The sequence below is a fragment of the Taudactylus pleione genome, unplaced genomic scaffold (genome assembly GCF_031769625.1).
Source record: "Taudactylus pleione unplaced genomic scaffold, aTauple2 ptg001032l, whole genome shotgun sequence".
NCBI lineage: Eukaryota > Metazoa > Chordata > Amphibia > Anura > Myobatrachidae > Taudactylus > Taudactylus pleione.
In genome coordinates this window covers 11,065,712-11,137,800 of record NW_028285433.1, presented here as the reverse complement: position 1 = coordinate 11,137,800, position 72,089 = coordinate 11,065,712, and the positions used below count along the sequence as shown (strand labels likewise).

At 41.4% G+C, this 72,089-nt stretch overlaps 1 protein-coding gene across 5 annotated transcripts; it reads left to right on the top strand.

The window, feature by feature from the left end:
• The first annotated feature begins 26,050 nt into the window (after nucleotides 1–26,050).
• SLC25A51 (solute carrier family 25 member 51) lies at nucleotides 26,051–37,320 on the top strand. Of its 5 annotated transcripts, none has more exons than XM_088461294.1 (2): nucleotides 26,051–26,099; nucleotides 35,839–37,320. In XM_088461294.1, the coding sequence occupies exon 2, from the start codon at nucleotides 35,858–35,860 to the stop codon at nucleotides 36,782–36,784; it is 927 nt and encodes a 308-aa protein (XP_088317420.1). In that variant the 5' UTR covers nucleotides 26,051–26,099; nucleotides 35,839–35,857; the 3' UTR covers nucleotides 36,785–37,320. The 5 variants fall into 5 exon arrangements, with proteins under 5 accessions (XP_088317420.1, XP_088317421.1, XP_088317419.1 ...); XM_088461295.1 differs by lacking the exon at nucleotides 26,051–26,099 and adding an exon at nucleotides 26,109–26,158; XM_088461293.1 differs by lacking the exon at nucleotides 26,051–26,099 and adding an exon at nucleotides 26,119–26,233.
• Nucleotides 37,321–72,089: the final 34,769 nt, after the last annotated feature.

Here is a 72,089-nt window from a genome sequence, read left to right as displayed (position 1 = left end):
ACACACAGTCTCCTCTGCCTGTCAGTCACGCAGTCACATTTTCCCCTCTGCCTGTCAGTGACAGTACCCTCTGCCTGTCAGTGACCTCTCCACACACACATTCTCCTCTGCCTGTCAGTGACACTACCCTCTGCCTGTCAGTGACCTCTCCACACACACATTCTCCTCTGCCTGTCAGTGACACTACCCTCTGCCTGTCAGTGACCTCTCCACACACACATTCTCCTCTGCCTGTCAGTGACACTTCCCTCTGCCTGTCAGTGACCTCTCCACACACATTCCCCTCTGCCTGTCAGTGACACCCCGCCACACACCCAAACACTCTGCCTGTCAGTGACCCCCCCACACACACACATTCCTCTCTGCCTGTCAGTTAACCCCCCACACACACATACACTCACCTATTCCTCTTTTTCTTTCACCCGATAAGCCCCACCCCCTTTGCCCTTTTCAGCACCTTGGGTTCCAAGGAAAGGAAACATGGCTCCCTATCGGCAGCCAACTTTCCACAATTCTTTTCAGCCTCTCAGGACCAGGAATACTGGACTGCCTTCTGTTATCACTACCTGGACTTTTTCCCATTGCCTCACTACAGTTCCCAAGTGCACTTTAGTGCTATACCCGGAATTTCTGTTTTACCACATTCATGTCTGTTAAGCCACTCATTAAAAACTCACATTTATTTTTAAATCTGCTTCAGTGTCTGCTCCTATTACCACCCCGGGCCCACAACAAAACCAGAACATCACATGAATCATCAATGCCGCACCCTGCCCCTCAGCCCAGCCTGCCCCTGATCGCCGGTAAGTCCGTCCCTGGACGGGCCCCTCTCTCTGCCCAGGCCGGGTCTCCATACCTGGCAGTCTCCCCCTGATGGCGGTTCTGCTGTTTGGTTTTGGAAAGCAACGGGCCATCATATACTGAATTGACCGATTTACATAAGTGTTCGGCGGCAGCAGTATGAGGTGACAGGAAAAAGCTTTTCCTGTGAACTCTGTCAGTCTTCTGTTGGCATATTTTCAATAGCGGCCTGCCCCTGAATGGCGATAAGTACTTCCCTGGATGGGCCCCTCTCTTTGCACGGGCCCGGGTGTCCAGACCTGGCAGTCTCCCCCTGATGGCAGCTCTGCTGTTTGGTTTTGGAAGGCAACGGGCCATCATATACTGATTTGACCGGTTGTGCGGCGGCAGCAGTATGAGGTGACAGGAAAAAGGTTTTCCTGTCAACGCTGTCAGTCTCTTGTGGGCATATTTTCAATGAGGGCCTGCAGCTGCAGCTCCACCCGCCCTGCATAAATATAAGATACGATGAATATTGTTCGTATTGAAATATACCTTTTATTAATTCCTTCTTAAAATTATTAATAGGGTATTCAGACTCCAAAACGATAATGAGTCTGCCCGTGATGCACAATTGTATATCACTGTAATAAGCTAAAATTCTGTTATACAATGCAAACAAAGATAAGTAATCCTTCTCTCTCCCTTCAAGGTAGCAGCAGTGCAGGCGGCCGCGGCTCCCCTATGGGTGCGCGTGCTGACCTGCAAGAAGATTTAAAGGGACAGGCGAGAATTTAACTCCTCCCTATAAAGGGAGTCTCTGGGCACTAGGCAGGTACCAGAGTATAAGCTTCCAACCTTACTCCAGCGTTCCTAGTGATTGCTGACCTTGGCTTTGCTCATGACCGGATTCCGTCTCCCCCGATACTGCGCTTGGTATTCCGGTTTGACTTTGGCTATTCTCTGTGTCCTGTTTATGTCTGCTCCCTGGTACCGTCTTGTCCGTTTGGTTCTAACCCATACTTACCTACTCTCCCGAAATGGCTGGGAGCCTCCAGAAAATCGGGTGTCGCTCCCGATCACCCAGAAGACTAAGCAAGTGTCCCGGAACCGGCTGCTGCCGGCCCGCGCCCCCCTTCCCCCCCGTGACAGCCTACTTACTGAGCAAAAGTGGGCAGTCCGGAGAGGACGATGACGCGATTCGCTCTGAATTGCTGCATCGTAGTCCCATCCTCGCTTTACAGTGCCTGTATTATTGACCCCTACCTGGCTACCCCCTCCCGGAGGGAGCAGCCTAAAAGTCGGTAAGTATGTTCTAACCCAGCTTGTCGACTTAAGTTTTGCTCTGCTCCTTTCAAGAGTACATCAGCGCCTGTACAAAGGATCCAAGAATGAGGACCGCGACCTGTGTGTCGGATGCAGCTAAATCCAAACCTCCTTGCGGTGGTCCCTGATAAATACAACCGTCACGTTAGACTCAGCGCCTCAGTACTGGGTCTCACTAATCCCAAAGTATGGGCTAACAGCCACTATCCAGCCCTGAGTTTGTGACACTGTGTGGTCTAAAATCCATTTCACTACTCCGCTGTGCATATAATAAACCTCCTAGGTTCTATATCAATATGACATATCAACTAGTAGTAGTTGTTAATAAATTAATAGGAATGGCCTCTAGGAAAATAAAGACTAGACTAGCAGAACACTTTTAATATTAGGAAAACTTTTGATAAACTCTGATTTATATATTTTTTATAAAGAGTATAAAGTAGAAATTTTTATGTTCTGTGGGATAGAGAAACCTAATCCTGGAGAAAAGGGAACAGGAACAAAAGGCTATTAGAAATACAATATGGGTACTCTGACCCCTAGTGGCTTGAATACAGATTTAAATGTAAAGTGTCATGTGGAAAAATATTTCCTGTTTTTCTAGGTTTATTTTTTTTATCATATAGGTTTCTACAATACTTTTTCTTTGTATACAATTTGATTTGAACAAATCTATGCAAATAGGTATAATTTGCATATATTTAATTTCATACAAGATATGAATTTATTATTTTTGATAGTCTATTATGACATGGTTAGCATTACTGCCTCTCAGCACTGAGGTTCGATTCCCACCATGGGGCATATTCAATTCCAGGCAAAAAGTACCGTACTTTTCGCATGCTGGAGTTTTCACCTACATCGCTGGTTTTCAATGCGAAAAAGTATCGTGCGTGCCCACTTTTCCCAGTATTCAATTAGAAATCAGCGAAAACGGGACCCGGCGAAACTCTAACATGCGAAAAGTACTGTCAGATTTGGAGAAATCAGCCTGACACCACCCCAAATGATGCACTTACATTGGGGATCACTCTAGTTACCCCCGAATAGACCTGCTGAATTGGGGATTTGGGGTACTTAAATGCTCTCAATAGCTGCTATTTCGCATCTTTGCATAAGTGGTGAAGAATAGCATTTAGCAGTTTTTTGGCTCAAAATAAGTTGTCCCCGCAAATTTGGGGTACCTGAATATGGGTGCTAGCATATTTTTCCGTTGCTAAAGTGTAGTTTTAAAAATCTTAAAAAATCCACCTGCAGCAAGCACCTGCAAACTTAAAAACACCTGGGGCATACTTGGGGACCCCCCTGGAGTCTATTTCGCTAGTTTTTAATGTTGTCCCCCAACTTTGGACTTTTTCACTCCCAAAATGAAAGTACTTTTTTGGGGTGTTCTAAATAATTTTTTTTTACTTTCTTTTATCGCAGTTTACCTTTGGGGGACTGTCCCAAGGTGCAGGGGGGTTCCCCCAGCTTTGCACCCCAAATCCCCAATTCTGCACTTTTTTTCGACACCTATTCATAGGTGAAACTTTTTCACTGGTCCCATTGCATTGAGTTTCCGCACTGGCGAAAAGTCTTTGGAATTGAATACGGAGGAAACTTTTTGCAAGACGAAATTATGTCTCTCGTGATACTTTTCCACAGAAACTGACTTTTTGCACCTACAGTAATTGAATACGGCCCTATGTATGGAAATTGTATATTCTCCCTGTGCTTACGTGGGTTTTCTCAGAGTACTCCAGTTTCCTCCCACACTCCAAAAATATACTGGTAGGTTAATTGCCTGAGAAAAAATAGCCCTAGTGTGTATGTGTGTGCATATGTGGTAGGGGATATAGGGCTCGATTCAGACCCGCTTGCTAGATGCGTTCGCACGCAGCGAAAGTATGCAAATCCGCGATAGCGCGGCAAGGCATTAGCACGCCCACTATGTCTTGGCGTGCGATCACGGTGTGTATGCAGACGCCCACCAGCCTGTCTTAAGACGCCCACTTATGCACATCATCTCCAGGATGTGTATACAATCATCGGTAACATCGAGTACAATTGGAAGCGAACGCAGCACTTGTGGTTGACCATACCCTACTGTAAGCACTGCGAGTGTTTCAGTGTGTAAAACAACCAAGTGACATGTACTATGACGCTGCGCCTTAATTATGCACATCTCTGAAACGGCGTTAAGACGCTCAGGCACGCCTGCGATCGCACCACCACTCACCCATTTCCATCAACCTTCCCCTGTCACCAACCACAAACGGCTTCTCCTGTCACTCATTCTAGCGAGCTATCTATGTGCAGCAAGCGAACGCTTCCCAATCGCATGGACTAGTTCGCGCACATGGTCTGCGATGCGTACACCTGCATAGATTGCAAACTTCGGCAGGCTGCGAGCGGGTCTGAATCGAGCCCATAGCCTGTAAGCTCCACTGGGGTAGGGACTGATGTGAATGGACAAATATTCTCTGTAAAGCGCTGCGGAATATGTGTGCGCTATATAAATAATATAAAGTAAATTTGGTATGCTGAATGTAAAAAGATATATAAACATATTTAGGAATTGTTTTATGTACATAGTTTGCATTTCATTTATATTTTTATACTTTGAAATACATTTGAATCCTTAAGGATCATCTGTGTATAAATTAGGGAAGAAGGGAAGTTTTAATTATCTAGTCAGTTGAATGGTTGGAAAGCAGCTAATTAACAGTAGATCCTTCCTATAGCTGGTTTACAGTGAGGGAAGTAGTTACAAAGTCGACAGTAATGTTGCTGACAGTCAAACTGTAAACAGTGTAATGTCAATGATGCTTTACTATCATGTTTATTAAGTTATAAAGCTGACATGGTCAAAATGCTTTAAATCACACTACAACAGCATTACCATTGTCCTGTAAACATAATGCTGTTGACTTTTTTGATTTTCTACATATTTAACTCCTCAGTGAGACCTGGGTGTCCTACAGTAGTTGTGTAGTGTAAACCCTGAAAGGTGTTACAGATCTGTGAGCACACAAACTCTTTCTGTCCAGTACTGGCTGCTCCCATATAAGCTTTTCCCCCTGAAATAATCTGTGCTAAAATTATTGCTATCAAAATATGCCTTTTAAATATAAAAATTTAGCACATGTAGGCTCAGAAAGACAAATATCTCCTGGAGGAGATAACTAAAGTGTGACATTTAGGAGAGACAGGTGAATGTAAGTACAAGGAGACTATAGCGCCCAACATTTTAATATGGTGTTCAATGACAATAAGAAGTTTGCTTAAGGATGCTATGCACAGTGCTATCCTGGTAGACTTTGAGCACTACAAATCAACCATGCCAAATTTACTGAAATTGATTATACAATTTTTTTTACAATTTAGATACAATATTAGCATAAAAAGGGCCCGATTCAGTGAAATACAATATTGTCGTCGCTGCTGCGATTTTGTACGCAGACGATATGCGAAAATATGCAGATCCTTTCGACGATCGGCCTCCTGAGTAACCCTATCATCGGGCAGAATGGTCGCCTAAACTGAGACGCCGGAGCCATGTTTTGTGCGTACGGGTTCGCAGACACAGGCAATGAAACTGGTCGCGACACACCTGCATTTGTAGCGCCACACGCTGTTACCTCTCCCAAACGGCTTTTAACTGTCATTCTGCGAATAAAAAGTCGCTGCTTGCAACTACCCTAATGGACTTTGAAGCATGCGCAGATAGCCGGTAATCACTCAATTGCTGCAAAAAAAACATTGGCATAGCATACTTCTCTGAATAGGGCCCAAAGTCAAAAAACAAGAATGCATGGTAAGAATTGTATTTAATAAGCAGAGAAAGAAGAATGGTATTGTATAGTTTGTTGATAATGAAAAGAAAAGATAATTCCAGGGATCAGTCTAGAATAGGGTGGGCAATAAGTGGCCCTCTAGCTCCTGTGGAACTACATATCCCAGCAGAACATATGAGACTCTGGATAGAAACAGATGGCAACTATAGAAGGGACAGATGGAAATTTACAAGTGGTCTTTAGTCAAATTCTCTATTTTAGCTCAAAATATAATTGTGTCTGATGTAAAAGAAATCCCTTTCTCCTACAACACCTTTGTAATAACAAGTTGTAAAAAACTTTATAAATAAAAAATGGGGTTTGTAATTTTTTTTCCATTTATAAAAAATGTTTTTTATCTGACACACAGTTGTATCAGATTTCTCCTTGATATCCTTTAACAAACCAATACATATTACGCATGCAGCATTGCCATAAACAACGCCTGCGGATATATTTACTAAAGGTCGGTTTTGGGGTCTTGATCGTTTTTCCGTCAGTTTTGCAAACCGACCATTTACTAAAGTCAAAACTAACGGCAAAATTACCAAAAACCCGCCTTTAGAACACTTCAGAACATCAGACCAACAACTATATTTTCCACATAGAGAAGAATAAGATTTGCAGAATTACTAATGGCCGGTTTTACAACCAACCAAAAATCGACCCTAAAACAACGGGAAACCCATCCATCCAAACAATTATACTGTCTGAGGCAGGCAAGTTTGGGAAAAGCACTGTGTTAACAAAGTGTTAAAAATTAGGGGGAAAAGGCGTGGGGTTTTCCCTATTCTCTAATTACCAGCACTGGGCTGAACCAGCCAGGGCATAATGCCATAGCAAGGGGATACACAGTGTGGGGTCCCCCTGCCATGACATTAACCAGGCCCAAGCTGGTCATCCCAGGGCTGAAAAAGGGAAAAAAGGGGTCCTCTGAGGAACAAACAGCCCTGGGCTGACCATTTTAACTTTTTAACTTAAAGAAGCCTACACGAATCACAGTGATCAGTGCAGTGCTTCTGCCAAACTAGCCTGTCTCAGGCTGGTCTGTTTTTTGGTTGGGTTTCCCCTGGTTTTACGGTCAGAACCATCGGGCATTAGAGCTGCAAAAAATGCAGTGCTAACAAGTCATGTAGGCTCTATCAAATATGTTTTCATAATAGTCCTAGGGAAGATGTATCAAACCTTTGGGAGATAAGTATAGAAGATGCCCATAAAAGCCAATCAGCTTTTGTCATTTTATACACTGTGCTAGATAAATGATAGCTAGAAGCTGATTGGTTGCTATGGGCAACTTCTCCACCTTCACTTTTTTTTTTTACTGTTTGGTTGGTATTAGTCATGGGCAGAGTGACTCAGGTGCCCACGCACATAGCGATTTTTCATCCAATTAGGCCGATTTCGACGAATCGCGATGACGAATCGGTTAAAATAAGTCCAAATCGTGAGTTTATACTCACGAGCACGATGCCGATGCTCGTCCCCGCTCATCGTACCTCGCATCCTCTGATCTTCCGTGCTGTAGGGCAGATTAGCCAACCTGGAACACGATGGCAGCCGATCATGAGGGTTTTTGTGCGATTCATCGCACATCGCAGAATTTGACTGACAGGAGCCTGGACACGCCCCTCCGCCATCTTGTGCAGCATCGTGTATGAAAGAGAAGGAAGCACAGTCGGGAGCCTGCACACTAAGTTTATTTTGGTGAAGTTTGGTGAGTATTTGTACTGTATAAATGCAACCACACTGACCACCAATGTGTGCCCCCCACTACCCACCAATGTGTGCCCTCCCAGGTAATAAATGCATGACCCAGCCACCACCCACCGTAATGAGGCGGGCGGTGGCTGGGTCATGCATTAAGCTCCCACTACCTACCAAAGTGTGCCCCCCCAGGTAATAAATGCATGACCCAGCCACCGCCCGCCGTAATGAGGCGGGCGGTGGCTGGGTCATGCATTAAGCTACCACTACCCACAAATGTGTGCCCCCCACTAAACCAACTGGCCAACAATGTCATGGGCCCACCTAATAATTAATTACAAAACAATTCAACTTTTTGAAAAATTAATAAACAAATATATTTAAACAAGATAAACAAATACATTACAGGAAGATTCTTCATATTGAAATAACATCACATATTTGTCAAAACATGTGAAAAAATAAATACAATACAGATAAAATAAAAATACATTTAAAGTAATAAAACTTCAAAAACAAAACAAAAAAAACATCTTTACTGTAACCAAAAAAAACACCATACATTACATTTAAAAACATACATCATTCCTGTAAAACAGGGGTCTTCAACCTTCGGCCCTCCAGCTATTGTGGAACTACACATCCCAGCATGCGCTACCAAGGTTTGGAAATATCAGCATGCTAAAACTGTGGCAGGGCATTCTGGGATCTGTAGTTCCACAACAACTAGAGGGCCAAAGGTTGAAGACCCATGCTGTAAAAGAAAGAAAAACATTAAAATACCTAAAAATGAACACATTGACATTCCTGTAAAAGAAAACACGATTACAATACCACACCAAACCTTTAAAAAAAGAAAATATTAAAACATTCAAAAATTTTACCATAACATAAAATATAACAAAACTATGGGCCTGATTCAGAGCCGCTCGTAAGCGGCCGCTCGTTCGCTCTGAGCGATGTTTGCCCAACTGCGCATGCATACGGATCGTAATACGCATGCGCGAACCAGTCAGTGCGGCCGAAAATCGTTTGTTCGCTATATAGCGAATGCCTGCTATTTTGAGTGACAGAATGAGGCGTATGTGGGTGGTAAAAGGGGAAGGTGCTTGAAAACGGGGAGTGGAGATCAGAACGCAGGCGTGCTTAAAGGTCAAAACGGGCGTTTTATGGGTGTGCATAATTAATACAGCAGCGTCATTGACCACGTCACTGGGTTATTTTATACTCAGAACTGCTCGCAAGATTGTGGTAGGAAAAACCAACCACAACAATAGCGAGCAGTTCATACGCCGGTCTATGTACTCGATTAATCTAATAAATAGCAGACATGACGTAGGATGCGAGCGGCCAGGGGGCGTAGTTTTCCAAAAAACGACCGCATGTTTTGTACGCTCGTTCAGACCTAGAGGCGTGAACTGACCGCAAAGAGCGAACGGTTCATTTGAATAGCCACCCCTTTTTTCTGAACGAGCGTCCGGCTCTGAATCAGGCCCTATATACACTAATATTTATATGTCCTTTTTTTCCCTCTACATAGATATGTCCATGGATAGTGTCGAAGCTGAATAATCGGCTGAGACAAGTTCAGTTTAAAATTTAATCGCGACGACGCCATCTTGCGACTGGCCGCAAGACGCCATCTTGAAAATGAGATCGCAAGACGCCATTTTGGGAATGGCCGCCTAAGCGCCATTTTAGATAAACTCACATTTTAGTACATGTGGCGATGATACTATTAGCACCATGCGATTGCATTTTTCACCATTTCTCATACACACATTAATACGCACAATTGCGCTGTTAACTAGTCGCATATTAGCGAATGCATAGGACTTTGTATGAAACCGCTGTTTTATTAGTTTTATGCGCACGCATCTGCCCCAGGTTAACTAGCATCCTTATATCAAACCCTGAATACCCACACATTACATATTCACACATAAGGTTCAATAAGCTTTAAAGTGTATGATTTAAGTTGGTTCAGTTAGTTTAAATGCTGAGAAATAAAGGTATTTGATAACTATGGTATTTTACATGCTAAACAAGTCGTGTTTGGTCTTGTACTGATGCGTACTCTTTTTACAGTATTCTGGTGTTATCGGTGCAAACTCAAGTTATGGATCGCAGAGCCTACAAGCAACAAAATGTATATTTCATGAACAAATGTTAGAATGTTGCAGGGGGCGTGAAGAGGAAGATCCCCAGCTGTTAGAGGCAGGGAGAGTCTATTTGAACCAGCCTGTTAAATGTGCTGTAACAGATGCTTCTCCCCTGGGAACCAATCACATCAGCAACAAACTTCCCTATTGTCCTGTTTATTCTGGGGGGTTAAAATATGTGTGCACGAACGCTGGTTCTCAGTCTTCGTGCTGAACGCTGTATGACTAGGGGTCTCTTGCTGATGCCTATCTCCGGGTCCGGAAGCACCTGCGTATGTATACTGTACTTGGGTCTGTATAATTTTCCTTTTGCGCCTAAATTGTGTCTAGATCAATTGCGTGTAACTGTCTGAACTTTTACCTGAATAAAACTTGTGCTTTGGAACCACAGATTCCACGTCTAAGTCTTTATTTATGGTATGACTGCGTACGCAAATTAGCGTCATCCTTAGAAGGTATAGGCAGGACATTAGAAGGTATAGGAATGTGTGTATAGAGGTTCTGATCCAGTATCGTTAGTTGGGGGCTCGTAGTGAAGTCACTTATCTGCTCACACGGTACATACGTCTATCGATATTTCAGCAAAGGGTGGAGTGGCCACATGCAGGGTTTGCCTGCAACCGCTTTGTGCTGAAAGATCGCTATCCGTCTCTGTGAGAATCAAGGAAGCTGACTAGAATCCAGGGACAAGAGAGGAAAAAGTTTGTTTTCCTCTGTTGATAGAACCTTACGTTTAAAGGGGTGTCGCAGTACTGAGTACGTGGCTAAGTCGCAGGTTTGCGCATAGCAAAGACGTACTTTTGCGTACGCATTTAAAAAGCCATTATACGGTTGTGTGGTAGTCGCATTATTGTGTATGCGACTGGTCGCACAATAGCGTACACGTACTTCCGGTTGTGCTGCCACGTGTTTGAACAAAGCCAATGAGGTTTACATTTTATTCTATTACCAATATCTGGGTTAACGTGTATTTTTCTGCGCAGGAAAAAAGTGTGTAACAGTGAATATTTGTTGAACAAAGTTAAGGGTATCGTATGATCCTTAAGGGCTAGGTGCAAGGGTTAGTCTAGCCGCTCGGTAAGCAGCTTTACCGTTCTATACACAGTAGCAGGTGTACATGTTGTCTTTGTTGTAGAGATGTGCGTGAGAGTAACCGACATATAAACTCTCATAGGTGTGGAAGTTGCCTTACTAAATCTTATCTGGGTGTGGAAGTTGCCTTTTTCAAATCTTATCCAGGTGTGGAAGTTGCCTTACTAAATCTTATCCAGGTGTGTGGGCGCCGCCGACTTAAATCGTCCACAGGTAAGTGAAAGTGTCTTGATTGTCTTTCACCGGTTTAAATATTTATTGAAAAGCGTAGGAGTTGTCTCAGAATGGGAGCCACGCAAACAGTAGAGATGTTAGTCAATGATGTGCTGCTAATGGAGGCGCCGATCGGATCATGCATACCAAGTACGGTACTTATGCAATAAGGTATTGTGATTTATGGTTTAATATGACGAGGAAGAGTGTTAGACCGTTTCCCAGAATTGGTAGTTTTGATAAAAATGTGTTAGACAATGTCCGGGATCACATCAGTTTGATGCGCTCCCGAGAGAAAAAGGTTAAATATTTTGAATGTTTAAAACTGTGGCAGCATAAAGGGGATGCGTGGCTTAAAAATGTGCAAACGACACAAACTAGCGTCGTGAGCACAATGCCAGAAAATACATCCGCGACGCTGAATTGCAATACGGGCAAGCCGCAAAATGGCGCGCACGTGTGGCAAGGTAGTGTCATGGAGAGTATTGGCAGCAGTTCACGCTCATCTCCCACACCTTATGTGGATGGAGGTGCAAGTACAGTTACCAAAAATACCCATAAAAATGTAACAAGCAACTTGTACCCTCTCTTAAGCAACCATAAAGAAAATGTTCATGAAACGGATGATGAGCCTATTGTAATGTCTGCCATTTCCCATGCTGTGCAGATGATAGATGCTGCATCACCACAATCACGAGTGGTGCCTCCATCTCCATCGGTAACAGCAAGGGAAGTGTTAATGCCCTCTGCACCCGTAGAGGAAGTTGTTCATACCATATGTAGCAGCAGCAGACTAAACCCCCAGCCAGGTAATCAGGTCAAAGGTAGCAGCGCTACCAGTCTGCATCCCATTCGGACAATAACTGGTCCAAATGGAAATGCAGACGTGAACGGTATAGTGCCCACGAGGGAAGTAGTAATGCATTGTCCTTGGACAAGAGCAGAACTAAATTCCATCATAAATGATTTCCCCGATCCCAAAAAGGACTTAGCCAAATGTCAAAGATTTTTGAGAAATTTGGGTAGTTCACATGAACCCACTAATAAAGATTGGCGTGTGGTGTTAAGGGCCTGTCTGCCACGCAATACCGACGTGACAAAATTTATCACGGTTTGTGTATTGGATGGTGACATTCCCTTAACAGACCAAGTAAACCAGGGTAACATTTCCCGCATTGTAACTCAATTGGGTATATATTTTCCAGTAGTAGTTAACTGGAACAAAATTTTCACCATTAAGCAGAAAGAGAGTGAGACTACAGAAGATTATTGCGATCGGGCTCTGCAAGCTATCACCCAGTTCACTGGGATAGAGGATATTAAAGATAGCACTCACCACCGGGGGATGATAGTCACAGTACTTGTGGACGGTCTGAAAGAGAGTTTAAAAACTCGGGTTCAGACCTCACAGCCTGGCTGGCGGGGACTCACAATAGATACCCTCATAGAAACCGCCATTGAACATGATAAAAACATCTCCAAAAAGAGAGACGCCCAGAGCGAAAAACTAATGGCTGTCAGTATACAAGCTCTGGAGGGAATGACGGTAACATCACAGCCAACAGACACACTTGCACACACACTCACGTCTGAACAAGTATGTGCTCTCACTAACCCCACTCAACAACACAACTCTATCCCACTAACCCGATGCAACCACAGGTCCCAGGCTATTCACCAACTTCTTATCCCCCACAATATCCTTACCCTCCCTATCCTTACCCATATCCACCACTTTTACCCTCTGCGCAAACCTCACAACACCACGTCTTCACCCGAAACACGAACATGTTTTAACTGTAAACAAACAGGACACTTAAGTAGAAACTGTACAGTAAAAGGAGTAGGGATCCCACATCAGGGAAGATCTAGATATCCCCATAAGGGATATGCACAGAGGCCAGCAAATGTTCAGCAGGCACCAGCTCCAATTGTAGCCGTAAATGCTTTATTGGAGAATGGTAGCCAACGCTAGGGGTCAGGTCATACCTGTAGTCTACAGATGGTCAGGTTAACGGGAAGTACTAGGGAAGAACCGGTCATGATGGTTGATGTAGCTGGTACTGAATATCCTTTTCTTGTAGACACAGGGGCGACCAGGTCGGTGATAAAATCTCCCGTTAATTTGCAGGTGACCGAGACAGTACCAACAATGGGTGTAACAGGTAAAGTGGAACATTATGCTTTAACAAAGTCCACAGAGGTTACTATTGGGCCATTGCATACCAGGCATTCTTTTCTCCTGGCTGCTGCGGCTCCTACTAACCTACTGGGCAGAGACTTGTTATGTAAGATGGGATGTGTTATATATTGCACCCCCGATGGTGTATTTTTAGATATCCCAGAGAGAATGGTATACGAGGTGCGGGATTTGTTAGACACTCCTCAAAGGATAATGTATCACTCTACAGTTTTAAAAGAAACTCCATCACAGGTAGATGAAATGTTGCCCCTAATTCCAGATTCCCTTTGGACTAAAGATGGACAGGACACTGGATTAATGGCAAACGTAAGCCCAGTAATGGTAAATTTAAAAAACGGAAGGCAAGCTCCAAAAATTCCCCAGTACCCACTAAAACAGGAGGTAGAATTAGGGGTTTTTCCAATAATTGAGCAATTATTACAACAGGGAGTTTTAGTCCGTACAGCTAGTGTAGCCAACAGTCCCATCTTCCCGGTAAAGAAGAGTGGTGGGAGGGGTTATAGGCTGGTACAAGACCTTAGATGTGTTAATAAGGTAGTAGAGAGCCAATGCCCTGTAGTGGCAAATCCAGCTGTCATTTTGATGCAGATCCCACCAAATGCAACCCATTTCACTGTCATTGACCTCTGTTCAGCTTTATTCTCTGTGCCTCTCCATCCTGACTGTCAGTATCTATTCGCATTTACATACAGAGGTTTACAATACACATGGACACGATTAACCCAAGGTTTCATAGACAGCCCCAGTATCTTCTCCCAGGCATTGCACGACTGTTTACAATCTTTTCAACCTGCCAATGGATCTGTTCTAATACAATATGTGGACGATTTATTGCTATGTTCTGACTCGTTTATGTCATGTTTGAATGATACTAAACTTTTGTTACTTCATCTCTCACAAACAGGACACAAGGTGGCTAAGGACAAACTACAGCCATGCCAATCCAGAGTGAAATATTTGGGACACTGCCTAACCCAGGGGTTACAACACCTCACAACAGATAGAATCCAGACCATACAAAACATGACACTGCCGCAGATTCAACAGCAAATTCGTACCTTCTTAGGAATGTGTGGATATTGTAGAATGTGGATACCAGGTTTTTCTATTTTGGCCTTACCTTTACAGGAATTAGTCTCTTCCTCAAAGCCCGATCGTGTCATACACACAGAGGAATCAGAACAGGCTTTCCTTAATCTTAAGGATAGTCTGACAAGAGCTCCTGCATTGGGAATACCTGATTATGAAAAACCTTTTGATTTGTATTGTACGGAAGCCGATGGTTGTGCTGCAGGTGTCCTTACACAAAAACATGGTGATGCCAGTAGGCCCGTAGCATACTACAGTGCCCAATTGGACACGGTAGCAAGATCACTCCCCACCTGTTTGAGAAGTGTAGCAGCTACCGCTCTATTGGTGAGTAAAAGTGAGGACGTAGTATTGGGCCATGATATGATTGTCTACACTCCCCATGCTGTATCTGCTCTGTTGAACTCAGCTCAAACCAGACACGTCTCCTCGGCTAGGTTCACAAAATGGGAACTAGCTCTAATCGCTCCTGCAAATATTACCGTTAAACGTTGCAGTACGCTGAATCCAGCAACATACCTACCATATGTACGACATGATGTACAAAGGGTGGAAGGAGAGGAGTTGCTGGCGGGAGGTGAGTTCGGCAGACAATGCACGATTGTATGACATATCTGAATCAGACCTTTACTGCTAGACCTGACATACATGACACACCTTTAGAGAATGTGGATGTAACTTTTTATACGGATGGGAGGTGTCATAGACAAACAGACACAGGTGAATTATGTACAGGTTATGCTGTTGTAAATGACACAGACATCATAGAAGCTAAACCTCTCGGTCCTCCTCACTCAGCCCAGGTGGCAGAGTTAGTAGCACTGACTAGAGCATGTGAACTGGCAAGCAGGCAAATCTGCAAACATTTACACTGACTCGAGGTATGCGTTCGGGGTGGTGCACGATTTTGGGGCTCTATGGCGTCTGAGAAATTTTATGACAGCAGCAGGCACACCAGTTGCACATTCCCGACACATAAAACATCTTTTAGAAGCAATCCAACTGCCCAAAGCAGTGGCAGTAATTAAATGCAAAGCCCACACATGTGAGGATGACCCAGTGACACTGGGCAACAACAGAGCTGATGAAGCTGCAAAATGGCCAGCAGGGTTAAAAATGTTTTCTCCAACTGAAACCATTATGTAATTCCAAACTACTGATATGCTGAAATTAATTGAGATGCAAAATTTGTGTTCAATTCAGGAAAAATCCATTTGGAAGTCCAAGGGATGTGGGCATGAGTCCTCTGGGCTCTGGAGATACGGACATGGTAAGCCAGTAGCCCCCAAGGCATATTACCCCAGCCTGGCTGAGGTAGCACATGGTCTGATTCATCTGGGTAAAAAGGGTATGTGCAAGTTGGTGAGGGCATACTGGTGCGCACCAGGTTTTTCTTCACAAGCAGAGAAGATAGCAATGTCCTGTCTGACCTGCTTGAGAAAGAACATAGGGAAAGCGATCCCTACCTAACCGTCCCACATTCCACCGACTGATGGACCTTTCCAGGTGGTACAAATTGATTACATCCAATTACCACCCTGCAGGAACCTTAAGTATGTATTAATGTGCACAGACGTATTTTCTAACTGGGTTGAGGCCTACCCAGCGGCCACTAATACTGCTACGTTTACTGCCAAGAAAATAGTTCAGGAATTTGTATGCAGGTACGGTTTCCCTAAAATCATCGAGAGTGATAGGGGTACCCATTTCACAGGTGATGTTTTTCAAAATATGTGTAAGCTGATGGGTATTAATAGCCGACTTCACACCCCCTACCGACCGCAAGCCAGTGCAAAGGTAGAGAGGATGAACGGGACTATTAAAAATAAGCTAAGTAAAATCATGACTGAGACTAGACTAGGATGGCCAGAAGCGTCACCTTTGGTCCTACATAGCATAAGGACCACTCCTAGACCTCCTCTGAATCTGTCCCCATTTGAAATATTGTTCGGTAGACAACCTCATTTGATTATAAGTCCACAGGAAGATCTAAAGGGTAACAACGGGGTAACTGTAAAATATCTTATATCAATGAGTAAGTAGTTAAAGCAACAGCAGCAGAAACTGAAATTGTTGTCTAATGATATGCCTGAAACTAACTGTCATGATGTTGAACCAGGAGAATATGTAATGATCAGAAATTTCTTGCGTTCAGGTTGTTTGACTGATCGATGGGAAGGTCCGTACCAGGTGCTGCTGCCGAGTACTACATCTTTGAAGGTGGCCGAGAGAGATACCTGGGTCCATTCCACTCACTGCAAATAGGTCAATCAACCGGTGGAGAAACAAGTCGGAGACAAAGCTGATAGCGTGGACCTGTCGCTCGCGAGCTTGTTCCGGGAGGATTGAAAAGGTCGTAGTAAGATACCTGAACTGAGAGAAATTTGCAGGTCTTGTTGTGACAATGGATGGGCCTGCTGTGTTCATTTTCATATTCTCTTTTAGAGTGTTCACCATCCTGGTCAGTCCAGGGATATCCATTGTCTGTGATGGGGGACCGATTGAGGAAACGGGAGCTGATGGCAGTGCTGATGGAGTGGAATCAGGAGGAGTGCAATGCCAATCAGGGGAGTGTCTGACCAATCTTAGTGCTGTTATTGTTAAGAGAGCTGTCATTCCGGATACTCGGGGAAGGTGTGAAGGTTTATCGTCTGAAGATTCCTGTATTTGTGAGCTTTGTGGGTCCCTAGTTGATGAGAACTGTATCCAAAGGTGCCAACCTAAATATAATCCCTACTGGGGTGGGTATCCTCTAGAGAATTATCATAGCATGGTAGGCAAGGTGTTAAATCAAACCGATTGCTGGGTGTGTTCACATGTGCCACAGGAACAGCATAATGTAGGGTTGGTGCCATTTCCGCTGAATATCACGGAAATTTTAGAATTGCAAAAAGAGAAAACATTAGATGGAAAATTCCTCTCATCCAAACCACCTCATTTCAATCTCCATCAATTCCAAGTAGATAGATCACTTTTGTGTCTAAACATAACCAACCCCAATAAACCCGGGAGTTGGGAAGTGACGGGGAATAATCAGACGATGACCTTCTCACAAAGAGCTGAGAATGAGTCCATAGACCATGACCTGCTGCGCTCCATTAAGTCTGGTGGGAAACATTTTAGGTATCGGTATACATTGGGTTCCACCATAGAAACTATTGGTAAGGTGCCAAATGGTTATTGTGCTAAAATAATACAGCCAGAAACTTGCATGTACCAGATGGAAGAACCAGAAATAGGATTGTTTGCAAGGTAAACGTGCTTAACTGATAATGATACATACCATTCCTTATGTTCTCCCTGATAATGTATATTTCATCTGTGGAAGAAAAGCGTATAAATGGCTCTCCCCGAGTTTCGAAGGTTTGTGTTACCTGGGAAGAATAGTCCCAGAAGTTATGACCCTCACACATGTTGAAATGCTGGGTATACATAAAAACACACCGTCACCATATCTTCACACACAATATGAACACAGAGGCAAAAGAAATATGGTACCTGGTGATATACATAAAGCCACTCAGTTAATCAGTGAGACAACTGGCTTTCAAGTTCTGGTCGCATTGGACCCCACCAGGATCGCTCGGGGTACATTAAATTTTAGATATATCCAGGAACTTGCCAAATTGATAGATAATATCACCGAGATGTACGATGACACATTCAGGTATACAGGGAGAGAATTGCAAGCGTACAAGAAAGAACTGGTGCAACACAGGCTAGTGTTGAATTATTTAACTGCTGTTACTGGAGGGTACTGCGTAACAGTAGCCACCCAATTTGGAGTAAAATGTTGCACCTATGTCACCAATGATACAAGCGACCCTAAGGAGGTGATAGACCGGAAGATGGATGAAATTCTGCAGCTAAAATGGGAATTTCGTAAGAACCATAATACTTCAGTGGCTGAAGTAGGGGAAAAGATAGAAGGATGGGTGTCATGGCTGAACCCAGTGAAATGGTTCTCAGGTCTAGGGGAATGGGTCCAGGAAGTGATCGCCAGCATAGGCAAATTCTTAATCCTTATACTAATTGTCATCATAATAATTGGCATATGTGTCCGGTGTGTTCCTATTGTGTTGAAGTGTGGAAAATGTAAAAATAGAGTAAAACGAAAGAATGAAATCATGATGGTGGCCAGTATGAATACCGAGGTAAATACAGAACAGCATTACAACCCTGAGCTAGGAAACACCATTATTTAATGTATTATATTTAGACATGCATAGAATGTATTATTGAAATGTTATCCAAAGAACACCTCAGATAATGTAAAGTCTCAATTCACCTTCAAGACTGCTTTTATAAGACTGGTGCATTCCCACACCTTCCACATGATCTTCCAAGATCCGCGGTGTGTGTATAATAGTAGTTTTATGTCCCCACTCAGAGACACATTATTGATGGATTAAGAACCACCTTGTGCCATCCCATAATAACACCAAATAATATGTAAATGTAAGCCCAAACTAAATTCTAATAGCAGATTGTGATAGCATGTTGTTTGCTATCAAACGGTGGACTGTCGAAGCTGAATAATTGGCTGAGACAAGTTCAGTTTAAAATTTAATCGCGACGACGACATCTTGCGACTGGCCGCAAGACGCCATCTTGAAAATGAGATCGCAAGACGCCATTTTGCGAATGGCCGTCTAAGCGCCATTTTAGATAAACTTACATTTTAGTACATGTGGCGATGATACTATTAGCATCATGCGATTGCATTTTTCACCATTTCTCATACACACATTAATACGCACAATTGCGCTGTTAACTAGTCACATATTAGCGAATGCATAGGACTTTGTATGGAACAGCTGTTTAATTAGTTTTATGCGCACGCATCTGCCCCAAGTTAACTAGCGTCCTTATATCAAACCCTGAATACCCACACATTACATATTCACACATAAGGTTCAATAAGCTTTAAAGTGTATGATTTAAGTTGGTTCAGTTAGTTTAAATGCTGAGAAATAAAGGTATTTGATAACTAAGGTATTTTACATGCTAAACAAGTCGTGTTTGGTCTTGTACTGATGCGTACTCTTTTTACAGTATTCCGGTGTTATCGGTGGGGAGGTCGCATCATGCAAACTCAAGTTATGGATCGCAGAGCCTACAAGCAACAAAATGTATATTTCATGAACAACTGTTAGAATGTTGCAGGGGGCGTGAAGAGGAAGATCCCCAGCTGTTAGAGGCAGGGAGAGTCTATTTGAACCAGCCTGTTAAATGTGCTGTAACAGATGCTTCTCCCCTGGGAACCAATGACATCAGCAACAAACTTACCTATTGTCCTGTTTATTCTGGGGGGGGGGTATAAATATGTGTGCACGAACGCTGGTTCTCAGTCTTCGTGCTGAACGCTGTATTACTAGGGGTCTCTTGCTGATGCCTATCTCCGGGTCCGGAAGCACCTGCGTATGTATACTGTACTTGGGTCTGTATAATTTTCCCTTTGCGCCTAAATTGTGCCTAGATCAATTGCGTGTAACTGTCTGAACTTTTACCTGAATAACACTTGTGCTTTGGAACCACAGATTCCACGTCTAAGTCTTTATTTATGGTATGACTGCGTATGCAACTTAGCGTCATCCTTAGAAGGTATAGGCAGGACATTAAAAGGTATAGGAAGGTGTGTATAGAGGTTCTGATCCAGTATCGTTAATAGTGAATGTGAGTTCGTTAGCAGATCCATCGAAATCCTGCACTCTAAAGAGTGTCTGTGGAAGATATCTTCGCGCAAATACCACAACAAGTCTCACAAGTTGGCCACATTACAGCTGCTCTTGGAGTATACGAAACAGTATATTGTCGATGCTGAACTGTCCGGCAGAAAATCAGAACCTCAGGACAGAGGCCCTGATTCAGAGCCGGACGCTCTGACAGAGCGCTCGCTCTGAATCAGGGCCGTCCCTCCTCCTTTTTGGAGCAGCCTCCTGGCCGCTCGCATAGCTGTGGGTGACCACCCACAGTTATAGCGTGCAGCCAAAATGATGGTCAAGACCATCGCGACCATCGGGCTTGCGACGAGACCCTGCCAGACCCAAAGGCACTCCCACTGACATCACTAGGATGTCAGTGGGGCCGGCCCCAGACGGTAGGCGTTCCCATGGGAACGCCTCCGTCTGGGCAGCCACGCCCCCGGCACACCCACCAAAGGGGGCGTGCTGTCAATCACCATCGACAGCACACCCCCTTTGGTGCGAGACCCATAACGACGGCTTGGCCATCGTTATTCGGGTCTCGCGCATGCGCACGACGGAGCCGCCTCCATCGTGCGCATGCGCACTTGGCGAACATCGACCCGCTTGCGAGCGCTCAGGGCTCACGAGCAGGTCTGAATCAGGCCCAGTGTACATAAAATAAAAAAAGAAGCTGGATGACTCCAAAAAATCAGGAGCAGGCACAGATGATATATATGAGCCCACGATCTGGTACTACCATATGATGTCCTTCATCAGTGATCAAGAGCCACAAAGGGAATCTATCGTGTTGATGGCTGAGCGAGAGGGAGAACAGGAGGTTGCAGAAGTGCCTGGACCGTCTGCTGAAATCTTGGTAAGTAGTGACACAGTTAATACATAAAAAATCCTTGTTTTTGTTGTTCAATCACAAATGTCCAATATAGTCAGTTAGTTCACAGACATTCCTCCTGCCATGGCACCACACCTGGTCCGTTGAAATAGGCCATGTACTCCTCCCTCACTTCTTTGGCACGTGCGGTCGATGTTGTAGAAATTGGTGGTGCAGACACAGATGTAAACTGGGCAATGTCCTCCGGAGGTCCTACATCTTCTGGTCTAGCTGGGACTGGTCCTCATTGGGTAGGTTTTCTTCGCAAAAAGTTATGCAACACACTGCACGCCATCACAACCCAGTCTATCTTCTCCACACGTAGATTGATGGTGGTGTGGAAAATGCAGAATCGGTTGCTCATTATTTCAAATGCATTTTCCACAATGCGCCGTGCCCGGGGTAGTTGTAGATCCTCTTCTCTCTGGTCAGGCCCCTCTGTGCAAATGGCTTCATCACATGTTCATGTAATGCAAAAGCCTTGTCAGCAACGAAAACGTAATTTAGGCCGTGTTTTGTCTGGTCCAGTGAGGACAAGTTAAGTGTTTTGTTGGTGAGTCTGTGGTAGAAAGTCGTTTGTTTTAAGGACCCACCATCCGAAGCATGGCCATTCTTGCCGACATCCACAAACAGAAATTCGTAGTTGGCATTGACCACTGCCATGAGAACGATGCTGAAGAATCCTTTGTAGTTGTAGTAATATGATACGATGTTGGCAGGTGGGTTGATGCGGATGTGTTTCCCATCGATGGCTCCTCCGCAGTTAGGGAAATTCCAACGTTGTTCAAACTCTTCAGCGATCCTCTTCCACTCCTCCACGGTGTTAGGAAATTGTAAAAATAGTAAACAAGGGGTTAGAACATGACTATATTGTTTTTCTTTGTTTCCTATATAGACTCCCACCCAAGACCTTGATTTGGGATCCACACCGGACCTCAGTCTGCTTGGGGAAAGTGATGTGGAGAGTACAACACAACTGGCAACACCCATTGCACCAGGATCCTCATCCTCTTCCCAACAACCCCAAAAAAAAACAAAAAAACAAAAAACAAGGGAGAAAGGAGAACCATATGGAACAGGAGGACTTATTTCTCACGAATGCAGAACGCCTGCTTCAAAAACCTCCTGTGCAATCGATGACTTTACGGCACATGTAAACAGCACTATGAGGAATATGTATGAAGATACAAAAGAAAAATTTCCTAAGGCTAAATTATGACCTATTGAGTAGGTGTATGAGAAAAAATATCCACAATTCAACGTATCTAGCTGACTCAATGCTATTTTCCCCTGCCCCAAACACCTATGTCAGCCCCCCCCAACCCAGTTGAGATTACTCCCCCACCCAACACCCCAAGCATTACCGTGTTTAATGCTATGCTGGATGCAGCGGATGAATCGCCCCGTTAAACAGATATCTAATTTTTTTTGTTTATTTTGTTCTTACTTTTACTATCACCAAATTTTATGACTCCCAATAGGTGCTGGCTGCATGGGATAGGGTGGTGATGACGCTGTTTGGACTAAGTCACTACGCACATGGCACAAGTACACATTGCTGGAAGTCGGGGCCACAATGTATACTTGTGCCATGTGTGTATTGGCCTGTTCAAACTAGCGTCTGACCCACCCTATCACATACAGCACGCTACCTATTGGGATTCATAAAAAATTTTGATAGGTAATTTTGTTTATTTTGTTCTTTCTTTTACTATCACCAAATTTTATGACTCCCAATAGGTGCTGGCTGCATGGGATAGGGTGGTGATGACGCTGTTTGGACAAGGTCATTACGCACATGGCACAAGTACACAGGTCAGTGCAAATTTTCGTTAATGCAGCCTATTATTTGCTGTCTATTACTAAAAACCCCCCCAAAAATTTGTGAGGACATAGGACCTCATTCAGAGGCGCTCGCAAAATGCGAGTGGTCTCTCTGAATGTGGGCGGCCGCTTGGGTTTTGAAGTGCAGCCACCCACAGCTTTAGCGACTGATCAGGTTGATGGTCGCGATGGTCAAGACCATCGGGGCTTGCGACGAGACCCTAAGGTTGGGTCTCGGCAACCGCAAGCCCCAGGGAGCTTCCTGCTCTGATCGAGCAGGAAGCTCCCCACTGACATCACTGCTGATGTCAGTGCGTCCGCCCACTAAACGGCAGGCGTTTCTTAAGGAACGCCTCCGTTTGTGTAACCACCCCCCCCCGCCACGCCTACAAAACGGGGCAAGCTGTCGATCAGCATCGACTGCCACCCCTTTTGTAGTGAGCTCCGGAGCAAGAGAATTTCTCACTCGCTCCGGGGCTTGCGCACGCGCAGTGCGGCCGCTGCACCTGCGCAAGGCCTAAACATCGACCCGCTTGCGAGCGCTCAGCGCTTGCGAGCCTGTCTGTATGAGGTCCATAGTGTGCACGTGTTTTTTGGCCACAGTGGCTCTGTATTGTTCCAATGTTATTGTAGTGTTGTGTACACAATTTGGTTGCTATGCAGCACAGTTTTCTGCCTTATTGGCACAGTTAAAAAGTTAAATTTAAAACAATAACAACAAATAAAAACAAAAATGTTTTCATTAAATAAGAAAACAATGTGTGGTGTCTTTTTTTTTTACTTACCTTGCAATACTGGTACTGCAGCACTTTAACAATCGCTTTGCAGGTCTCCGGAATGATGACGCCCAAGAACTGAGGTGAAATTAGTGTCCTAAACTTCAGGCCTTCCAGTGACCTTCCTGTAGCCAGATACCTCAGGGTAGCCACCAGTCTCTCTTCAGCAGGGATTGCCCTCCGCCACCTTGTGTCCTGTTTCTGGATGTGGGGGGTCACCAGATGCAGCAATTCCAGGAAGGTGGCGTCATCCATGCGCAGGTAGTTCCGATAGTTGTCCGGTTTGTTCTCCTTGATCTCCATCAGCAGGGACATGTGAGAGCGGGTATCCCTTTGTAGCAGCCACTCTTTAGACCAGCATGCTCTCGTCCTTCTTCGCTGGGCCCTCTTCCTAATCTCCCGGACCCCAGCTTCAGCGACCAACAGTCTATACTGATAGGGATGTATCAGTACAGAATTCAGGAACAGAATAGAATGCAGGTAGGCAGCACACACTTGCAGGTAGAATAAACTTTGTAAAAGGCAAGCCAAATACAAAGAGCACAGTAGCAATGTACAGGATTCAGCAGGAATACACCTAGCCTCATCTAGTAGCAGAGCAGAATGTACACAGAGTTTAAAGGGTGCCTGCTTTTTATACTCCCTAGATTGCCCCTCCCATTGTTATGGCTATTTAAATTTCCCACCAATAGTCAAGAGCCTGTTTTTTGTTATTTTTAAACTCACGATTTGTTATGGCCAATCTCACGATGCGTAAAACTGGGTGATTTTTTTGGCAAAATCGTGATCACGACGGCAAGGGAGGTCCCAAGAAAGTTCACGAGGAAATTGGACAAGAAATCGGATTGTGAGCACATCGGTATGTGTATGGGCACCCAGTGAGTTGAGCCACATGGCTCATCTCAGTCAAGTGTCTCGAGGTATTGCTCATTTAGATACAGTGGTGCAATAGGAAGCAGGGGAGCCCCTGATTCAAAGTGAGCTCCGCCCGCCCCCCCCAGCACCGCAGATCAGTGCACAATCACCGACCCGACCTCTCCCAGCATTAGCAGCGTGACTCCGAGTGAGTCGACTCGCTGCCAGCTCTGCCCCCCCCGCCAGACCCACACACTGCAGAACATCCTACAGGGCCCCGGCAGTGAGCCACTGACTCGTAGTGAGCTCTGACCCCCCCCCCCCCCCCCCCGCCCAGCCCTGCAGATCAGTGCACAATCACAGACCTGATCCCCCCGGCAGTAGCAGTGAGACTAAGTGAGTCGCTGCCAGCTCCGCCCCCCGCCAGATCCACACGTGCTGCTGTACATTCTACTGGCTACTTCACTGAGTCACCCCGGGCCCGGCGGTAGCGGCTCCCTCTGTGTCTGACAGAGAGGCTAAAGGGGTGGCTGTCTCGACACTTCAAACATTGAATGACTCGAATCATTCGAACATCTAAATGATTCAAGTCATTGTGTCGAGACATGATTCACTCAGTAGCCATCTCCAGTTGGTATACTTGGCACCATACTTGCCAACTCTCCCTCATTGTCAGGGAGACTCACTGAAATAGCAGCAATCTCCCTGTCTCCCTGAAGAGTCTACCAATCTCCCTCATTTCACCTTACCCCGATTATGACACTGTTATATAAAAGAAAAAACAGAGATATATACATTCAAATGGGATCATTAGTATAATTTCCCTGCATTGGTAATAAGGCACAATGATCCCTATGGTTACATGTATTTTCTGAGAAGTATCAGTGTGTTGTCATCAACAAGTAGCTCTTACTAACTGCTTTGGGGCTCATTTACATGTGGATGTAAATCAATCTTATGACATGCCTCTCAGATGTAGCAGTACACGCCCACTTTACCGCCACGCTCATAGGTGTTACTTTCACAATCTCCCTGAAATGCATTTTCAAAAGTAGGCAAGTATGCTTGGCACACTGCAGATTTGTCCTTGACTACTACATTTTGGCACTGGCTCTTAAATTTCGAAGCAATATATGTCCAACTAGGTATGACCTGTCTCCAGTAGTAAAGAGGAGCAGATGACTACAGTATTTAGGACATAAACTGCTTATGTGCATGTGGGTATCAGAGGTGAGCAGTTAGCCGTTTAATAGTGTTAAATAAATCTACATCTACCTATGTATTTTCTGGTAGAAAAGCTGACAAACAATAATTAGCACCACTATAAAAACTCAGCATTTTCTGACCGGTCCCAGGCATGGAGACAACTGTCAAAACATCAATATAGACCGTTTTATTACATACTGCTAGAATAGGACTCGGGGAAACCATTATGTTGTAGACCCAGTCAGCGGACATAGAATCCGGATTAAAGTGAATTTAGCGCATGTCCACTGAGTCCTTCCTGACACGTGTCTGTGATTGGCTGGTGCTGGCTGTTGATTGGTCATACGTGGCAAGTACGCGCACAGAGCACAGGTGGCGATTGAAGGTGACAGAGACGAAGTCGCTGTGCGCATGCGCCGTGTAGAGTGACAGCGGGAGCGTTGATTGGCTGGTCTATTGGCTTTGCATTCGACCGGAAGTAAGTTGGGTTACCCCCACCCGCCCACATGTCACCGGCTGGGGGGAGTGTTTGTCTGTGTGAGTAATAGCCGGTGAATGTGCGTGTGTTCTTGGGAGACAGACATGACTATGGCGGGGATGCTGTCAGGGCAGGTGAGCGTCCCTGTGAGCGCGGAGTCACACCCAGGGGTCAGCGGGGAGCAGTGTGAGAGGAAGCCGAGGTGCTGTTAGTGGTACAGAGCCGGGACTGACACCTGCCCCGCATAGCCTGCGGGGTCTCAGTCCCCCCTAGACATCTCCTGAACAGCCCTGTGTGTGACATCACTGAGACAGGCATTTGGCTTCATTCACACCTACATCCATTGTGGGGCTCATTTATTATCGGAGTGGTAAGAGAGACTGACCGTAGTACAGGCTATGCTGGCCTTGTAGTGCTGCTGCTGGTGACCACATTTTTATTATGCCTGCTGTAGAGTTCCATCATTCTGCATGTGACCCAGGTGTGCAGTCACCGTGCACATGTCTGACAAGCTAAACATTTGTTGGGTGTTGCCCTGGTTTATCTACAATTGCACATTGCTGCTATAGTGCTGTAACCCTATTACAAGGAGCAAGGGCCTCCGCTGCACTGCTAGCCCCAGGCTTCCTCCTACATTGTCACACAGACAAGTTCAAGTGTGCTGAGCAGGACCTGGCTCATTCATTCTGTTGAATGTCGTTTTGCAAGTGTTGGTTACCACCCAGCCTTCTGGGAACTTTGCATACACAGAGGAGCATAATACTTTTGTGTAATATGTTTACTTGCTTTCTTGTTGATTTTATTATATGCAGGTGACAAAGTCACGGGCTTGCATATTCTTTAATGTTTTTACAAATTATCTGTGTTAAAGAACATGGAGACCACAGCAGGGTATCCATCCTCTTATTTGTTATTGCCAGTTATTTATTTAGCGCACACATATTTAGCAGCGCTTTACAGAGCATATTTGGCCATTCACATCAGTCCCTACCACAGTGGAGCTTACAATCTATGGGGGGGAATTCAATTCAACGCGATGTTGAATAGCTGTGGGAGGGAGCTCTCGCAGCTATTCAATACACCGCGCTGTGGTTGGAGAATGCCGGTTATCGCGCCATAACAAGGGTGTTAAGGCGCGTTAACCGGCATTCTCTGACCAAAGTGCCAGGCGCGCGGCTGTTAGCGCCGTAGTTTGCAGAAAAACAGCTGCGCGCCCAGCACTTTGGTCTTGTTTCTCCTCGCATCCCCAGGGGGGTGCGAGAAGAAACCCTTAGCGCGCCCAAACAGCGCCGTATATTGAATAGCTGCGGGAGCTCCCTTCCACGTCTATTCAACATCGTGTTGAATTGATTTCCCCCCTATATTCTGTCACACATGGATAATTTGCGTTCCTAATGCAATGGACTGGTGTCTCAGCAGTAGGATGCACCTAGCTGGAGCTGCTGCTGAACCGCATGGCTGATTTAATTATATATATATCCACTTTAAGCATGTGCTTCTGAGCTTTTTGCCACCAAAAATGACTAGTTTCATATTAATATCATGCTTGAATGTTTTTGTTTGTTTTTAATTAATTCATGTCTGAATTGTTAGGTGGTCATTTCCCTTGGACTTGCTTCCACAGTATGTATCGGCTCAAAATGTGTATGACATCATTTCCTTTTCATGCATGTTGGGCCTCTGCAGGTGGCTGTGCCCAAAGTGTTCTGATTAAATTAAATCCGATTCATTTCAGATATGCTGTGTATTGTGTGGCCACACACTGTACCATAAAAAGCCAATTTGCTGATATGTATGGGTGGCCAGTGTAATGCTGTTTGTCACATAATTGTCTACCTATCGGCTGAATGATTAACAAGACTGTTAGTTTCTTTTAAAGTTAATGTTCTTTTTACTATAAAACTACTAAGTGCGTCTTTTACAATACTATTAGATTTTATTGTACACTGTCCAGTGAGAAAAGGTGGATCCTGCATCCTCTAATTCTGTATGGGTTGTGTGTTGGAGGACCTAACATTGAGAATATTAACACACCCTAAAGATTAAAGTGTTGTGATACTGACTGTGGGGCCTATTCATCAACACTAACATAACGTTTTTAAGGACATTTTCCTTAAATAACGTTATTTTGGTATTCATGAACAGACTTAACACAGGAGATATCACAGATATCTCCTTGCTAAGTTCCCCTGCATTAATTTCCACACTCCCCAGATGTGGAAATTATGGTATTCATCAAATTCCGAAAATTGTCAATTTTCGGAATTTGATGCAGTTACTATTCGCCACTGTGAGGTGGCGAATAGCAGAATCCACTTACCAGTATCAGCGTGTGCAGGTCCCCCGACGAGTCCCTCCGGCGCTCTGCTCCGTCCTCAGGCTCCGGAGGCTGGTCTGTCATGTGTGCTCCCCGGCAAGGCACAAGAAAGTTTAGAAAAAGAAAAAAAAAATTATTATTTTTTTTCCTAATCTGTCATGTGGTCTGCTGGGAAACCACATGACAGACCAGCAGAACGGAGCCGGAGGCTGCTGCGCGGACAGGTAAGTCGGGTGGGGGGAAGGTGAGCGGAGGGGGGTCGGGGGGGGGTACGAAACTTAACGCATCTGTAGGCAGTGCTGCGCATGCGCTGGTTTTACAGATGTAACAGCGCATGCGCAGCACTGTTTCCAGATGCGATAAGGTAGTGTAGGCAGGGAAAAGTATCTATTTCCCGAAAAGCTGTCATTGCAAAAATGACAGCTTTTCGGAATAGATACTTATGGAGAGGTGGAATGATGAATTCCACCTATAATTAGCTAGAACTCCATGAGAGTTCTAAAGCTAATTATCTCCATTGAATTTTTGAGTTTAATGAATAGGCCCCTGTGTTAGATATATTTCTCAAATTTACATCCTTTTAGATAAGTGTAAGTTTACAAAGTTTTGTGGATTTGTGTGTCCGAACATAAAAAAGGCAACTTGTGCAGACAAATGGTCTTGCATGATTGTATTGCAGTTTTGGAATCTGTCAGCTTTCTGTTGGAAATTTTTGTACAGGGCCACAATATAGTGATTATTGGCATGTCATATTTCAAAGCTCTAATAAACTGTTTTTGTTCCTGTGATACAGTAACGGAGCACTCACTGGTATGAGATAACTTATACAAAGTTTTCTGCGATGCAAATTTTTTTTGTGGCCTTTTTATTTTTTTTCGTAGCAGTTGCTCCAGAGTTCTATGGAAACTGTTAATGCTAGAATGTAACATCTGACATAGCATTTTGTCACCAGAGTGAAATATATTTATAGGAAGCGTGTGACTTGTATAGTGGAAATTTTTATCAGCCCATTTCAATGGAAACTTAAATGTTTTGTTAGTGAAAAAGGAAATTGCTAACAATATTGTCATTTTGAAAAAATTTTACGAGCATAATTTTAACATGTACACTCAGTGGTGGATTTTACCTAGGGGCTGCAGCCCCCCCTCCAGTAAAATCAGCCACTTCAGTGAGCCAGTGCAGTCTGTGACTGTACTTCCTACACTGTGACTGACTGTAGGTGGCTTCCCATTGGAAGAGTCACCTGACAGTCGCCCACAGGATAGGCAGCCCCAGGGGGAGCTTGTGTATCAAAAGCAGATTGCAACATTCTTATATAAATTACATATATACATTCTTGCACATGTCACCTCACATCCTGCCCCCCCTATTTAACCCACACCATAATAACAAATGAACACGCCACCCTCCAAAACACACCCCCCCCACTCCCTCCCCCTCACACACCAAAGTTAACCTAGCCCTTAGCAGCAGAAACTTAAGTACAGCCATCTAGATGTATGTAAAGCATTCCTCTAAAATTTTGTTCAATTCCTCTCCCCCTGGGACTGCCAGACCGTGCTGCTATTAGCAGAGTGTGGCTTCCAGTGGAAGCCGCTGCTCTGCATTTTGGGCAGCCCTACACAGCTTCTCGGGGCTACAGCCAATGCAGCCCCCAGAAGCTAGTGTTATGCGCATGCGCCAGTCCCGGCACCTGTAAGATCTATTGCGCAGGCCTAGCCAGCAGCACCCCTCAGGTAAGAGGGCAGGAGCCGCTGCTGACACTGATAATATCTCATTTGGTTATCTTGAGTGTGAGCACAGGTAGCACTCTGCTTGCAGCTATTTAGTTTGCCTTCTCTGATAACCATGTTCAAGATGTCCTGAAAGTCTCGCAGGGGGCAGTTAACAACTCGTTTGCTCATGTAAATAGATTCTCTGAAATGATGGATAGGTGGAGTCTGTAAGTGGTACCTATTAAGCTTTCATATAGGATATTCTAACCAAAGGAATTTTAAAGGGAAAAAAAACAGTTTGGAACTTAAGAAAAGTTGTGCAAAATAAAGTTTTGTTACTATGGGCAACAATGTTAGATTAATGCTAATTTTGTAGTGCATTTGAGGAAAATATCTCGTTATTTACAACATTACCTGATTTCTGGATTTTATTTTGGTGGTAATTTCCTATCGTTGGTAACTTTTTTTTAAAAGGGATGATCACTATTATTCTTGCCTTACACACCTTGATATCAGCCTCAGAAAGTCCTGAGGAATTTCCGACTGACGTCACCAGATTTGAAGTCTTGGAGCAAATAGTTTACTACAATGTAATATTTAGTTTTAGTAAAACCGGCCGGTGATGAGGCCAGGAACATGGCGGTCACCCTCCTGTTGGAATGAATATTCTAGGACCCCATTTATAGTATCCAATGAGGTAAGTGGGGAGTATACATAGAGTATTGCAGAATATTATTATCCTTATATGGTGCCACAAGGGATCCACAACACATTACAAAATGCAGAAACAGTATAAACAAAACAAGAAAAAAGTGACTTGCAGTACATCACATTGCAGACATAGACAAGCTGTATAAACATTGCTGCATTGGCAGTCATACACCCAAATAAACAGCATGGCAGAATAACCCAAGAGTTTGGTGCCGTTGTAGGCAGTGTGTGGGGCGGGGTTGATGGTATAAGTAAGGGAAGGAAGAGCAGATGAGGGAAGAGGGCCCTGTGAGCGCTTACAGTCTAAAGGGAGGGGCAGACAGGCGTGACCCAGAGAATATATGGGGGCAGATGTATGAAGCTGTGGAAAGTGATAAAATGCAGAGTAATAAATGACCAACCAATCCGCTCCCACCTTTCATTTTTCAAACACAGCCTGTAACATGACAGCTGTGAGCTGATTGGTTGATCGTTTATCACTCTGCACTTTATCACTTTCCAGAGCTTCATACATCTGCCCCATTGTTTATAGTTTACAATACAAACAGTAGTTAAAATGTTGCATTTGTTTTAAGTTGGCTACAATGTCTGCTGAGTTGATAAGGAAGTGACAGGTGCAGTATAAGCAGTCTTTTTTGATAAGGCTAAATACACTATATGACCAAAGTATGCAGACACCCGGATATAACACCCATGTGTTGTTTTTTTTTTTTTTTTTGTGTGTGTGTGTTGTTTTTTTTTTAAATCTCACTCCAAAACCATGGGCAGTAATATAACTGTTACCCCTCTCTTTGCTGTTAAAGGGGCATCCATTTACCCACAATAGCTTATGTGAGGTTGGGCACTAATGTTGTGTGATGAGGCCTGTCTTGCAGTGGTGTTTAGGTCAGGGCTTTGTACAAGCCAGTTGAGTTCTTTCTCAACAAACTTAGCAATCTAATTTGATGGATCTCGCTTGTGCACGGGGCATTATCATGCTGGAAAAGGTGTTTCCAAAACAGAGTTGGAAGTGCGCGGTTCTCTAGGATATCATTATATACTGTACCTGTAAGCTTTTCCTTCACACTGGTTCTAAGGCTAAAACAAGGAAAATATCCCCAGACCAATATTTCTCGAGTCACACCAGACTTTACAGTTGTCAGTACATATTCATGCAGGAAGCATTTTCATACCCAGATACTGTATGTGCATTGGACGGCTCCAGTGTGCAATGGCAATGTGTTTTGCACCACTCCAAGCAACATTTGGCAGTGCATACATGGATCTGAGGTATGTGCACACCTGCATGGCCATGGAACCTAGTCCATGAAGCTCCCTATGAACAGTGCTGATGTTGCTTTCAGATGCAACTCTGATGAGTGTTGCAGCCAAGGACAAATAATTTTGATGCGCTTCAACACTTGAGGGTTCCATTCTTTGCGGTTGATCTGTTGTTGCTTCTAGATGTATTGACTTCACAATAGCAGCCCTTACTGAAGTGGCATCCTATGACTGTGCCACTTGGAAAATCACTAATACCCCTTTTCCACCAAAAATCTTGGGTCTGACCCGGCATTTGGAACACTGGTCCAAGCTGGGTCAGGCTCGGTATTTACCCCATTTCCATTGCGGCATCGACACGGGAATATCCCAGGTCGACGCCGTTCACACTGCATCCAGGTGCATTGCCGGCACTTGGCGATGATGTCATCACCAAGCCCCAGAAAATCCAGCTCTCCCCTGGACCGGGCTGGCGACCAGGGGAGGTTGTCCTTCCCTGGGTGGGGTTACTTCCCAGGAAGGGGGGGCCTGTCATTCAGTAGGGAGAAATTACAGCCTCCCCAATAATCTCAGTAGGCTGTAATCTCTCCCTCCCCAGTGACAGCTGCCACACAGACAGCCTCCCAAATGACAGCCAATCACCATGCGGGAAACGGGTGCCAGGTCGGAAAACCCGGGTAACCCATTTCCACTGAGCCTGACCTGGGTTTTAACAGCGTAAAACCCTGCTTGAGACTCGGCAACAAATGTTGGGTCAATCGAAACGGGATTTTTTCCTAGGAAATTTTCCCACTGAGCCACTACCTGGGTTGACACTGCAATAATCCGGGTATTTTGGCCAGTGGAAAAGGGGTATAAGCTGTTCAATGTGACTGAGTCTACTGCTAGTGTTAGTCTATGGATAGTGCATGGCTGTATGCGTGATTGTATACACCTGTTTGAATTGGTATGGCTTGTTCAAATATAATATTTAGGAGTATCCGCATACTTCTATCCATCTAGTGTACTGTTAGGTTTAGAACTATGATGTGTTTTGTCTTATGTTAAAGTAAAGGATGTGACATTTTAAAAGGGAATGGAATTTAGTGATTGTGTTCTCAATGTGTCAATGACCTTTACATGTTTGTCCTATATCCAAAGGATATATTTGCTTAAAGCCTGAATTACTGTTTCCCAAATTATACAAATATTTGACTGTGTTAAAAGATATATATAGTTGGATTTCTTTCATAATGTGACTTATTCTACAAGGAACATTCTCTGTTCTGCTATTAATTCTGTATTTGAAAGTCTTGCTCATCTGCAAGGTCTTATAGCAGGGAAGTGACTTGTTTCTTGTGTGCATGACTTTATAATGTAACTTTTTTTTAAATTAAATTATGTATTTTTGACTGGCTGCAAGCTAATCTTTTATTTATTATTTTCTGTACCTTTTACTCTGAAAAGAGTTCATATTCATTGTAAGTAGAGTTCAAAAACAGTGTTTTAAACTGCACAACAACTGATGGAGGGAGCAGATAATTATATTCCTAGTAAAATGCTGGGTCACCACAGCCCACCCAAGGCCCACTCCTATTCCACTGTAACATCTCTGCTCTGACTGCTTCTCGCCCCCCGTCAAACATCCCGATTCCATGCCCCCCTCCTCCACATTCTGTCCCGCCACCTGATTCTATACTTCTGGTGGCTGGCCGGGTGCTAAGTCTGTCCTGTCTCCCTTGCAGTGGGAGCAATTGGAGCATGCACAGTGGCTCCCACTGTACACGTATTTAGGAGACTGGACAGACCTTATGAAATTATTATATAGATATTTAGCGCCATCTCATCCACAGCCATATCTGAAAACTGGGGCAATTATGTTTTGAAGGGGGGTGAGAGAATCATTGGTCTAAGTTTTGAGCTATCTGTTTGCCTACACCAGAACATTCAGGAGTAAAGGTGCCCACACACAGAGCGATGTGTTCTCAATCCTATGATGTATACGATTTCCCCTGAACTCTCCCCAGGCAGCTCCCCGGCAGTCGTGGTCACGATTTGGAGTAAAAAAAAGTCCAATCTGACTTAAGATCTATCGTGCATCCAGTGCATTGTCCCAGATTGGCAAATCTGCCCTACAGCACAGCAGATTTGAAGATGCGAGGTACGACGAGCGGGGACGCGCATCAGCATTATGATCATGAGTGGAAATTCACGATTTGGCCATATTTTACACGATTTGTACTCAGGATTTGTCGAAATCGGCCAAATCGGGTAAAAAAATCGCGCTGTGTGTGGGCAGCTTTAGCCAAAATTCCTATTAACTTTTCTAATTGTGTGTTTTGGCTGCAGTTTTTCTATACCTATCCACATCTTGTGCACCCAGTCTTGAAGAATGTATGGAATTTGTTCTGTGGTCCTATTCAGATGCATCTAAAACTGCATACACATGTAAAGATTTTCTGTCCAACCATAGTTGATTGGTTGGAATGAAACCATCCAACCATGGTTCATTGGTTGGAATGAAAATCTGGTAAGGTATGAAAGCAAATGACAATCAGCAATTTGCTCCCAGTTGCCGGAAAATGGATAAAAACTGTTGTTTGAACAAATTGTTTAGATCAAACATTTTAACAAACTTGTCTGAACGACCTTTTACATCTGTTTTCTGGCATTTAGGAGCAAATTGCTGATTATCAGTTACTCCCATACGTTACCAGATTTTCATTCCAACCAATCAACTAGTTGGACGGTCGGACAGAAATCTTTACGTGTGTACTCTTGTTAGTAGGAGATCAAACAAGTAACAAATGTACAGATAGCAAGTGGCATCTGGTTTGTGTAGCACCACTTTTTTCAGAGCTCAATATAAATCTTAGTTACTAGGTCCCCACTCATTAATTGAACATAACCATCACATTTTTTTCAATACTTACATTGTGATGAGAAAGAAGATCTACTTGGTGCTGTAGACAAATGATTATATTACAGCTGAAGGTTACTGTGTGCCTATGGTTCAGATGGCAAATATGACACTTATTTCAGTGCGTCATTTTGACGGATTCTATCAGGCATATCTCTTGCCAGATTTATTCACAGATTCGGCTTCTTAATTCTGCATTAGTGTGATCTATAACAAATGATGGAACTGATTCCTGTGTAAAATTATTGATCCCTCAGCATTGAATCCTATCTCTAGGGGTTGTATTACTTTCCCTGAGGCGACGTAATACTGCTTTCTATTTTAGCTATTGCAAAATGCTAGTGGTGTGCGTTGCAGAGTTGGGTGCTAAGCTTCCCGTTAATACACATGCACATTTCCCCTGCGATGCACCATTCTTAACTGATCTGGCAATTCTTCATAGAAATGCTGAAAGAAAAGTGCCATTTATTTTGTGTTCCACATGCGGAAAACACAGCACAGGTAATTTGGACTGTACCCATGTATGGGTAGCCCTTGTGCTCATAGTGTGTTACAAAAAGGAGCTTTTTAATGACACACTGCCTCAGTATGACACAGGCTATAGTAAACAAATCTAATGTTTGTAAGCTTAGGCACCAGATTACTACTATGATGGTCACTACAATGGCAGATCTCCAGTTTCAGGCTTTGGCAAGCTTTGCTTCTGTAAAGTAAAATATTTGCTTTTCCATGTGTTATCTCATATTGCTCTCATCCAGTGTTCATTTTAACACTTTACTGAAGGAAAATTTCACAGTTCTTTTTAATAACACTTTTGCATTTCACTTCATATTTTAGGTGAGCTGACATCTCCTATATGACATATACCAACACTCCCAAACTTGTGATGGATTCAGAAGCCCATGAGAAAAGGAAAAGTGACTTGGTTCTCTCGACTCCAAAGCAAGACCTTAAGCATCGCAAAGTAAGCATTGGGGCTGGAAAACATTATCTGTGTGGCTATTGTGCTGCATTCACAAACATTGCAATCACCTTTCCAATTCAGAAAGTGCTATTTCGCCAACAGCTTTATGGAGTGAGAACCAGAGATGCTATTAGACAACTAGAGAAAGATGGGATTCGTACCCTTTACAGAGGAATATTGCCACCTCTCATGCAGAAAACTACTACTCTTGCTCTGATGTTTGGCCTTTATGAGGACTTCTCAAGTCTCTTGCTGAGCCATACAGATTCTCCTGAGCTTGTTACACGGAGCGTAGCAGCAATCCTAGCTGGAACAACTGAAGCTCTACTCACACCATTTGAGAGGGTTCAGACTTTGCTTCAGGATTACAAACATCATGACCGATTTACAAATACTTTTCAGGCTTTCAAAGTTCTGCGGCCCTATGGAATTAGGGAATACTATCGTGGCCTAGTTCCTATTTTGGTACGGAATGGACCAAGCAATGCACTTTTCTTTGGCCTCCGCAACCCAATCAAACAATGTTTGCCAGAAGCTAAAACTTACAGCGCTCACTTAATCAATGACTTTATTTGTGGGGGATTGCTTGGAGCCATGTTAGGTTTTCTGTTTTTCCCAATTAACGTGGTGAAAGCCCGCATGCAGTCCCAGATTGGAGGTGAATTTACATCCTTTGGTAAAGTGCTCACAACCATCTGGACAGAACGTGATGGAAAACTGACGCACCTTTTCCGTGGTGCTCATCTAAACTATCACCGTTCCATTTTGTCCTGGGGTATAATCAATGCAACTTATGAGCTGCTATTAAAACTGTTCTGAGATGGACCGATGCTTCCACATCATGTGTTTTCCTTTACACTAGGGATCAAATTGTCACAAAACCAAATACAATACAAAGACTGTCTGTTCACCACAAAATATTACAATGTAACATGATCTGTCAGAGCAGACAGGTGGTTACAAATATTCTAGCGGGCTTGGGTTTTGGTGAACAAAAGTGCCTGTCTGTTCTTTATTTGGAAGTGACTAAGCTTTTTGCCGACAACATTGTTATGTAGTACCACTGCTTAATGTTGGAGTTAGTAAGTTTTAAATCTTAAATATGTAGAGGAATAAACTATAAAAGAAAGAAATGTATACATTAGTCTTAGGAGGCTATAGTTAATGCAAAATACATTGTTTTGTGTGTCAAAGTCTTTATCATCATAAATGTATATAAAATGGGTGCCATTTTTTTTTTTTACAACCTAAATTTGCTAGAGTATAACAGGAACACCTCTTGTTGCTTCTCTACTTTTTAATTTATTTTATTCTCCTATTATTATTTTGAGAGTCTTTTATTTTTGTCAGTCTTCATTTTTCATATTAATACACATCACATGGCTCCAGTTGTGAACAAATTATTTAAACCTGTGTTATGCCTACTGGAAAATTTAGTCTAAACAACTACCTAATATAAAAGGTTTTTTTTTTTTTTTTCATTTGTCAGTTAAATAATAGCTATAAATAGAATTAAAGTTTTCTTGGCAGAATGTATCTTTTCAGCCATATTTGCTTGTTGATAAAAACATACAAATAATTGTTTTTCAACATCATATATAAAATGAGATTGTATTTTGTAGCGCTAGAACACCTGACTGATGCTACAGAATAAAATGTAAATTTACATGTTGTAAATATTTAGTAAAATTAGGTTTCAGATTACATTTTCCCTTGGAATATCATGTTTAAGATTTGATTGCATATGTGACAGCATGCGGCCTCCGGCATAGTCATGTGTTAGAACTCTTGGAAGTAATTGGGGCATGCTGGCAATACTTTGTTGCGGGAGACTGCCATAGGTGTAGAATAGTTTTCTTTCTCATGCTTCCTTAGAGGTTTATGTTTCTGATCTTGTTTATGTCCGATATTTAAAAGGGCAATGCTATTACTAGCAATATAGTGCAGTGGTTCCCAAACTTTTTTGAATCCCGGCACCCTAGAGTATCCGCATTTTTTCCATGGCACCCTGGGCCAAAGATTCTTAATAAGAATTTCAGCAAAAATAAATGTAATAAATTGTGCTTATATGTCACCCTTAGGGTCAGTTATGTGGTATTTGATAGCGCTGTGCTTCTTTTTGTCCACATATTTTTTGATTGGCAGCCATTAGCACTGGTTTTGCCTATGACACTGCCTAAAAATCACTTTATTTGGTACTGGACCACCAACCCGTGGCACCCCTGCAAGTGCCCCGAGTCACACCAGGGTGCCACGGCACCCAGTTTGGGAACCACTGCCTTAGTGTGTTAAGAATTATGATGCTCACGCACTTGTAATTTGCTCGTATGGTTTTATTTTTTTTATCTCATAGACTGCAGCTGACCTCATTTCATAAATATAACTACGTATAAGTTTGTAGTCCAATACCAAATTTGATTTTTGTTCTGTTTTTGCACAGCATATCAAAATATCTATTTTGATACTTAAAATTAAGTGCAAATTTCACACAATTCTATAAAATCTAGATTTGGGTGGCATAAAATGTTTAATGCCACTTACCTGCGTTTTGTCATTTTAATGGATTCGGTAGGTCACCTGATGCATCTTATGATATGAGTTACTCCCTTTCTGCTTTTCTGTAGGCCTTCTTTGGGGTTACCAAAGCCCCTTCCCATTAGAAAGAATGGGTGGATTGCTGGGGATGGTCATTGACCACACAAGTTTGCTCCAGCAGGGGAAAGACTGCAAGATCATTTAGGGATGCACCAAATTGCTGGCAAGTAACATTTTGGTATTTTATTTCAATCCATTAGAACTTGTGGGTGAAATTATACCTGTGACAAAGGCTTGATGGCAATAGAAAGGAGCGTAAGCAAGACTTTTTCTTCTTCAGTCTTTGGGAGTTATGTAATAGGTTCCAATTTCATGGAGTCATCTGTTTTCCTGCGAAGTTGTGGCTAGATTTAAAGAAGCAAGCAGTTATAATACTGGTTCAGCCTTATAACTGATTGCGGCTACATTTTAAGAAGCAATCATGTAGAAAATCAGAACCTATTACATAACCCCCATGTTGCTTAAAGATAGATTAGTTTCAGTAAAATCTGGTTATGAGCAAACAGCGCAATGTGCCTATTTTCATTTGTATTTGCAGTTCACTTATAATATCTGTAAAAATAATCTAGAACACATTCTGTATTACATATAACTATAACATAAAGATCGTTGTAAAAAATGCTTATATAATATAGTATTGTAAAGATTGAAATATATTTAATGCAGAAAGATCACCTCAGGGTTGCATATTCTACTTCGAAGTAATGCGCTTGTAATCTCTATCTTTACATATGGACCGAGAACTCGACTATGAATTGTAATATTCTTACACTGGCCACCCATGTGCCTTTCACTGCCAGAGACCAGATACATTTTCCAATTTGGCCAAACATGAGCATATATAAGTCATATCTGGCTGATTGCACACAAGCTGCTACAGTGATCATCTACCAAGCAGTTTTTCTGCATGTACATACAATCTTATTGGCCCAATTTTCAAATAGCTGACATAATAATTCTATATGTGGCCATTATTCAAATTTGAATTATATTTACATAAGTATAAGTGTGTTTTTAGAGCATATATACTTTGTGATAAAGGTTTGAGCGACTTGGAGGACATTGCATGTGGGGTTCCCAGCACTTTTAATTACAATAATATCTATTAAGTTTTTGGGCACAGACTGGCACACAACAATTGACGATCTGGATGATATGTATATACTGCACACATGCTTTTAAAATTAATTGAATCCCCATCCCCTTTCTTAGCTGACATAGCTGTGGGACTTCATTGTCAAGGAACCCTGCGTTACAAATAGTCATACATATGCACTGATTACTTCATTCAGACAACAAAACTCACCATTACACACACAGGCAGAATTGAGTTAATACAACCTTGTGGTTATGTCTGATTGTGGGGTAGAAGGCTTATGTAAAAATGGAAGTTCGTTTTGTTGTCTTTATATTTTTTGTCATTGGGAGACTTCGCCCACAAATCTGTAGTGGATTACTTTTAAAAAGTAACTTTGGTTATGCCTTGCCATTCTATGTACACCTGTTCAGTAATTGTTTTTCCCATTCTCAATATGCTACATATCCCTGGTATGCTTGGGATGTGCGATGTATTAAAACTAATTTTCCCAATCTTGAGCATTTGACACAAGTGCCCCCTTGTCTAGTCATCTTTTTGTTCAAAGAAATGCCAGATTAGCTTTATATCTGTGTCCATTAATTATTTTACTTAAATGAAGTGATGCATTTGATTGGGATTCTTAAATACCAAATACCTACAAGGATACTTACAAAAAAAAAAAAAAAAAAGCACCAGATACAGGTAAGGAAAATTACCAGGTTTTAAAAAATAAATTAAAAGAAGCCTTACAATTGCCTTTATTTAGGTAACCATGCATTGCAGCATCTACATGGCTAGTTTATATAAAATCTGGTACTTAAATCAATTCCTAAAATCTTTTGCATACTGCCTTTCAGTTGTAATAAATGGGACCCATTTGGTGTTGCTTTATATATTCAATGGCTTGTTTTTTCATGCAATAGTCCTTTCATACCAGTAATGTATCTTGCTACGTCTATTGATTGCTTCCAAACAACATACTACACTACAATATACCAAAACAATTGATTATGCATAGCAGTATAAATACTACATTATGTTAATCTTTACTTTAGAGGTGACAGTGTTGCTTGCGCGTGTGTGTGTGTTGTTTTTTTCTTTTCTTTTGTAGTACTTTTAGGTTTGTAATGGCTGTCAAAATCCTTAACATACTAACATAGGCTACTCTACCATGTACCAATTGCATTGTCTGGGGCTAATCAGGATTTTCAATCTCTCTCATCCCGTCTCTGAAAAAGTGAGGGCTTATTCCATTTGGCAATTTTTCACTAGGTGTTTATTTTGTGACAACAGCGTACTTGTGTAGAATACAATATAAAGATTTCTTGTGTTTTTTACAGTATGTGCCAAAGTTATCCAAAATGTTGTGAAATAGAAGACATCAAGGTGGCTTACAATTGTCCCTTGCTGAATGAGTGTGCAAAACAAACAAGCAGTATGTTCTTTCATTAATTGTAGGTCTGTGTAGGCACAGCTCAACATTGGAATGGTATGGGAATCTCCAACCTATCTTCCTGTTGGTAATATCCATGGATGACTCCTTTTATTGTATTGTACACCAAATCTAGACAAATGCATATATATACTTCTGTATAAAATGGTAATTGGGTTAGGGACGGTTTGATCAATGCCCTTAGTGGTATGCTGACAAGTTGGAGACAGCAAGCCTGTGGGGGTTTTCTATTGATCACAGTTCTAACATCAGGGATGGCTGTATTCATTAGGGTGTGTATCCACAAGCCGATAGAGGAACGACAGTACGATTACAACATTGTAATCGTATAGTTGTTCCTCATCCCCCTGTAGTGTCTACACTGATCAATATGTCGTTCAGTGTAGGCACCCTCATTCATCTCCGAACATGCCCAATCTGTCGTTATCAGCAGATTTGACCGGCATGTTCAGGTGATGATTGATGTCGGAAACGACCACCATGAGCGCGCGCATTGCTGGTCGTTTCCGACATTATAGGGCACAATTTATGCATGATTAATGAGCGATTGAACAATAACGATGTCGTTATCGTTCAATCGCTCATTTTAAGCGCCTAGTGGATACGCGGCTTAAGTGAACATTTGTTTGCCTATGGTTTGTACTTGTGGTCAGACTGCAGATTTAAAGAACCTCTAAACCAAAATACAAGTTTCCTTCTATAGAAGAGCAACTGACAACTTTTCACAAAAAATATAACAAGTTTTAAAGACCTTTAACACATTTGTGATGTTTATTTTGGTGTAGTGGTGCTTTTAAAGTAATGACATTTGTTTCTCAGGGTTAATTTGTGTATGTGCCGAGTCATTCAGCACACGTACAATGTGTCTGCAGATAAAGAAATGTCCCTCTTACTGATTTTATCCTGAGGATGTACTTGGCACGTTACAATTTCTAGTTACATAAGTGTTCCAAAGGAAAATAAGAAACTGTGTTTTGAGATCAAAACTCCTTCAATGGTATCTATATTTTTCACGAAAGCCATTAATGATTAGACACATGGTTTTCTGTAGTGCCATCCCAATATTGTGTTCAGTAATGTTTTTGGTTTAAAAAATGTTTTTAATTTTCCAGTACGTTTTTGTGAGGAGCAGGTCTCTTGTAAGCGAAAATTTAGTTTTATTTAATGTTGTAAGACTATCCTTGCACAAATGTGGTGGGTTTTTTTTTAACAGATTTTTGGCTCAAGTGGGACAGACACAGATGCTTTTTAAAACTCAGTTATTCAGTCCTATGTGATAATGATGATGCACAATTTTACATAACATGCTTAAAGAAAATTGATCAAAATGTTATTGGGAATATGATAAATATGGTGTAGCATTATTTAAAGAACTGTATAAAACAGCCAAAACTATTTTTTTTTGTCATTGGTGTGCTGTATACCTCTGTTTTTATCCTGAACCAATATAGCATTTGTGTTTTGAATGCTGAACAAAAACAGCCATACTGGGTGCTAATGTGTTTGTCAGAATGTATAAAATATGGTTGCACAGTGATGTGTGTACATTTTTGTATTTTTATTCTGTTTGAAATGTACAGTATATATAGTTTTATGATAAATTTTAAATAGTTACAAACAAAAGTTTATATAACAAAAGCTATGTTCCTGATTCGTTGTGCAAATAAATTACTTAGACAAAAGGAAAATTTATTTTATCTGTTTTTTTTTTTTTTCAATGACCCTTCTAAACAAACCAAATACATCTTTATAATTTTCTGTTACCTTTACATTTAAATGCAAATTAATACAAAATGCAATAAAACAACAAATGTGTTGTATTCTTCACACAAGTACACAAGGACAAAACAGTACCTACACCTTTTATGGAAATTTAAGTAGCTATGATTCTATGAGGCTGTAAATACAAAGAAATACCGGGCTGGTAAACAAAGAAATATGAAATGTAAATTTAATAAAAATGAATAGTAAAATACACATAACCAAATGAATATTGTATAAATAGAAAATAAAACCATATAAATATCAATTGTGTAAATGATACAGGCAGATAAAAATAGGGATTATGTTGCTAATAGTTGAATGGTGAATATAGCTGTGCTGTAATCTGGATAATAAAGTAAGTCAATAAATTCGTATGCAGTTAAGGTTGCAGCAGTTGTTAACACTTGACACAGGTTCATGAATGATACCTTGTGTATAGCAACAGTGTATCCACTGTACTGTTACAATTGTGTCTGTCTATAGTATCCGATTGAAGTGAAGCTTGTAAAGTGAAGGACACAAGTTGGCGTGTTAAACTATAGCTGAGTATCACCCCGTCGGGCACCACAGCACTTGTTACAAGATGTATTATAATTACTGACCAGCATTAAGGTCTTAAGCTGCTGAGGAAACTCCGGTGCAGTGGCTCCCTGCCCGGTTTAGATCTAGAAAAAGCCCGTCAGAGAGACTGAGCTGGGGGAGAAGCTGATAGTGGTTCCAATCATAGGAGGGATAGGCGCGGCCACGACTTAGTGGAACTCCCCGCACCAGGACGGAGGAAGGCAGGCACTGGAAATAGCGTGCAGGGGCCGGTAACAGCACAATTAAGCGTGGTCAGACAATGGGCAGCAACGTGTTTCGTCCCATTCCTGGGACTTTTTCAAGCTGAAAAATATCAAGATAAAACCTTCTGAGAAACTTAAACAAAATCAGTTGCGTTCTGCATTATTTCTTTTAATGTGAAGCGTCATTGGACACTGTTACATACACAGCAAGATCTATCGCTACAGGTGTAGTAGCCAGGAGAGCACTATGGTTAAGAGCTTGGTCGGCTGATGCAAGTTAAAATAACAGATTGGCTAAGTTACCATATGAGAGTTCTTTCCTGTTTGGCAGTAAATTAGATTCGCTAATACAAAGGATGATGGGAGGTAAATCCTATAGGTTACCTCAAGACAAGCTAAATAGATACCCATTTGTATCATCAAGGCAGCAGTATAGAGAAGCTAAGACATACAGATCTGGTCGTCATTACAATAGAAGAGATTTTTCAGGAGCCACCACAGTTCTTTTGCCAGAATATCAGAAGATTCAATTCCAAACAGCAATGACTACAGGGCCCCTGTAGAAATAGCAGTAGGAGGAAGGTTATTACAATTCACCAATCAATGGACTCAGTACATTCAAGACAGATGGGCACTGGATGTGGTATCCAACGGATACCGATTAGAGTTCAAAAAGGAACCAAGAACAAATTTGTATCTTCAAGAATGCCAACCACAAAAGTGGAAAGGATTGCTATGGAAGACAGTTTAATTCGTTTTATTAATCTACAAGCAATAAAAGCAGTGCCAGATATAGAAAGGAAAACTGGGTTCTATTCACTCCTATTTCTGGTAAAGAAGCCATCAGGAGAGTTCAGAACTATCCTAGATCTAAGGCAACTGAACAAGTGTATTTCAACAAGAGTTTCATATGGAAACGTTAATATCTATTCTGGCAGGTCTCATGAAAAAAGACGTTCTAGTATTGATTAGATTTAAAAGATGCTTACTTCCACATTCCAGTAAACAAGTCAGAGATTTCTAAGGTTCTGTGTAGCAGGAAGACATTTCCAGTTCACACGTCTTCCCTTCGGTCTATTGACTTCACCAAGGGTATTCACCAGGTTGCTAGTGACTGTGATGGCACATTTAAGGGCCCAGGGGATTATGATCTGGCCTTATCTAGACTACATATTGATATCCGGAAGAAAAGAGGATATGGTGCGAGACAATGTAGGACAGGTTCTACAACAAATTTCTAGGAGTTGTGATAAATACCCAGAAATAGTCTTTCAGAAGAAAGATGTACAAAGATACGGAACATGGTCGGCCTTATACAGAATCGCAGCAGAATTCAGCTCCGTATGGGACGAAGAGTACTTGGCATGATATCGTCAAATATAGATATAGTTACTTGGGCAAGGTGGCACATGAGTGATCTACAGTGGGATGTTCTAAAATTCATCCAGAAGAAAATGCCTTTATCACTACATACGGTTGAGACAGGACACAAGAAAATCCCTAGATTGGTGGAAGAGTGTAAATCTAAAAACAGATCAACACTATTGCTTCAACCACAATACCTAGTATTGACGACAAACGCAAGTCAGCTGGGGAGCACATGTATCAGGTGACACAAGGTCGATGGACCCTACAGGAAAAGCTGTTTTCCTCAAACCGAAGAGAAATGAGGACCGTCTGGAAAGCAGTACAGTGTTTCCAAGAACAACTGATAGGGGCTCAGTAAGAGTATGCTCAGACAACATGACAGTGGTAACATACCTAAATCGTCAGGGTGGCACCAGAAGTCAGATCCTCATGTAAGAAGTTTCAAAAATTATAAACTGGACGGAAAAGTACCTACTTTCTTTTATTTAGCACTTCATGTGGCAGGCAAGGAAAATGTGTTAGCAGACTTACTTCCTGAGCAGAAAACAGATTCTTCAGGGAGAATGGGAACTGAATATAGAAATATTTCAGGAAATAATAAGATTTAGATATCCGGAAGTGGATCTAATGGCGACAAATGTAAACCCAAAACTACCTCGATTCTTTTCAAGAAATCAAGTACCAGGGACAATCGAGATAGATGTCTTCTCACAAAAATGGAAGTTTCGTCTAGCATATGTTCTCCCACCTTTCCCACTAATATATCGGATATTAAAGAAGATAAAACAGCATTAGAGATGATAATGAAGGAACCATGGTTCTTACCGGTCAGACAAGACAGGTTAAAACAGGATCTGTTATTACATCAGAACCCAGCAGCACTCAATTTAGCAGTCTGAAGATTGAGAGGAAGATATTAAAGCAGAAAGGGCTTTCAGAGCAGGTGATAGACCCTGTTGAAGACAAGAAATAATAATTCTTCACAGATATATTACAGGATCTGTAGAACGTTTATTTCATTTATGGGAAAGGAAGCTGAGGCAAGGAAGGCGTAAATACCACAGATATTGCAATTTCTACATGAAGCATCCATTAAAGGGTTGGCAGTCTCAAGTCAAGGTACGGATCTCAGCTCTCGGTGTACTTCTAGACAAGAAATTAGCAGAGAATGAACTAGTGAAGAGATTCTGTCAAGCAATTAAAATCATATGTCCACAAGTTAAGTTCATCACAGCTCCGTGGTACTTAAATTTAGTCCTGAAAACATTAATGGTGACACCATTCGAGCTTTTAGAAGAAATGTCCCTTAAACACCTAACATTGAAAGTAATTTTACTAATTGCAATAACATCAGCAAGACAAGTGAGTAAATTGCAGGCCTTGTGGACAAAGGAGCCATATTTGAATATTAGGCCAGACAGAATAATAAGAACAAATCCAGAGTTTGTGCCAAAAGTGGTTTCATCTTTTCATCTTAATCAAGAAATTGTGTTACCAGCTTTTTACCCTCAACCAAAAGATTTCAAGTTACCTTAAGAGAGTAAGCGGCTTCAGGAAAACAAAATGCAGCACTTATGACAATCCATTATTAATGCCTCAGGTCCCAAGGGAATAATACAATTGACACTACCTTGGGGGGAACAAATTGACTATAATAGACATTGGCGCAAGCCGTACCGTTTTAAGGGCAGAAGATGTTTTTGTTTTACCATATGGAATTAGACATGGCCATAGTCCTACTAAACAGACTATTGCAAGATGGATAAGAGAAGTTATTATCTTGTCCTACAATAAAGAAGGGCTTAAAGTACCGGAGATCATTAGCACACACTCGACTAGGGCCGTAGCTACTTCTTGGGCAAAGAAGGTGAGTGCTTCGGTGGAAGAAATCTGCAAAGCAGCGTCATGGTCGTCAATTCAAATATTCACTTTTCACTATGCGTTAGATCCGTCAGATTCTTGTTTTGGAAATAAGGTGCTTCAAGAAGCGCTAAAATAAATATTTGATATGCAGAGATCATGAGGTTTGGTTATTGCCCCCTCGCCCTGTATTTTTAGCTTTGGTATGTCCCAAGGTGTAGGCTGCCATGGAGGAAAGAAGAAGAAAACTGGATTATACTTTCCGATCATTCAGTTTCTTCGAGACACCATGGCAGCTCGTAATTGCCCTCCCTTTAGAGATTTTTCTAGGAACCGATTACAGGGAGACCCTCAAAAAGACACGACCCAGAGGAAGGGGCTGGATTATATACGGTGAGGGGGCGGTCCCTGAAAAAACTTCATGTCTATACTAGGGGGAACAGGTCCTATTCCCAAGGTGTAGGCTGCCATGGAGTCTCTCGATGAAACGGAATTATCAGTAAGGATATTCTGATGGGGGTTTTTTTGTTACATGATCTCTATTACAATGACTCGCTTCATTTCTATGTATTTGATGCAGTATGTTGCGTTTTTGTTAGTTTCAATAGGCTTTCTTCAAGTACACTCTTTAAGCATAATATTTCTGTTAAGGACATTGCAAGACAATTACTGCACACCAGTGTCTTTTATAGAGTAAAGCAATGTTCAGAAACTGTTTTTGTAAGCAGGTTTTAATAAATGCCACCTGTTGGTAAAGGGATAGGCTAATTGGCATGTTTGACAGATTTTTTAATTAGAAGACATTCCAAACTTTGAAATACTGTCCTTTCCAATTGGCTAATTTCAACATATATTGAGTTGTGGTTGGAATATTCGCTAGACAACAGTGAGATCACATGTCCGATCGGTGAGTATTGAAAAATAAATGCGCATTTGCGCTTTTCAATGCTCTCTTCTGCGCTTCCTAATTAGTATTGTGGTGTTCAGTATGGATGGGCTAATCGGGGATTTATGAATATATTGTATGCCAAACCTGCTCTTTTAAAGTATAAGTTGTCTTGAAGTGAGTGAAAGGAGTGTGATTGTATGTGTGCTAACTGAGATGTATATGAAGGAACCAGATCTTTAAATAATCAACCAAAGACTGCACTTCTCATCTGCAATTAAAGGCTTGTCCTGTCTTTTGAGAATTGTGACCCCCTGGGTTGAGACATTCACTGATCTCCTTGCTCTCGTAGCTGTAAAAAGTGACACCTAGTGCCTAAACACGGCAAATGTGTTTAGGAGTGCAGAGAACAGTGCCCATTGATTCGGGATAGGGTCCTTCACAATTCCTCGTTGGTACCCCTAGGGGAGCCTGGGGCTGAAGGGTTGTACATGTTATTCATCTGTGTAGCATGCCAGAAGGATTAGAACAGTGGGTCATAATCTGTGGGAGTGTTATAGTAACATTGGGAATACTGTATTGTCTTTTTAAGGACAGGGATAACAGGTCTCTAGAGTCTGATATATGAACCACATATAACTAAAGTGTGAGGGGTGTACTTGTGTAGTGATATTACAGTAAACCAGATCATTTATAAGTCCTGATCTAATAGCTGTAATAAATCCCTGTGGTATATACTTACCTCTTAGGGTGTCAACATATTTGGCTACCAGGATAGATAAAAACTGGGCTGGACTAATAAATTAGCTACCCAGTAATTTGTGCAGGGATAGTTCAGTAGTAGCTTGTCCAGTTATTAGGGGGTTGCCAGCTGATAGACATTTGAAGCTGATAAGATAGGTTTTGTTGTATAGTTACCCAGTAGGAACGCAGGAATAAGTGAATGTTCTTTTTAATAAAATAAAGATTCCTCAGGGGATTCAGGAAAAAATAGGAGCGGTAACCCATAATAGGGGCTCAGGGCAGTACAGGCATGGTAAAAGAATTACCACGTGCTCCTGCGGATCTAGTCGAATCCAGGGAGGGGATAAGTGCACATAAAGATATTCAAAAGATACTACAGAAAGCAGGGATGCCCAGTGTGGGTTCCCCGGATCCTGTAAGATGGGAAACCTTTGCAAAAGAAAACAAGACTTAGTTAGAGTGTAAGAAAGTAGGCAAGCAAGTACAGGCTTGGTTAAAGGTAGCCAAAGAAATACATAAAGAACAGGAGGTAACACAAGACACTGAGTTTATGGAAGATTGTGGTCTAAATACTGTGAGGCCTGTCCCAGTGATCTTTTTGTAAATCAACAGGCATCACTACAAGCCCCTGATTTAAGCCCAAAATAAGTTTGGCTCCATTTACCACACCAGTAAGGGATGGCAGGAAATGCCCAGAATGTGGTAAATGTGTACCTAATGCTAACACTAATTGTCCATTTTGTGGGAATCAAGTGCCATGGCCAGGGGAACCCTGTGATCAACAAGGCTTAACCAGATCACCTTATTATCCATCACCTCCACACTTATCACCAGTTACACCACCAGCTCCTTCACTGCCTTATGCAGGAGGAAATTTCAGCCCTAGGATGGTGAGCCACCTTCATTCCTTGAATGTTTAATAAAAACACACAGGACACAGGTGTGCAAGAAGCAAGCCACAGGCAATAATGATGAACCTTGTGGCTGTGAACATTGTGGGGGTGAACAGATGTACTTTCAGAAAGGGACAGGTCCACCCCCATAGCAAAACACATCTGTAGAGGCTTATCCTGTAACTACACAGGAGGTGTTTGAACCAAATCCCCAGAATGCAGCACTTATGATAAGGTTAAGACCTCAAATTCAGTATAGACCCTAGACAGACCAGAGATAATAGGAAAGTATCTCCAGAAGAAGCAAAAAGGAAAGGGTTATGTTTCTTCTGTCATAAAGCAGGGCACATGAAAAGGGTTTGTCAGAAATATAAGGAATGGGCAGAGAAAAGGGAGCAATTTGGAGTTAGGGTTCAAACAGCACACAGCCCATAGGAAATAGGCTGTCCAGTGTCAGGTCCCCCACAATCCATTATTAATAGCTCAGGTCCCAAGGGAATAATACAATTGACACTACCTTGGGGGGAACAAATTGACTATAATAGACATTGGCGCAAGCCATACCGTTTTAAGGGCAGAAGATGTTCCCAAGAAATATGTAACAAATCAGACAATTCCTGGAACAGGACTAACAGGACTTACCGTATCCTGTACATGTTAGTAAAGCCCATAAAAGTTGCAGTGGGGTCAGAAAAGAAAAATAAAATAAATTAAAGTCCCTGTAGAATTCCTGACCTCCACATACTGTCCAGTTAATTTGTTAGGAGCAGATATCCTTAATAAATTACAAGCTACCATTGAGTACAGGGATGGCAATGTAATACGGAAAGGAAGTACATTGCAGGATCTTCAATGTCAGCTAGCAGCAGCAATATATTTGCTGCAACACCAGACACAGATAGAAGTGATGATCCCTGACTGGCTTTCAGAAGTCCCTGAAAGTTATTATGGTCTAAGGGTAAAACAGATGTGGGATTACTGGATGTACAACCTGTTACACTCACCTTAAAACCAGGTGTAGTGCCAGTAAAGATTAAATAATACCCATTGACCAGAGATCAGGAAAAGGCCCTACAGCAGCAGATTGCTGCATATCAGAAAACAGGGGTTATAATAGAATGTATGGAGCACCCCTTTATTTCTGGTGAAAAAGAAGGTGGGGCAGATGGTAAACAGGAATACCGGATGGTGCATGATCTAAGAGAGGTAAACAAATGTTTGGTGGTGGACGTACCTATAGTGCCTAATCCACACACTTTATTAAACCAAATGCCAGCAATAGCAACTCACTTCACAGTAATAGACTTGACTAATTTATTTATTTATTTATTTTCTGTACCTCTTACATCAGAGTATCATCTTTATTTAGCTTTTACAAGTATGGGCAAACAATATTGCTGGACTAGATAACCCTAAGGATGGGCAAACCTCTCCATCTGCATTTACAGAGGCTATGTCCATCATACTGCAAGGGTGGAGACCACAGTTTGAGACCACCCAAAAATTGCAAACAGCTCAAGCACAAGTTACCTTTTTAGGACATTGTATTTTTCAAGGTACAAGACATTTGACACAAGATAGGATATCAGCTATACAGAAAGTGCCAGAGCCCACTACCACCAGGCAACTCAGAGCATTTCTAGTTCTAATAGAGTATTGATGGAATGGATTGCCAATGCATCCCTCATAATGCAGCCCCTCTATGATGCGTTAACAGATACAAAAGACAAAACAGTAATATTAACATCAGAACAGAAGAAAGCTTTTATGCAGATAAAAACTGCAGTTACCCAAGCACCAGCACTAGGATTACCCAGATATGACAGGCCTTTTATGTTGTTCTGTCATGAAACACAAGGAAATGCTGAAGGGCTATTAGCGCAGGAACATGGTGGTAAACAACGGCCCCTGGCATATTATTAATTGCAGCTTGATAGTATAATCAAAGGAGCACCCTCTTGTATAAGAGCAGTAGCAGCTGCAGCTATGCTTAAAGACAAGGCAGCAGATTTAGTGCTGGACCACTCATTGATCATACAGGTTCCCCACTCAGTAACAGAAATACTTAACCAGGCCAGAACTAAGCATCTTTCTGCAGCCAGGTTAACCAAGTATGAGGTAGCCCTACTAAGCCCTACCAATGTGACCATTAAGAGGTGCACAGTGTTGAATCCTGCTACATTGCTTCCAACGCAGGATTAAAAAGAGGGGAATAGTGAGGGAGGCATACATACATCTGTTGATAACATACCAGGTAATGGCAATAAGGAACACAACAGTGAGGATGATGAGGGGGATAATGTACTGCAAATACAGTCACATAAAAATACAAATCAGATTTTTTCTGACCATGATTATCTTGAACTTATGACAATAGAAATGAAGGAACTAGAAAATGTAACAGATGTTCCCTTATCTAATCCAGACTGGGAATTGTTTGTAGATGGTTCTAGATATTATCATGAAGGGTCCCCAAGAACAGGGTATGCAGTCACCACCTTAGCTGAGGCATTGATTCAGCAACCACTCCCACCTTCCTGCTCAGCACAGGAAGCAGAGTTGAGGGCACTCACTGAGGCATGTATAATGGCTGAAAATCAGACAGCAAAAATTTACACTAACTCCAGGTATACCTGGGGCGTGGCCCATGATTTCGGGCCTATTTGGAAGAGTAGGGATTTTATGGGCTCGACTGGTAAAACCATTAAGCATGCTGAGCTCATTAGATTGTTGTTTGCAGCCTTACAGCTTCCAAGTAGAGTAGCCATTTTAAAGGTGCAAGCACACACCAAGGAGAAAACAGCTATGGCCAAGGAAGGAGAATGCCAAAGCAGATGCTGCGGCTAAGCAAGCTGCCCTGTTAGCTATCCCAGCCCTCTATGGTATAGAAACAGACACAAAGAAAGACCCCTTAGACATACAGGCTTTACACCAGTTTCAAAAACAGGCCACAGAAGGAGAAAAGAGAGGCTGGGAGAAAGAGGGAGCCACCTGTGTTAATATTGATTGGGCTAAAGCCACCAGGTGGTGCCTCCCAAGGGCCTTATATCCCCTGATGACCCAGCTGGCCCACGGTCCAGTGCATAATTCAAAGGAGGCCATGGTAAACACGGTGCTCCAGCACTGGATAGCACCAGGCTTTAATGCAGCGGCTACAGCATACGTAGCATCATGCCAGGTGTGTGGGAAACAATCCAGGACAGACAGAGTACCACAAAGACACACACCAAAGCCATTATACCCGTTTCAGAGACTGCAGATAGACTATATTCAGTTGCCTAGGGTGGGGACATATGAGTACGCCCTCGTTTGTACAGACCTCTTCTCTATTTGGCCAGTGGGCATGTAGATACTAAATGGTACCCTCAAACTAAAGATACAAAAGATTATGGCACAGGCAGGCAAGACATGGTTGGACTGTCTGTCCATAGCTTTATAATCAGAACCACCCCCAGTAAGAAACATAAGCTGTCACCTTATGAGATACTATTCTTAAAACCTCTAAGACAGGGTGTTAGTTCCCCCCAACAGTTGCAGCACAATCATGCAGGTTTAACAGACTATGTAGCTACTCTTTGTAATCAAGTGAATAACATCCATTTTTTAGTTTTCTCCGCCCTTCCACACCCAGAAGCGGTACCTGGTGTACATTCATTGGAACCGGGCGATTGGGTATACACTAAGAGACACATCAGAAAGTCTCTGGAGCCAAGATTTGATGGTCCATATCAGGTTCTGTTGACTACACCAACTTCAGTGAAAATTGGAGGAAAGAGCACGTGGATACACACCTCACATTGCAAGTTGACTGTCAAGATTGTACCACCATCATGAATCCTTTTTGTGTGATAATGTTGGCTATACTTAGTCTAAGGGTATTGCGCATACACCAGGGGACAACAGGAGGACAAATGGAGTACTCTAGGGGTAGTCTATGCTAACCAGACTTACCAGTTACACAGATGTAATGTATCCTGGTCAGGAGGTTCGATATATGTAAAAAGTTTGGGACAATATAATATAAGGCATCTCTACTGGGCACCAAGGGAGCATGATAATATTACTATCATAAGTGGAATAAAAATTAAGTGTTGTACTGATAAGTTTACGGGCTCTAAAGGATTTAAGAAAATATGGGCATAGGGTATTCAGTGTGTCAATAGTATGGACCCTGGTATACCCATAGGAAGCTCAACAACTATAGAAAGAGGTGTAGTGCTAGTTTGCATTAATACCATGCAAATACCAAATAATTCAGTAATAATGACAAGGATGTACATCCTAAATAGCAAGCCCACTATAAGGAATGACTCACTAGTTAAAGTTCCCTCCACTTGTGTAAATATGGGTACCCAAAGACAAACCACTATATTAAGATTTAATATTTCTTTCCCCCCAGATCCAAAATGCTATAGCAGACAAAAGAGAGAATGGTATGATACATTGCTAGGAGCATCAGGTTCAGGTATAGGGTTACTTAATAGTATAGATACAGAAACTTTAGCCAGCAAAATGAGTAATGCAGGAGAAGATATGAGAAGATTAGTTATAATGCAAGCTACATGGATGCCTACAGTATTTACCCCATTACAGCCAGTATATCTTGGGATAATGAATATTTACAGGTGTTCAATAGCACATTGTTTAACACACTTTACCTGTCAACACATTTTTCTCAACTGTTTAATTGGACCGAATGTTCTCTCAGAACCATGCATCAAAATATGCAAAAGGGTAAAGCACAAACACAGTTAATGACAGGTAACGAACAAGTATACAGAAGGATGTTTAATATATCTTCTTTGTTATGGATACAAATTCAGGGAAAGAAGATTTTGTGTACTGACAACTTTTGCACGGGTGAAGTTCATGTGTATAATTTCACACAGAAACAGGTTATGTGTAAGTACTTCATCTTACCAGTCCCCTTGTAGATAACTACTGGAGGCACTTAGTTGTGGACTCCCCGGTTTAGAGGTACACACATAGACACCAGTAATAGGACACATGACTTATCCCTATGTACTGATACCGATGATGGATTAGTGTGTCCTCAGCAAACACCGCTATATGAGTCTTGTAAGTTAGAACACCCAACCAGTGTATGCAATTGGGAATTGCATGATAAAGTGGTGGATATGTTTATAGAGGTAGAGCCTCCGGTTGTATGCCTAGTCACATATGATATGAATACAACTTCCCTCTATAATTTACCAAATCCTTTTTCTGGATGCTTATTTAACGTTACACACCTCAGGTGGAAGAACACTACTTATTTGTTCTATGCGAAGAGACAAGAAGATGTACAGTTTGAATTTCAGGTGACTGAGATACCTCCCCATAACCTTACAGTTAATCTCCAAAGTATCATTAATGCCATTAATAATACAGAAAGTAAACTATTCTGCCCATCGTGTACAAATGCAGACAGTTGTAGAAGCAGAGAAATTGGTGGAAGTAGCCACACAATTAAAAGATAAATTACAGCACCATTGGTGGGATGTGTTCACAGGTAACTCACCTTCAGTCAAAAGGATGTTTAGTGGTCTCATTCACCCAATAATAGTTATAATCATTGTATTAATTTTGCTCATTTTGTGGAATTGCTATCTATCTTATAATATCAGAAAAATGGTAAATAAAGCATCTGCACCGGTAGGGACTCTCTTTGTCACACATAAGAAGAGTGCCTACGAGTGGGAAAAGTGGTCAGCGTGTGAAAGAATTACATTGATCACACCTGAGAAGAAATGTGTTTTCTGTAGTACTGATGTTGGAAGAAACCCCTCTTTCTAGGGAAAGATGCGCCGGGATTCTTGGTATTCAGGTGATGAATGATGCTTGCATCTACATGCATAGGGTGACTATGGAAGTAATATAGTTACTATGAAAGCCATGACTCCAGTAAGGGAAAGATAGTATGTTTTAATAAAAAGAGGGGATTGTGAGAGTCTATAATAATTTATAGTGTTTATTTAAAACATACTGTAAGATTCATCAGTATTTATGAGAAAAAGCCATTTTCCTTTACACAAATATCATGAGATTGAACCACATTACGGTATACTGAACAAGCAGCTGAAGAAGAGCAGCAGTTGAAGAATCCCAGAATAGGATACTAAGTCTGGACATTGTGAAAAAAAGACAAACTGAAAGACGCATTGACACATCCTATGTACTTGTTAAACCAATCATATGTATTCTTTTCTGTCAAACCATTTTTGGCAAATGTTTGTGACAGCAGTTTGTGAACTTATAAAAGACGGCTCAAAGGGGATGTACCTCTGAGAGCTAAGTGGAATTCATCACAAGTGTGTTGAGTTTCCTTATCTTCCCAGCCGGCAGTAAGGAAAATTAATAAAATAGGAGCAGCATTTCTCATACCATGATCCAGGGGTAGGAAGCCTCGTCACCCGAACAGTACCAAATGTGGTGATATCAGGTTTACACAGGCAAACTGAAATGGAGTGAGATGACCAGCATGTAACCAATCAATCCTTGTGTTTTGCTGTAATCTACTGTACAACATCATTAGTGTAATAACCGTAATACCACAAGCTGCTGGTTAATGGAAAATCAGGAGGCCAACATGCTTTGTCCCCCATTTTTTGACTACTAGATAAGAGTTAAAGGCCTGTGGCAGGGTATCAATTTTGGAGGGGGGGGGACCCATGCCATTTATCTTTTACATTTTGCATATTTTCACCTTTTTAATAAAAAAAAAAAAAAAAAAGCCTTAACAGACCCAGGTATCTGGACAGTGCTTGTAAACAGCAGCACGTTCTTTTTAGAAGATCAAAATCGATAGAACTCGCATCAATCTGTGGCAATATCCATCAGTATGCAATGTCCCGCTTTAGTTAAATCACTCCTTAGATTGTAAGCTTATATGGACAGGTCCATTTTAACATTATCTTTGATATAGTATATTATTTACTTGCATGTTCTTCCAAAGTACTGTGCATAATATGTTTGGAGTATTATAAATAAAGGTAAATAATACTCACAAATGTGGGTGCCCCTGATTTTATGGATGTCAGGTTGGTGGAAGATTTCCCACCATCCCTAGACTCCATCATTTTGTTGTAGTGCAGTGGTTAATGCCTGGTGATCACACTGATCACTAGGCATTCATTTCTATAGGAGCACATAGTTTGAAAGAGGGGGCTCTCCACTTTCAAACAAGGATTCCCCCTTCTTTGTATATTTTACAGTTGGGGAGATAGAGGGGCTTAAATTCCCTTCCCACCACCTTTTTTAATTAATTTGCCATCTGCAGTAGACCCCCGAAAAGCGGATGATGAATGGGACTTGCCATCTGCAACAAAAGAGTAAATAAATTGTATTCTGTAATACATAGTAAATGTAATTTATAATTAACTATTGTATGATTTTGCGTTAACTGAAAAAATTAGTTATGGTTAAACTTACCTGTAACTCTTTCTTCGAAGTCCATAGGGATACCTTGGGGTTTAGGTGGAGATTAGGACCAGACAGTTAAAGCTGTTTACTCCCAGAATGCACTGGTCCTTCCCCCTATACTCCACCCCTAAGCCAGAGGCCCTTTAGTTAGTTAGCAAGCCAATGGCAGGAGGAGGACAGGAGAAGGAAGACTGGTACACAGAAGAAACACTCATACAAGGGAGACCGCTGACCAGGGAAACTAACCCAGGGGAGTCAGGGCGGGTGCCCTGTGGACCCTATGGACTTCGAAGAAAGAGAGTTTACAAAGGTAAGTTTTACCATAACTCTCATTTTCTTCTTCAGGGTCTATAGGGATCCACAGGGATACCTTGGGGATGTCCCAAAGTAGTATTCAAGGGATGGAAGCTCCTGAGCTGACAGGAGAATCCAGTGCCCAAAGGAAGCATCCTGAGAGACAAACGCATAGAAGCGGAGAAAGGTGTGAACAGAGTACCACGTGCCACCTTACAAAGCTGTTCAGCTGAGGTGCCACAGCGATCTGCTGCCCACGAAGGTCCCACAGAGCAAGTGAAATGAGCAGTGATGGTAGCTGGCACAGGGAGACCCGAGTGCAAGTAGGCCTGAGAGATAGCCAAACGAATCCATCTGGCCAGGGTCTATTTGTTAGCAGGCCAGTCCTTCTTATGGAATCCACAGAGGACAAATAGAGAATCTGTTTTCTTAAAGGAATTGGTACGGTCCACATAGATCCTGATGGCACGGACCACATCCAAGGAAGCCTCCCCAATCGAAACATCGGGTAAACAGAAGGCCGGGACTACAATTTCCTCATTGATATGGAATTTAGAGACCACCTTGGGAAGAAAACCAGAGTGAGTACGAAGAACCACCCTATCTGGATGAAAAATCAGGAAGGGGGGGGGGCGCCAAGAGAGTGCCCCCAAGTTGGGCAGAAGCAATAGCCAGAAGATCGTCTTTGCTGTTAACCATTTGAGATCTATTGATTCCAGGGGTTCAAACAGAGGGCCCTGCAGAGCCTGAAGAACCACAGACAAATCCCAAGCAGCCACCGGAGGGACAAGTTTGGAAGTTTATAGAGCATTACCTTAGTTATGTTTTATCCCAATCATGGCAGAGGACTGATCAATATCATAAATTAATTCTGCATTTCTCAAACCCCTGATGAAGCCATGGGTGGAACCACTCAGAAACATGTCAAGTGCCTTCACTTCCTTTCGCATGCTATGGGGATTGCACCTATTTTATAATCATCTGCTCAATACGCTCCCCAGCTTCAGTACGGGACACCGCAATTCACAAGGATTCCTGGTGGCCTATACAACTCTGTAAAGAATCACCTCGCTAATTGGGACTCGTCATAGGCAATCCCTTCAGTTCATAAGTTGGAGTTTGCTTCATGCGGTGTATTATCAGCCCCAATCCATTAACATTCAGAAGAGGCACTGGGATCCTTTATGGACTGGTGGACTGATTCATGAGTATGTAAATGGTTACATATACGGTGCTTTTATTCCTCAAAGTTGTGTTTTTTATATTGTTGTGCTTTTTAGTCTTCATTTCTTAACAGAATAAATTGCTAATATACAAATTTTACATCCTAGCCCACAAGTCCTTTTATTAGCGATTCTTTATTTTATTTATATGTAACAATTACACTTTATCCATTAGCATTGTGTTTCCCAACTTAATTCTTGCAGAAAGTGGGGTAGATATATTAAGCCTTGGGATGAGAGATAAAGTACCAACCAATTGGGTTTGGAGTAAGAGATAGACAGTAAAAAGGTCGACACAAAAATAGTCAACATTATTTTTTTGTTTCCTAGCCCTAATCTTCACCCTAACCTGGTGCCTAAACCTAACTGTCAGGGTTAGGTGCCTAACCCTAAACCTAAAAAATTGTGTCGACTATTTTTGTGTAGACCTTTTTACCCTGTCGACCTTCTTAAATGTTGACCTTTAGTGTGTCAACCTTTTGTCCCAGTCGACCTATTGACTGTATAACATCTGTTGTCTATATCTAGACATTATCAACCTTTTTACTGTCTATCTATAGTCCAGAACCCCAACCAATCAGCTCCTGTCATTTTTCAAACACCATTTTTGAAACAATAATAATGACAGCGCAAAACAAGTGTAATGCAAGCCCTAGGGGAAAGGAGGACTCTTCACAAATCATCAAAGGTTTAGATACATACAAAAAAATATTCCTCTTAGATGGCACAAAAACACACAAATTAAAATGAACCAGTCCTTACATTAAAGGAAATTCAATTCAAGTCCAGTGTTTCTAATAGATAACAACTCTTCTCCATATGCAAGGGAGGAATTCAATTTCTCCAGATACTTCCTTTATCTCAATATGGAAGAGAGACACAAAACATGCAATATAGCCAAAAAGTTGACCAAGTTTTATTTTGACCTCACACTCACATTTCATTAAATAAAAAAAAACTTAAAGCTTTTCGGACATCCTTGTCCTTCCTCAGAAGTATGGTGACTTAGTTCCTAAAACACATATAAATACCCACTCTAATTAACAAAACACTCCCCCTATCAGTCCTCGAAACTCGTGCTGCTTCCCAGCGCGTGCCGCATGTGGAAGTGACGTCATTCCGTAACCAGAAACCGGAAGTGGTTCGTCACATGTCCTTCCGATACCCAAAAACCGGAACCAGAAATAAGCCATGCGTTCCACCTTTCGTTCCATCCGGAAGTAAACAGGAAGTTGAAGAACTCTATTCTCATTTTCATTGAGTATAGATAAACAAAAAATCCAGATCCATTTCCATATTCCCTTCATAGGTAAACTTAGTTTATCCAAGTCCATTTAAGTCCATACATATAAAGAAAGAAATAATAACATAAATTTAATAAAATAACATATCAAGAGGTAAGAGACAAAAACGTTAAAAATAGTGATTATAAAACTATAATAACCATTTAAGTTCAAAATCACCGTTTAACCCTTTAGGGGTCAAAGTCCCCAATCTAAAGATCCATTGCATTTCTGTTTTTGATAATCTAATGTCTAAATCGCTATTCTTCCATAATGGTTTCACAGTTTGAATCCCCCAAAAAGTTTTACTATAACAGAGATTTGATTTGTGAACTACTTTAAAGTGCATGGATACAGTATGTGTCTCAAGACCTTTTTTAATATTATAAACGTGTTCTGCCAAACGAGTTTTAAGGTTTCTACTCGTTTTGCCTACATAGACCAAGCCACATTGACATTCTAAGGCATACTGTATATCACGTTTTTAGAATTACAGGTAATAAAATCTTTTATTTGATAAGTATCACCCTTTACTTGAAATTATTTAATTTTACTCTGACCTTTAACAGACCTACACATACAACACAAACCACATCTGTGGAACCCATGACTTCTACCACTTGTTCTTGGTTTTTCCTCAATCGCACTGTGTACTAATGTATCCTTTAGATTGGGTGCTCTACGATAAATAAATAATGTTTTTTCTGGTATAAAATCACCTAAAATAGGATCTTCCTTTAAAATCCTCCAATGCTTTTTAAAAACTAACTCAATACTCTTAAAATCAGAATTAAAAGTGCTTATGAAGGACCACTTTTGATCCTTCTCAATGTTATCTTTCTTTTTTCCTTCCAACAGAGTTTTCCTATCAATATGTTTTACATTCTCACACACTTTGGTTATTTTCTCATTATCATAACCTTTATCTAAAAATCTGTTACCCATTTCTATAAGTTGATCATTACAAACAACACTTTCTGTACAATTGCGATTTACTTGTAGAAACTGCCCATAAGGGACTCCATCAAGCCAATTTTTATGATGTTGACTAGTAATGTCAATATAGCTGTTGGAGTCCGTTTTTTTTCTATGGGTTTGGTATGTAGATTACCATCTTTAGCATATATGCAGCAATCCAAAAAAGTAATCTCAAATTGGCTCACCGAGAACGTAAACTTGATATTAAAATCATTGGAGTTTAAGGATTCACAGAATGTTTGAAGCTCATCTCTTGTGCTACACCAAATAAATAAAACATCATCAATAAAATGTCTCCATGTGACCAGGCCCACCCCCAGCTCACTATTACGCCAAATATTTTGATCCTCCCAGTAGGCCATATAGAGGTTGGCATAGCTGGGGGCGAACCTGGTCCCCATGGCAGTACCTACACGCTGTATATAATAGGATCCATTCAAATAAAAATAATTATTTTTTAAAATGAATAATATACTTTTTAAAACAAAATCTTTAATATCCGTAGAATGATGTGATCTATCTAAAAAATAGGATACGGCCTTAATACCCATTTCTGTATCAATAATAGTATATAGGGTAGAAACATCTCCACTAACTAAAAAATATTCATTTCGCCATTCAATTGTTTCTAAAAGATATAAAACATCACCAGTATCTTTTAGAAATGCTTTTGTTTGTTTAACCAGACGCTGTAGTTAAAAGTCAATCACTGCTGGTATTTATATGTGTTTTAGGAACGAAGTCACCATACTTCTGAGGAAGGACAAGGATGTCCGAAAAGCTTTAAGTTTTGGTGCCTTTATATGTGGAATTGCTGCCATCATCTAAGACTGTTATCTTCAGGAGGAGAAGGGTTTCCGGGACTCTGAGCCTCCTAGCTTATTCCATCGTGGGAGGGTAACTTATTGATGAAAGGAGCATTTGTCTACATAACCTGTTGGGGTTATATGCCTTTTTTTATTTAATGAAATGTGAGTGTGATGTCAAAATGTAACTTGTTCAACTTTTTGGCTATATTACAGTATGTTTTGTGTCTCTCTTCCATATTGAGATAAAGGAAGTATCTGGAGAAATTGAATTCCTCCCTTGCATATGGAGAAGAGTTGTTATCTACTAGAAACACTGGACTTGAATTGAATTTCCTTTGATGTAAGGACTGGTTCATTTTAATTTGTGTGTTTTTGCGCCATCTAAGATGAATATTTTTTTGTATGTATTTTTCAAACACAGCCTGTAAAGTGCCAGTTAGAAGCTGATTGGTTGGTACTTTATCTCTCTTCAAGGCTTAGTACATCTCCCCTAGAGACTGATATTTTAATTTGTCTCAGTTATGCTGGTCATAGACTGCAAAATGTTAGCATGGTCCAACCAAACTATAGAGAGCAAATGGTCTAATAGCTTTGCCTCTATACAGTGATTGATGTATGGGCACAATGGACAGCTCACTGCATTGAATCGGCAGAACAGTGGTGGGAAAGATCGGACATGTTTGACAATCAAATCAAACTGTCCTGACCATTTTCTGCTATTTTCAAGCATTTAAATATTATTATTCAAATAATAGTGCATCAGCTGGATCTGAACAATAATGGTTCACAGTATGGTTAACTTTAACTTCCTGGCTTTTACTATGCAGGTTGAGTCTACCATATCCAAAATGCTTGGGACCAGAAGTATTTTGGATATAGGATTTTTCCGTATTGTGGAATATTTGCTTACCATAATGAGAGATCTTGGGAATGGGATCAAAGTATAAACATGGAATGCATTTATGTTGCATATACAGGTTGTCTCCCATATCCAAAGTGTTTGGGACCAGGGGTATTTTGGATATCAGAATATTCCATAATTTGGAATATTTGCCTACCGTAATGAGATATCTTGGGAATGGGCCCAAGATCTAAACACAGAATGCATTTATGTTTTATATACACCTTATACACACAGCCTGCAGGTCATTTTATACAATATTTTCAACATTTTTGTGGCTCAAACAAAGTTTGAGTATATACATGAAATTAATTTATGTTTCATATACACCTTATACACAAAGCCTCAAGGTAAATGTATACTTTATACATTTATAATGAATAATGTTGTGCCTTAAACAAAGTTTGTGTACTTGAACCATCAAAAAGCAAAGGTTTCACTATCTCAGACATGCTAAAAATATTCCGTATTTCGGAATATTTGGATATGGGAGACTCAACCTGTACCCCTTATACACACAGCCTAAAGGTAATTTTATACAATAGTTTTAATAATTTTGAGCATCAAAGTTTCTGTACATACATGAAATTCATTTAAGTTTCATATACACCTTATACACACTGCCTGAAGATAAGTTTAGACAATATTTTTTTAATAATGTTGTGCAGTAAACAAAGTTTGTGTACATTGAAAGTAAAGGTGTCACTATCTCAGTCACTCTATTAAAAAAATCTGTATTTTGGAATATTTGGAAATGAGAGACTCAACCTGTATTACATTTTTCCCACTTCCAAGTTGACATTTTTATTTTCTTCCTAGCTGTAGCGGTAAACATGCACATGAAGGGAGAGAAGTAACCACTTATAGTGGACGCACACAATTATATATACATACCCTATATAAAGTAATACTTAACTTTTTATTTCAATTGTTTAAACATACCTATCCAATACTCTAATAACAAATTAAAGACAACAAACATATAGGGGTAAATGTAATAGGGTCCGAGTTTTGTGTGCGGGACAAATTCTTGCACATTTAAAGGTCCGAGTTTGTCCCACAACTCAGCGAATGTAACAGCCTGCGAAACACAGAAACATGTCCGGATCTCATGGCACCTGCTCAGGCTATATATACTCTAGCCTGAAGCAGGTCTATTTTTTTTATGCATTTTTAGTCAGTAATAGTGTGTGAGTTAAACACTCACACTCAATTACATTGGCAAAGTTATATCCTCACAATGGCAAAACATTGGGATGTGTGTTTTGCCATCGCGAGTTGCAGGGGTGTGAGAAACATGCGAGTTTGCATGTTCTCTTACTCTATTACATAGGGTGAGTTCTAAAAGTGTGTGAGAATAATTCTATACTCGCACATTTTTTAAAACTCAGACTCATTACATTTTGCCCATAGGCCATTCAATTCAAAGCGATTCTGAATAGTCCAGGCAGGGAGCTCCCGGAGCTATTCAATTCAGCACGATGTTTGGTCTGACTAAAGGATTTCTTCTCGCACCCTCCTGAGGGTGCATGGAGAAATACGACTAAATTGTTGGGCACGCGGATGTTTCTAGGCTTAGCGAAGCGATAACAGCCTCGCAGCCGGCACTTTAGTCAGAGAATGCCGGTTCTCGCAACTAAACACCCAGGTTAACATCACGCTGAATTTAATAGCTCCAGGAACTCCCTCTATTCAGCATCGCTTTGAATTGAATCGTGGCCATAGAGTCTAAAATCTAATCACAGGTTGTGTCACAAAAAACACTAACTTTCATATGACAAAACATGGTGTAACAATAGTCACACAAAATACAACATACAGATGTGTTCTCATACACATAGCGTTTGTTCACCACATGGAGCGAGACGTATAGTGCGACTTAAATGCTCTGTCTCATAATTTCATACTTTTCCCTGAATTTTGTGAGTGTTATTCGCACCATTGTGTGTTGGGAATTTTGGTTGCAAAGGAATTGGTATAAAGTCACAGATTAAGCATAACGATGTGTGAAGAATGGCGCAGGTCACTCGTATTGGACCTCTATCTTTTGCCTTTTTACATAGACTTGCAAATGATTCACACACACAAGCTACATGAGTCTGGTATATAAATATACATAAGCCTAAGCATTTATTCTAGACACAAAATTAAAATCATAGATAAAACTTATAAGAACACTCAAAAAGATAAGAAATGCTAAATATTGTTGCAATGTCTGTGATAAATGAAAATAAACAAAAATGCACAATATAGCAACAATGAACAAACAGCCAAAAGTCCTGCTTTATAAAATAGGGATGCAGTCAGGAAGCTGACGATCGCAATGCCGACCGCCGGCTTCCCGACTGCCTAATCCCGGCAAGGTACAAATGACAGGCGTTGAAATCCCGACGCCTGTCATTAGACCTTCGCCAGGAGCCCGACACCCGGTTTACCAATCGAAGGTAAGCTGGCGCCGGGCGCGGACAGCTGCGAGGGGGGGAGGGTTAGGTTAGGGGCTCACGGGGGGGGGAGTTAGGGTTAGGCACACACCCCCCACGGGAGTTTAGGCTAGGGAATAAGGGGTTAGGCACCCCCAGGGGGGAGGTTAAGGTTAGAAACCCGCCGGGAGACTTAAGTTTAGGCTGCGGGGAAGGGGGTGGGTTAGGTTTAGGCACTTGGTATGAGAGGTTAGGGTTAGGCACCCCTAAAGGAGGGTTAGGGGGTTAAAAAAAAGGTTAGTTAATACTTACATTTTGTAGCTTTGGGATCTTCACCCCTACCGGGCTTCTGTTGTCGAGATTTGAACGGTAAATCATACTGATTCCATAAAATATTGCCAATATCCGTATCAATATATACAAAGCAAATCCTTAAGGTGGTTACACCAGTGGTTCCCAAACTGTGTGCCGTGGCACCCTGGGGTGCCTCGGGACACTTGCAGGGGTGCCTCAGGTTGGTAGTCCAGCACCAAATCATATTATTTTTGGTCAATGTAATGTAAAGATGTGGACAAACAGAAGTGCAAACCTGTTCACCACCACATAACTGAACCTAAGGATGACAGGTGAACACAAATTACTTCACTTTACTAAATTTTTTCTGAATTTCTCTATAATAAACTTTTGGCTTAGTGGTGCCGTGAAAACAATGCTGATGAACTAGGGTGCCGTGATTCCAAAAAGTTTGGGAACCACTGTGTTACACATTAGATGATATGTCGCCAAATCCGGCCAACATATCGTCCACATCGGCAAATGTGTATGCACTATTTCGAACCATAGTCGCGGGATCATTCATTGCATCGACAGATAGACCGTATATGCTGCTCAATCTGTAAATTTGATGAAAGACCTCATGCATTTGGATGTGGCATGGTGAACAACATATTGTGCGGTCGTTCACCACATCGTGCTGTGTCAAACAACCACATGATGTAGTTCATCACATCGTGCGTCAGCTGGGGTTATCGTGAGTGATACCCTGCTGCTGAATGCAGCATAGCCCCGCTCACCTCACCTCCCCCGCCATCGTCCGTCGCTGGTCGACATCGGCAAGTATGTATATCGCTTGCATACACATGTAGTGTGTATGCGGCTTTAGGCTTGCCTTCCAATATTTACCAGTATATTAACATGAAAGAAATACTTCCAAAAAACACCCACGTTACAAACCTGTGGATGACAAATATCATCACACTGATTTAAAGACAAAATTGAAGTTTTATCCGACTTACATGTCAGACAATTACATCACTACCTATACTAGCATGCTTGAAAAAGACTTGGACAGCCTCAGCAAACAAAAACCGAAGCATATACAGCAAAACATGACATAAAAACAATTACAAGCATTAAAAGACCTCAAGGATAATAGAGATTTGATAATCAATCTTTCAGATAAAGGGGGAGACATAGTTATCATGAATAAGGATGCTTATATCACTGAGGCCAACAGAATCTTACAGGACAACACCACATACCAACAATGATCTGACAAAAGAATTTCAGTTAGAATTAAGGAACCTCCTCCAGGAGGGTCTCAACAAAGGTATCTCGACTACTCAAGAATACACATATCTAAATACTTCACATCCAGTCATCCCGGTCTTTTATCATTTAACGAAAGTCCACAAAGACCCTATCCATCCACCAGGCAGACCTATTGTATCAGTAATTGAATCACTCACGATCAATCTATCGAAATACATAGATATCTTCCTCCAGCCCCATGTCAAGACACAAAGATCGTGTTTAAAAGACACCATTAGCATCCTAAACAAATGACAAGACGTACATTGGGACGGTCATTGCTGGCTCGAACACTAGTGATGTCACTTCCTTATATTCAATTATCAAACATTCAACAGGTATAGAAAGCATCAAACATTACCTCAATAAAGATTCACAGATGGAACCAGATCAAATTGACTTCATTACAGACAGCATTATGCACATATTGACACACAACTATCTATGGTTTGAGAACCAATTTTACCTTCAAATAACCGGCACTGCGATGGGGATGAGGTTTGCGCCGAGTTACGCGAACCTGGTCATGAGCCATTGGGAAGACCAACACATATGGGCCAACCACGAGCTCTACGTAAGCCTCATCCTCTGGTCACGATTCATAGAAGACATTTTTTTCATCTGGCGGGGAGAGGAGCAATCACTAATCAAATTCATCAAATACATGAACGCCAACAATTTCAATTTAGAGTTTACTAGTAAATACAGCAAGACACAGGTGGAATTTCTCGATTTAAATATCTTTATAATAGACAATCATATCCATACCAACACATACCGCAAGACGGTTGATGTAAATAGTTTTATTTTAACCTCCAGTAGGCATCATCAACACTGGTTGGACAGCATTCCGATAAGCCAATTTCAGAGAATCCGACGTAATTGCTCAAGACACAGTACCTATATTACACAAGGCAATAATCTAAAGAACCAGCTCCTTGACAAACAATATCCACCAGACAAAATCAAAGATTCAGCAAATCAGATAGAGAACCATTATTACAATATAGAGACAAGACCAGCACGATAGAGGAGCCAAAGGACATTACCTTTGTTACTGACTACAGTAGTCAAGCCAGACAAATCATAAACATAATCATTAAACACTGGCCCATATTATTACAGGATGATACACTGGCAGCATCACTACCAGACGCTCCAAAGGTTGTGTTCAGAAAAGCACCTGACATCAGAACCAAGCTAGTCAAGAACCATCTAGCCCCCACGGACCATACACAAACCACTTTGACCAACAAATGGGCCAAGAAAGGTAGTAGACATAAAGGGGGGTTCTATCACTGTGGCCAATACATAGCCTGCACTATAACCAAAACAAGAACCACCAAACCCACAATGTCAGTAACATCCACCTCCAATCAGGTAGAATGGAAAATCACAGATCCCATAACAAAAGTCCAGGAGTGATGATATTTGTCCATGAAAAATTTAATTTTGCCTCTTTCTGAGTCCCGTTTTTTGCCGGGAAAAATCAGAACTCGGCGTGGAAATCCAAACCCACTCGTCTCTACTTTAAATACAAGAGCAGTGTATCCAATGTTAGTACCTTAAGGATGTTCTCCGCTAAATAAGCTCAGTTGGAATGGCTGCTTGCAATGGTCGGTGGTTGTGTAAACCCACAAGTCCTTACGTGTTTCCCCACACTGCGTGTAGGTTCGTTAGACTGTCCCATTAGTGATGCAGATCAGATGCATAGTTTGTGAAAAAGTCTCTAGTGGAACACAAGGTGTGGCTAAGTCACAAAGTCTGTGGTGCACCAAATGAGGTGATTTAGCACGATTTGAGGATAGGCGTATGTGAGCACATCTGTATATATGGAACACTTTGCTGATGTGTTCCTGCTTATCCCTGTGGATTTCTTATAAAACGTATTAATGTATAGGTCATTGGTTGCAAAAAGCTATTTTAATGTTTATATTATATACTCAATCTGCACCCCATGCATATACAGACATTCATTAGCAACAATTGTACACACAGTTGTAGTAACTATCATGAAAAATGCAATACCGTGTATTTGCTCATTTGTGATGAGGTCACTAATTTATTCAAGTCATGTAATACAGTGGCAGATCAATAGGCACAAAACCAATCTCTGCATGTGTCATCCTCATAATCAATTAATATATAGACAAAGGGGGAGATGTATCAAGCCATCTAAAGAGTGGATATGTTGTCCATAGCAACCAATCTGCTTTGAGGTAGCATTTATCAAGTAAATTTTATAAATTTATAGATAGAAGATGATTGGTTGCTATGGGCAACTTCTCCACTCTTCAGAAGGCTTGATACATCTCCCCCAAAGTTACTAGTGTCAATGCAGTAGAATAACTGCCAGAGTACAGCTAACACTCACATAACATCTGCTATTGTACAATTGTAAGATATTCCTAATTGAGGGACCTTGTACATGTAAATATAGTGAATGCTGCAGATAACCAGCCTGCAGGAAATAATATTGGTAACAGTGCTCTTTATTGCATAATAACCTGTACTTGGCTGACTCTTGAAAGAGAAAAGAAGACTCGTTGTTGGGGGCACTCTTATAAAGCAGTACAGGATTTTGAGTAATATTAAAATATAACCTTTATTCTAAAGCCTATAAAATATGTAGGATTTAAGAAAATCTAGGTAGTAATGTATACAAGAATAGTACAAATATTACACAAACAAAACACATATGACATACATTGCATAAGTGGGTATGCAGACTCCTATATAAATTCAATTTCAAAGAGAAAAAGATGTGAAATACACTTGTTATGTCTCAATACATGATTCACTATTACAAATGAGTCATATCAAAGAAAGGATTTTTTTCTCAGTGAAAGTACGTAACAACCAATGATATATGTGAAAACCTAATTGGTTTTCATCATACAATCAGCAACAATGTTGCCGTTTAGTCCCCACCTCCTATGTTTCTTGCGTATAGTATTAAACGATAATGAGATATTTTAGCACAATAATAATACGGTCATAATAAAAAGTCAGCATTTGCCCAACACTGGAGTGGAAAAAACATGTAATATCAGCAGTGTATTATAGTAGTTGTCAGAGGCATATGTGACACGCATATAAATATATTCTCAAACTATGGTACTGGTTATTTATAACAGAGTTATCTCTTATTGTCCCAAAATTCATACAGTGATATTATTTTACTGACCTGAACCTTGAGAAAACCGAGGCGTAACCCAGCGTCCATGTCCCGAAGAAGTGAAGGCAGGGCCGAATTATAGGGGGGGGGGCGAAGGGGGCGGTCGTCTTGGGGCCCCCACACACAGTACACAGCCCCCGGCAACTACTAATAACTAATAAAATGGAGCACAGCATTTAGCTGTCTCCGTTACAGTCCTCGGAAGCTCAGTTGTTCACTTACAGCAGCCGCCGAGGAGCTTCCCTGCAGTTACAGTCTCGTGAGATTATTATGCCAAATCTCGCAAGACTGTGACTGGAGCCCAGACTGCCTGCAGTGCGTGTCTGATAGAGATGGTGTGAGGCAGAGCAGCTGGCTCGGATGCCGATTGCTAACTCAGCCTCAGCGTTTGACCGGGCTTGGAGTAGAGCGCAGTGAGTCTGTGTGCATGTATAGAAATGTGTGTGTGTATATATATATATGTACTACATGTGTATATATATATATATATATATACTGCATGTGTATTTATATATATATATATATATATATATATATATATACTTCATGCACAGTATGTATGTATATATACAGTCGGGTGCATAAATATTGGGACATTTACAGAATTTTCATATTTTGGCCTCTATTCACCACCACGATGGCTTTGAAATGAAACAAACAAGATGTGCTTTAACTGCAGACTTTCAGATTAATTTGAGGGTAATTACATCCAAATCAGGTGAACGGTGTAGGAATTACAACGGTTTCTATATGTGCCTCCCACTTTTTAAGGGGCCAAAAGTAATGGGATAAACTAAACAATCCTAAATCTAACTTTCACTTTTTAATACTTTGTTGCAAATTCTTTGCAGGCAATTACAGCCTGAAGTCTGGAACGCATAGACATCACCAGACGCTGGGTTTCATCCCTGGTGATGCTCTGCCAGGCCTCTACTGCAAATGTCTTCAGTTCCTGCTTGTTCTTGGGGCATTTTCCCTTCAGTTTTGTTTTCATCAAGTGAAATGCATGCTCAATCAGATTCAGGTCAGGGGATTGACTTGGCCATTGCATAACATTCCACTTTTTAGCCTTAAAAAACTCTTTGGTTGCTCTTGCAGTATGATTCGGGTCATTGTCCATCTGCACTGTGAAGCGCCGTCCAATGAGTTCTGAAGCATTTGACTGAATATGAACATATAATATTGCCCGAAACACTTCAGAATTCATTCTGCTGTTTTTGTCAGCAGTCACATCATCAATAAATACAAGGCAACCAGTTCCATTGGCATCCATACATGCCCACGCCATGACACTACCACCACCATGCTTCACTGATGAGGTGGTATGTTTTGGATCATGAGCAGTTCCTTTCCTTCTCCATACTCTTCTCTTCCCATCACTCTGGTACAAGTTGATCTTTGTCTCATCTGTCCATAGGATGTTGTTCCAGAACTGTGTTGGCTTTTTTAGATGTTGTTTGGCAAACTCTAATCTGGTCTTCCTGTTTTTGAGGCTCACCAATGGTTTACATCTTGTGGTGAACCCTCTATATTCACTCTTGTGAAGTCTTCTCTTGATTGTTGACTTTGACACATATACACCTACCTCCTGGAGAGTGTTCTTGATTTGGCCAACTGTTGTGAAGTGGTTTTTCTTCACCAGGGAAATAATTCTTCTGTCATCCACCACAGTTGTTTTCCGTGGTCTTCCGGGTCTTTTGGTGTTGCTGAGCTCTCCGGTGCGTTCTTTCTTTTTAAGAATGTTCCAAACAGTTGATTTGGCCACACCTAATGTTTTTGCTATCTCTATGATGGGTTTGTTTTGATTTTTCAGCCTAATGATGGCTTTCTTCACTGATAGTGACAGCTCTTTGGATCTCATATTGAGAGTCGACAGCAACTGATTCCAAATGCAAATTCACACCTAGAATCAACTCCAGACCTTTTACCTGCTTAATTGATAATGAAATAACGAGGGAATAGCCCACACCTGTCCATGAAATAGCTTTTTGATAGTTGATAGTCCCATTACTTTTGGCCCCTTAAAAAGTGGGAGCACATATAGAAACCGTTGTAATTCCTACACCGTTCACCTGATTTGGATGTAATTACCCTCAAATGAAATCTGAAAGTCTGCAGTTAAAGCACATCTTGTTTGTTTCATTTCAAAGCCATTGTGGTGGTGAGTAGAGGCCAAAATATGAAAATTCTGTCAATGTCCCAATATTTATGCACCTGGCTGTATGTACACACACATATACTGCATGTATATATATATATATATATATATATATATATATATGTATATATATATTTGCATTTGAAACCAGTTATGTATATATATATATATATATATATATATACTTCATGTGTGTGAGTATATATATATGTATATACATACACACTTCATTACTGTATAAATATATATATATATATTATATTTGCATTTAAAACTTATATATATATATATATATATATATACTTCGTGTGTGTGTGTATATATATATATATATATATATATATATATATGGCTTTATAGATATACACACAAAGACATTATACTTTTTTTTATAACATCGCCAATATATTACTTTGATCATTTTATTGATAGGGGCCCCCAC

Coding starts and splice junctions, on each gene's coding strand:
- SLC25A51 (XM_088461294.1), top strand. CDS start 35,858: ATGACATATACCAACACTCCCAAACTTGTGATGGATTCAGAAGCCCAT.